Genomic DNA, 72,089 nt, shown 5'->3' with positions numbered 1-72,089 from the left:
AAAATGAAGAAGTTATGGGTAAAACAAAATTGGAAAATTTTACTTGTTGTAGCTACGAAAATTTTATAACAAGTCCATATTAATCGTATCCTAGCTAACTTATATTGTATTATACATGTATTATGTAATCTTGGGATATCATAGACACGTATACAATGTTTTGACATATCATATCGACCCATCTATACATATTTCGGAACAACCATAGACACTCTATATGTAGTAATGTTTGAGTTAGCTATACAGGGTTGAGGTTGATTCCAAAATAATATATATACTTTAAGTTTTGATCTAGCCTGAGACTTGTATACACTGGGTCATGGATTCATTCGAGATAATATATATTGATTTATTTCAGTACATCTAACTGTGGACAACTAGTTGTAGGTTTCTAACAAGGACTGCTAACTTAACAACTTAAATCATAAAAACGTAATAAAAAAATGTTGTGAATATATTTAAATCATACTTTGATATATATGTACATATTTGTTATAGGTTCGTGAATCGACCAGTGGCCAAGTCTTATTTCCAACGAAGGAAAAATATGTGAAAGTGAGTTATAGTCCCACTTTTAAAATCTATTATTTTTGGGATGAGAATACATGCAGTTTCATAAATGTTTTACAAAATAGACACAAGTGATCAAAATTACATTCTATGTTGAATTATCGAACTGAATATGCCCCTTTTTAGCTTGGTAGCCTAAGAATTGGTGTTTATTATAATTGCCACCAATTGACGCGAATCCTAAAGATAGATCTATTTGGCCCAACAAGCCTCATCCGAGTTACGGATGCTTTAGTACTTCGATTTATCGTGTCCGATGAGAGTCCCGGAATGATGGGGATATTCTATATGAATCTTGTTAAGGTCGGTTACCAGGTGTTCATCATATGAATGATTTTTAAGCAGATTGCATGTTGTTTATGAGAAATGGAAATATGAAATCTTGTGGTCTATTATTACGATTTGATAAATATATAGGTTAAACCTATAACTCACCAACCTTTTTGTTGACGTTTAAAGCATGTTTATTCTCAGGTGATTATTAAGAGCTTCCGCTGTTGCATGCTAATTTATGGGCAAGAGTTGGAGTCAGCATGCTTGTATAATATTGTTTAAAAACTGCATTCGAAGACTTAAATTGATGTGTAATATTATTGTAAACCATTATGTAATAATCGTGTGAAAACGCTATATTTTAGATTATCATTATTTGATAATTGTCGTAATATTTTTAAACCTTTATCGATAAAATAAAGGTTATGGTTTGTTTTAAAATCGAATGCAGTCTTTGAAAAATGTCTCATATAGAGGTCAAAACCTCGCAACGAAATCAATTAATATGGAACGTTTATAAATCGATATGAACGGGACACTTCAGTATGAAGAATAGAATTCTGATGGGATACTATCACAAGAGTTTAACTTCCTAGAATAAACACTAAACCTCAATCAATTGGGCTTTAACCCTAATCGATTTGTCACTAAGAGTTTAGGCCTTTAAGATTCTGGCTAAGATGGATATCCCTACTCCCAACGTTAACCTAGAGGGTTTAAACAACCTTATGGATAGAATCCTAGGTACATGAACAAAGTGGTATATCCCTAAAGGAAAGTCTCAGCTTTTCTTAATCCTCGTCGGTCTAACTAAAGTAATATTCCACCACTTAGTATTAAGCTATGCCTTAACATTAACAGATGTGCAATCTTAGATATTCTAAGGTACTGCTAATTGGATTAGAGGTCTCTCCTTTGCGATCACTTATTCAACCCCGGATCATCTTACAACATCTCAAGAACATTGCTTCTAACGCGAATCATGCTTCTAAGCAGACCAGTGTTCACTGAACTCTGTATTGTCTACTCTAATCACAACCTAAATGGGTAGCTCTTCTTTGATAAATAAATGATTATTCATACGTAGGTACTATATTCTTATTGTGATGTTGAGCACACATAACTACTTACCCGTATCCTAGGGTTGGTCAAGTCCTAATACTAGGTTATAGCCACGTGAATAAGCGGAAAGGGTGATTCGTAAATTAAACTTCTAAACCGTCAAGGTTTCAGCATAACAATAGCATAAGTTCAGATAAAGTATTCAACATATAATAAACATTTGCAATGGATAGATAGGCATGCAAGATGAAAGCAACTTAAGATAACAAGATAACTTTATTAAATTAAGTAAACCGTTCACCGTTTACAGACGAGATCCGGACCATTACAAGTGATGACATCCTCTAGACCGCTCCTATTACAATCTTCAGTGTTCGCCTCCGGGAACTTAATTTCTCGCTCGGAGGTGAGAAGGCCTTGAAAGCTCTAGTGAGAGAAAGTGTATTGTAGTGAGAGAGTGAAGAGAGGTGTGTTGAAATTGGATGACAAAAAGTCTTTAAATAGACTTGGATTTTGCCTACAAATGGCTGGCAGGCCGTTTGCAGGGGCCGTTTGCCAAGGCAAGCCATTTTCAGGGGCCGTTTGACTGGGCCATTTGGCAGGCCGTTTGTGAGCCAGGCAGGCCATTTGGCAGTTCGTTTGGCAGGCCGTTTGGCTTGCCTGGTTCCTTGTATCGTAACTTGATTTCTTGCCTTTCACCGTTTTCGATCTAGAATCTTCGTTTTAGTTCCGATTTTCTTGATTCTTCTTGCATCGTCTTCGTAATTACTTTACCTACAATACTAACTGAAAAAGTGATTATTTTTTCGACAAAGTTTTGAACTTTATGCTTTTGGGACTCAATATCGTTGGTAAAAACATGATTTTTTAGCCGATATCACTTACCATCCCCAAAGTAGTGGTCAAGTTGAGAATACAAATCGTGCTTTAAAAAGAATTTTGGAGAAGACGATTAGGAATAACCCTAAGATTTGGTTAACCAAGCTAGATGAAGCATTATGGGCCTTTAGAACCGCTTACAAAACTACAATAGGCACCACACCGTTCCGTCTAGTATATAGGAAAGCATGTCATATCCCGGTTGAGGTTGAACACAAGGCCTTTTGGGCAATTAAGGAGTTAAACCTAGACCTAGAAAGAGCTAAGGAAAACGGGTGACACAATTACACGAATTAGAGGAGCTAAGGTTAGAGGCATATGATAACTCTTTGTTATACAAAAAGAAAACTAAGCGTTGGCATGATGCCCGACTCAAAGGTCCCAAGGAATTCCACCCAAACAATAAGGTCTTAGTTTACAACTCTCGTTTTAAGTTCTCGCCCAGCAAGTTGAAATCTAGATGGACGGGTCCATATATTGTCAAGAAAGCATATCATATGGGATATGTGGAATTATATGGGAATGGGAACACTTTCAATGTTAATGGTCATAGATTAAAGTTTTATAGAGATGACATCAATGCTATTGAGCTTGATGACATCAAGCTTTACCCAAAATGATTCCTTTGCGCTAAAACGGGTTAAGTGATGGACCCGTGATCAAAACAATCACGTTTATGTATATTTGTACATTTAGGATTGCATTGCATATAGACTTGCATGAATTATGTTTTTCATAGGTTGCATTTGCATATAGTTGCATTTCATGCATTTGAGTAAATTGAAAAACTGCAAAAATAGCTTGTGATTGAGTTAAATGGAATTTTGAAAGTGGAAAACTGCCCAGGTACAAAAGCGGCGCTTTTGTACTAGGAGCGGCGCTTTTGGCCCTTCAAGAGCGGCGTTCCTCTAACAAGAGTGACATTTTAGCCTGTGATTTTGGATCAAATTTGGTCAGTAGCCAGGAACGGCGCTTTTCTTTTTCAAAAACGGTGCTTTTGTATGTTCAAGAGCGGCACTCTTATCTGAAAAGCGGTGCTCCTAGACCTGGACTGTCAACTTTTAAATACGACCAAAACACCTTATTTACTCCACCCACTTCATTTATTCTCACACATTGCGACCCAAGCTCACCTACTTTGGCCTCTAACATCAAATTATCATCTCTTATGAAGATTTCTTGCATTCTAATCATCATTCAACATGAGTAAAGTAAGATTCATGCTCCATTTACACTTATCTACAATTAGTTGCATGATTCTTGCTGTGTTCTTATTTCTTCTTATTTCTATATCTAGATGCAATTGATGATGATTATGCTTAATTGGTGTTGAATCCTTGTTAATATCATGATTCTTAACACGTTTAGCATGCTTAATCTTGAAAATATGCACTTTGAATTTCTAGGGTTCTTCCCAATTTGGGGGTTTTCAAAGTTGTTATCTATTTGAGAATGTAATGATACAATTGGTCAATTTATGCTTCCATGCTATGTCTAGATCAAAAAGAAACCAACTTTCATGCTTGTATGCGATTAATTTGAAAATTAGGGTTTTTGATTCTTTGACTTTTGACTAAGTTTGACCAATTGGGGTGTGATTACAATTGAACATTAATTGTTGATGATTATTCTTGTTGATTTGGCTAATTGCTATAACTAAAATACATGCTCCTAGTCTCAAGTTTAGTTTGACCTTTTGACTTTGACTAGACTTGACTTTTTGCAATTAGGCCATATTGTTCATACTTGCATATTGTGAAGCCCTTGTCATGAAACTATATGTAGGGGGTATTTCACCCCACCATTGTGTACACGAGATATTTTTTATTGTTGCTAATGTCATAGACCTGTTTCCGCGTGTATTGTTTGTTGAACCTATTGCAGGAAACTATGTCTAGTGGAGAAGTGAGTTTCACATTCGTCGATGTCCATAAGTGGTTACAAAGGATCTTAAAGAATGAAATAACTCAAAATAAGATGATTCAAAGGATTCACGGGTCCGTGTGTCCGGCTAAGTATTTATATTGGACCGAAATCAAATAGGCGGGGCTAGGTCATCAAATTCGAGAAGCATTCACGGTTGAAGAGGGTAACAAAGTCAAACGTCCATGGGAGATGTTCCTTTACATGAAGGAGAGTGTGTATCCATTGCTAACCCGTGAGTTCTTAGAAACTCTTAGGTTTGATTTCAAAGTCATCTCTCCATGGATCCACAACTACCTAAGGTTCTGGCTAGGGGGTGCGGAGTGGTAAATGAGCATGGCTCAATTTATAGCATGCCTTGGTCTCTAAAAAGATTCCGATCCTGATTCAACCTTTGCTTACTTGACAAAATGTGAAACCTACAATCCTAATGAGTTTGATCCCATGCAAGCATGGAGCGAGATAAGTCATGCCAAATTCACTCCCGCTAATCGAGTCCCAAGTGTACTCAAAAGCCCCATTCTCCGGTGTGTTCAAAGGTTTCTCGCCAAATCGATCTTCCACCGAATGGAAGACGTTGATAAGATTACAATGTTCGACATTTGGTTGGTCATTAACATTCACAAGAAAACACACATTCACGTCCCCAACCTTATTGCTAGTTATCTATTCGGCGCAAGTGGTGAGAAATTGGGATTCCTGAGTGTTGGTGGCCACTATGTAACTTGAATCGCTAAGTTCTTAAAGGTCAATTTCAATGAGTCTGAGGAGGTACCTATGGAGTGTTTGGGTTATCAAGAGAGCATGTGCAGAGGCGGCGAGGTGGCAAACAAACCAATTGTGGAATTTCGGTAATCAATCTTCAACATGGTTTGTGAACAATCTTATTCTATGAGTTGGCATGTAACCTAACTAAATTTGATACTTTTGTGTGTGAAACATGATTTGATCGATTCGGTGTGAGGTAGTAGACACATATTGCTACTTTCACACATGATAAATTCGATGTTTGTAATAATTATGACAATGGGTGTGTGTGGATACTTTTATGGTTGTTTGTATGTTCTTGCTTGTTGTCGTTCTTAGTGGCAGGATACCCTATTGATGATTGATCTAAGCCTGGCATTAAGTTCATGTGTCAAGCTCATCGACTTGCATTCCTTGGTGACTACATATTACTCGAATGGTGACTACAAAGATCGTTTGATCTTGACCGGTTTTTATTTTCACTTACTCTATCGCTTTAATGCAATGAGGACATTGCATGCGCTAAATGTAGGGGGAGAGTTAAAATTTTGGGCCATTTTTAAATTTTTTTCGGGTATATATATCACATATGCTACAAAGTTGAAGCTTGCAATGTCGATCAATTTTTGGAACAAGTTTTTAACCATTACACTAATTCATATCATAAACATCTAAAAATGGTCAAAACTTGTAAAATTTTAAACTTTTTGGGAAAAGTAAAGTCTTTTCCTTCTTTTATGCTTGTATTCCACCAAGTGAAAGCAAATTCTTTCACTTTTTATATGATTTTGAGCGTAAATGATGAAAGTTATGAGAAAAATCAAGTTGTGCTTGAAAGTTAAAGTCTTTCAATGCACGTGCACCAAAACCAAGTGTTTAAAGCACTATGCTTTAACACTACCGGATGAATCGAGTCCATCCATTGAAGGGAGTCACGTCTCTAGAATTTTGTACTACTTGGTGTGGGACACTTCCTAATCCACACCATTTCATATTGACATTAGTTGTCTCATCATTTCACGATGTTTCAACCGATGTATCATACCGAGGGAAGAAGAGCCACCGAGCTTCAATGTGTGCTATCTTCTTGATGAAGAGCAATGGCTTCGTGCTGATGATGCTAGACAACACAACCCATAGCCAAAAGCTATGGCACCCCGTTGATCTTTCAACTAACGGAAAGGTAGTGGCTACTTCCTACCTTTTCTTAAAATAAGCATAAAAGCTTGTTATGTGGGAAGTAGAAGAGTGAATAAAAGCTTCGAGCTTCGACACTTCCGGGAGAGTCAAGTCCTCCCATTTTCTCATTTTGGAAGTCAAGTCTTCCAACTTGGAAGTAAAGTCTTCCAAGTCGCGTGTGTTCCAAGCTTGGGAGTAAAGTCTCCCAAGTCAAGCTCAATCACTTGAAAGGAGGTTAAAGTCCTCCTAATGCTTCAAAAATTTGGAATTAACGGACTCTCTTATTTAGCCATGTGGGGCCCTAATTCCACGAACCTCCGTCAATTCTTTCGCCCTACTATGAGAGAAACAATAGAGTTGTGATCAGAAACTTGATGAGTACCGGTTGGCCCGAGCCCAGGTTGACCAATAAAGGTGGGGTAACCATTCCCTTACCTTTGGTACACCCACCTTAACCCTATACTTGGAATTAATGGTTTATATTTGGAATTGACGATCATACTTGGAATTGGCGAAAAATATTTGTTTTGGGGGCATGGAGGTGAAAGAGGGATAGTCAACGTGGGTTGATGAGGTGAGCATTCTTTTTGGGAGGCATATTCTTTACAAGATGTATTATTTCATGATTAGTGCTGATGTGTACGATCTTCATGGCCCTTGTTCATTTCGGGGTGCATTTTACATATTTTGAGTACACTTTGAGCTTGTTTGAGTAGGTTGATACTAGATTGAGATTGATTTGTTTGATGAGTTTATGGCTATCCCGTGAATCCTACATATTTGGTCAAGGTCAAGGAGGTCAAGTTCGAGTTTATATAGATTTTATGCTTATTGATTGGTGATTGATGACCTTCTCGTAAATGGAGTTGACTTTGACCGGGGGCATGATTGGTTCGGGTAGACTTAGGCTTGAATTATGTTCATGATTTTGTTTGAGGATTGAAGATGTGAAGCTATGATATTGAAGAGATTAATTGGATCTTGAGTTAGTCTTTTGATTAATAGAAAAAGAGGATGATTGTGCTTGGTCCTAGCAAGTGTAAGTTTTGGAGAACACTCTAGCCATCAAGTGCTTATTTATGAAAAGTATCACTTTGAGCCAAAACATTTTGCGCTTTGGCATTGTTCACTTGTTCGTTCTCTATCTCCAAAGCTTGTTTTGTGATTGTTTGCTTGAGGACAAGCAAAGTTTAAATGTAGTGTAACGACCCGACCAAAACCGTTATTGACGGCGCCGTTAACTTAGGTCCCGTTGCGTGGTCGTAGTCCCTATATGAGACTCGTTGTAAAGTATAAATGAAATAACTTGCGACATAATATAAGTTGAAAATCACAGTTGCTATAAATAGCGTAAGTATGTATGCTTTAAAGTTTAATCCAAAAGTGCTATCACTAGCGTATGCATGTATGCTTGACCTCAAGCAAGAAATCAAAGTGTACGGAAGCATGTATCAAGTAGCCGAGTATGAACCTGAGAAACATATAGAAAACTGTCAACGAAAAACGTTGGTGAAATCATAGATGTATTTGTAAACGTTGTTTTTGAACCACAAGATTTAGTATTCCCATAGTTGATTATCAAAATCGTTGCATTCCAAAAGTATTGTTCGCGAGCACCCAATTATCAAGACTTAACGTTTCCTTCCATAGAACCCCATCACAATAGTATTAGAACATACACTGTTTCTCGAAAATATATTTCATCCGTAGACGGTAGCGAACCTTCCGAAATGAGGGTTTGTCAAACCCGTATGGCCACACAATATAAGTTCTCGCTTACACCCTGCAAGTGTAACTAATGATAATCGAATTGAGGATTTTTGTTCTAACTCGCTGTGGAATGTTTGTTTTCCTTGTACTTGTGTTCAAAGTATAAAAGTAAGTAGTACAAAATGTAACAAAGTATATGTTTCTCAGCCCACAATTTAAAAGTATAAAAAGTTGTTGAAAAGGTGGGACTATGATCTCACCTTTGATTGCAAGAGTAAATAAGTACTTCAACAAGTAATGTGCGCAAAGGACAACGCTAGCCTCGACCTAAACAAATAGGTTGTATCAATTAACTAGTTACGACACAAGGTCGGGCGAAATGTGTTCAATTAGTCCTATGGCTCGTTATGACTCGAATAGTATAGCATGTGAATCACGTTGTCAAGTTTCATGCAAGAATCAAGTATAAAAGAAGATTAGAACGATTGCATAAACGTTTGGTTAAGTTTGACTAAAATTCAAACTTGGTCAAAGTCAACGAAAAAGTCAACACGTTCGGGTCGGGTCCCAAACTATTTTTCTAAGCTTAGAAGTCATATATGAGCATGTTGGCCAAGTTACATGTTAATCGAAGGTGCGTAGCATAGTTGGAATTAAACAAAAAAGTGCAAAGTTGGTCAGCCCCTGAACAAGGCAAATGTCGCGCCGCGACATATGGTGGCCGCGCCGCGACAATGGGCGTGGCCTGGTGCCTGGTCAGTTTCAAAAGTTCAAGTCTTGATCCAAAATTCAATTTAGCACAAAATGCAAACCGTAAACACTTAGAATACGCATCTTATATCATTGGAAAGCTCTTTTGACAAGGAATACAATTAACTACCTTTCACAAGCAAAAACATCAATTACAATAACCGAAAACTCGTCAATTGATCAAGAAAGGTTTATTTTCAAAGTTTCAAGTTCGTAAAACGTATTTTATGATTCGGGAATCCAATTTACACATACGATATGCCGTTTCGAAGGTAATTAAGCATACATTGCATCTAAACACTTACTAATAACATTTCATGGAATTCGAAACATCAAAAGCTCGTTTTAAGTCTATCAAACCCTAACCAAAATCCACAAAAATCAATATTCATGTTTTTGAAGTTTTCTTAATCAACCTACGCATCAAAACGAAGCTAGTGATACTAGTAACACAATTAAAACATGAACTTTAACAATCAAACAACATTTAATCTTCCAAAATGCAAGATTAAGCAAACCCATTTCAAATGTTCAAACTAGTGACTCAAAACAACAAATCGAGCAAACAAATCATATTTTCATGTTATACACGAGCCATAGACACTAACTAACACAATTTCAAGTCAAAAACACGAATTTATAGAAATCTAGAGTTTTTAGAAAGTTACCCAAACTTGATGAAATTGGTATCAAAATGTAGAGGATGAAGAGAGGATCACGAAAATGTAATTTGTTTTGAAGTTTGCTTCCAATCCCGAATTTAGATGATGATTTTATGAAGTTGGGGTTTGTGTTCAAAAATGGGAAGTAGAGAGAAAGGGAAGGATGAAGGTGGGTGGTGATAATGAATGGATGAGATGGGGTTTGACTAGTTGACCTAGTCACTAGTTAGGCCCCTTTGCAACTTTGGTCCCTCGAGTTTCAAAGCGGGTGCGGGAATTAACCAAACGAATATTTTTAAAGACGTTCGAGTAAACGGGTGACGTTATAATTAAATAACGAGGATATTATGAACGTTAGTTAACGAAAGATACAAATTTAAATAACGAAGGATATTATTTATAAAAAGACGGTGTTAAAATAAATTAAACGGAAAAACGCGGGATGTTACATTATCCACACCTCAAAAGAAATTTTGTCCCGAAATTTAGTTGGAAGTAGTAGTTGTTGAATCTTCCTCGAGATCTTGCGTTGTCGGTTCTACGAATAAGTGAAGGTACTCCCTCGGGTATTTCAACGAACTTCGACAGTCGCGATTTTACGTTGGTTTAAAGTTTGGTTCCACGATTTATAGTTTCAACCGGTCCTCCTTGGAAGTGAGGATTATCGTTGATAGTAAGTTCATCGAAGAGGATAACAAGTTCTTGTCTCGCAAGACACGCCTTTAAGTTTGATACGTAGAATTTAGGATGAACGGAGACTCGAATGAGTTGAAAAATCTAAACGGCTAGTAACGGGTCCAAACGCCCCAGGATTTTAAAAGGACTAAAAATATCGCGGATTTAGCTATCTACGTTTCCCGAAACGGATTACACCTTTTCAAGGTGCGACTTTAACGTTACGCAGTTACCCACTTGGAATTCGAGAGGTTCACGTCTAACATCGGCATAGTTCTTTTGGCGACTACGATCCGCCTTGAGCCTTTCTTGGAATTGAAAAATTTTCCGGTTGTTTCATGAATGATTTCGGGTCCGGTGGTTCGCTTGTCACCTACTTCGGTTCAACAATTTAAGAAAACGACGATTACGGCTATACGGGTCCTCGAAAGTGTGACGTTAAGACTTGAATGATAACCATCGTTGTAAGAGAATTTGGTTAAAGGCAAAAACTTTTCTCAAGTAAATTTGAAGTTGATAACACAAATTCGTATTACGGTTTCCAAGGTTTGAATCGTATGTTTGCTCGGTCCGTCGGGTTGTGGTTGATGTGCGGTACTCATGTCTAAACGTGGTCCCGAAGCTTTTTGTAAGGCACTCCGAAATCTAGAAGTGAAATGAGAATCTCGATCCGAAACGAGGTACATTTCTTTAAGGTATATTTGAAAAAGTTTGTTAGGACGTGAAAACGTTTGTTGGAACAAGTTTCTGTTTCTCAAGAATTTCGCGCCGCGGAAGATTTATCGGTTTCCGAAAATGTTCGATAGGACTATTCACCCTCGAGGCGAATACTAGTATAGTGTGAAGAGTCTCTCTCTCCATTGAGAATTTAGATAAAATATTTCCTTAAACGGAAGTATGAGTGTAAGGCGAGAGAAGTTTTCGCCTCGATGTGAGCATACCAAGCATTTTGTAGTTCGTCTATAAAAACTATAAGAAAACGAGATAGTACACACGTGTAACATATGTTTGAAGTCAAAAGAATTTGTCATTCATTCGGAAGCATCAATATGGTTCGACAATAATCGAAGATGTGTCCCGGGTATGGTTGTTATCAGTATTCTCGGAGTTTTCGGATGTTCAAACAAGAAAAATAAAGTCATGTACATGGCACATGGTGGTGATTAGGTTGATCGAGTCCAACCACCATCATGTGTCATTAGAACTTTGGTTTGAATTACCGTAATATAACCACGTTGATCGAGTGTCGTTATATTACGCTAACTCATACCTCCATTCCCACATCACTCCATAGATTCGAGTTCGTGTAACCGTGAAGATCTAAAATGAACAAAATGTAACGATGTCTCAAACGTGACTCGTATTAAATCGAAAGAATTTCTGCAACTCTAAGGAAGCGTTCCCCGAGAGAAGTGTATAAATGATTATTCACGTCAATGCGGTTCGAGTCAGACAAAAATGTACTTAGGTATGAAAAGAGTAACGAGTCATGATAACGAGTAGTACGCAACCGTAGTGATAAATAGTGATGACGATACTCATCTAGAGTAGTGGTGGTAACTTTACAACACTTGTGGATAGTAAGCTGAGACGGGGTGGATAACAACCAAGGAGTCAGAATTCCCGAACTAGAGTGACTAACGAAGTCGTGGTCATCCGTACGCGTATAAACCTTGAATTCACGTGTGTTACCAAAAAGTGGCAGAATGCGGATTCGTATGATGAAAACTTGGTACCATTAAGAAGTTTGCCTAAAAACGATTCAAGTATAATGCACAAGTAGTCAAGTAAGCGCTATCTATAGCAAATGTATGTCAGAATGCAATGGCTAACTATCCGGTTGTAGTCTAGATTCACTAATGCGTCCTAACGACTCTGTCAGATACACTAATGCACATCCTAGATCCCTACAACCAACGCTCTGATACCACTTGTAACGACCCGACCAAAACCGTTATTGACGGCGCCGTTAACTTAAGTCCCGTTGCGTGGTCGTAGTCCCTATATGAGACTCGTTTGACCAAAATTATATCGCATTCATTTGAAACGTACAAGACTTACAAAGTTTAGTTTACAAACAATTCGACAACAAGTTAAGATTACAAAAATTGTAAAGTATAAATGAAATAACTTGCGACATAATATAAGTTGAAAATCACAGTTGCTATAAATAGCGTAAGTATGTATGCTTTAAAGTTTAATCCAAAAGTGCTATCACTAGCGTATGCATGTATGCTTGACCTCAAGCAAGAAATCAAAGTGTGCGGAAGCATGTATCAAGTAGCCGAGTATGAACATGAGAAACATATAGAAAATTGTCAACGAAAAACGTTGGTGAAATCATAGATGTATTTGTAAACGTTGTTTTTGAACCACAAGATTTAGTATTCCCATAGTTGATTATCAAAATCGTTGCATTCCAAAAGTATTGTTCGCGAGCACCCAATTATCAAGACTTAACGTTTCCTTCCATAGAACCCCATCACAATAGTGTTAGAACATACGCTGTTTCTCGAAAATATATTTCATCCGTAGACGGTAGCGAACCGTCCGAAATGAGGGTTTGTCAAACCCGTATGGCCTCACAATATAAGTTCTCGCTTACACCCTGCAAGTGTAACTAATGATAATCGAATTGAGGATTTTTGTTCTAACTCGCTGTGGAATGTTTGTTTTCCTTGTACTTGTGTTCAAAGTATAAAAGTAAGTAGTACAAAATGTAACAAAGTATATGTTTCTCAGCCCACAATTTAAAAGTATAAAAAGTTGTTGAAAAGGTGGGACTATGATCTCACCTTTGATTGCAAGAGTAAATAAGTACTTCAACAAGTAATGTGCGCAAAGGACAACGCTAGCCTCGACCTAAACAAATAAGTTGTATCAATTAACTAGTTACGACACAAGGTCGGGCGAAATGTGTTCAATTAGTCCTATGGCTCGTTATGACTCGAATAGTATAGCATGTGAATCACGTTGTCAAGTTTCATGCAAGAATCAAGTATAAAAGAAGATTAGAACGATTGCATAAACGTTTGGTTAAGTTTGACTAAAATTCAAACTTGGTCAAAGTCAACGAAAAAGTCAACACGTTCGGGTCGGGTCCCAAACTATTTTTCTAAGCTTAGAAGTCATATATGAGCATGTTGGCCAAGTTACATGTTAATCGGAGGTGCGTAGCATAGTTGGAATTAAACGAAAAAGTGCAAAGTTGGTCAGCCCCTGAACAAGGCAAATGTCGCGCCGCGACATATGGTGGCCGCGCCGCGACAATGGGCGTGGCCTGGTGCCTGGTCAGTTTCAAAAGTTCAAGTCTTGATCCAAAATTCAATTTAGCACAAAATGCAAACCGTAAACACTTAGAATACGCATCTTATATCATTGGAAAGCTCTTTTGACAAGGAATACAATTAACTACCTTTCACAAGCAAAAACATCAATTACAATAACCGAAAACTCATCAATTGATCAAGAAAGGTTTATTTTCAAAGTTTCAAGTTCGTAAAACGTATTTTATGATTCGGGAATCCAATTTACACATACGATATGCCGTTTCGAAGGTAATTAAGCATACATTGCATCTAAACACTTACTAATAACATTTCATGGCATTCGAAACATCAAAAGCTCGTTTTAAGTCTATCAAACCCTAACCAAAATCCACAAAAATCAATATTCATGTTTTTGAAGTTTTCTTAATCAACCTACGCATCAAAACGAAGCTAGTGATACTAGTAACACAATTAAAACATGAACTTTAACAATCAAACAACATTTAATCTTCCAAAATGCAAGATTAAGCAAACCCATTTCAAATGTTCAAACTAGTGACTCAAAACAACAAATCGAGCAAACAAATCATATTTTCATGTTATACACGAGCCATAGACACTAACTAACACAATTTCAAGTTAAAAACACGAATTTATAGAAATCTAGAGTTTTTAGAAAGTTACCCAAACTTGATGAAATTGGTATCAAAATGTAGAGGATGAAGAGAGGATCACGAAAATGTAATTTGTTTTGAAGTTTGCTTCCAATCCCGAATTTAGATGATGATTTTATGAAGTTGGGGTTTGTGTTCAAAAATGGGAAGTAGAGAGAAAGGGAAGGATGAAGGTGGGTGGTGATAATGAATGGATGAGATGGGGTTTGACTAGTTGACCTAGTCACTAGTTAGGCCCCTTTGCAACTTTGGTCCCTCGAGTTTCAAAGCGGGTGCGGGAATTAACCAAACGAATATTTTTAAAGACGTTCGAGTAAACGGGTGACGTTATAATTAAATAACGAGGATATTATGAACGTTAGTTAATGAAAGATACAAATTTAAATAACGAAGGATATTATTTAAAAAAAAAGACGGTGTTAAAATAAATTAAACGGAAAAACGCGGGATGTTACATGTAGGGGGTTTGATATCGCTCAATTTATATATGTTTATCTCGCGATATTGATGTTATGCGAGGCGTATATGAAATAGTGTATATTTTACTAGGAAAAACTATTAAATACGATACAATTTTACACAAGATATTTATTTATTTATACAGTAGTGTAGTTTTTAGTAAGTCTGGTTCGTTCCACAGGGAAATCTTTAAACAAAGCTTAACGCTATATTAGTTTTAATTTATAAAAATACATATATATATATATATATATATATATATATATATATATATATATTAGCAATATTATTATTATAAAGGGGGGGTTTTTACCGTTTAATGACCGGTTTGTCGATTTTTAAAACTTTAGTCGCAGTTAAAACCTAATGTAAAATATTAAATAAATAAAAGACTTAATTTAAAGCGTAAAGTAAATAACGATAATGAAATTGCGAATAAAAGTGCGATAAAATAAAATTACGATAATTAAAAAGTGCGATAATTAAAAGTACAATTAAATACAATGACAATAAATAAAAATGTGATAATTAGAAGTGCAATTAAATATGAAAATAAAGGAATTATGCTTATTTAAACTTCCGTAATCATGATGTTTGACGCGTTGATTTTAGTTTTATGCCCATGGATTAATTGTTCTTTGTCCTGGATTATTCAATTTGTCCGTCTGGTTTTTGTCCATAACAGTTCATCAGTCATAAATATAAAGTGCGAGTATCCTCGTCAAATTATCCTTATACCCGAAGTCAAATATTCCAACTAATTGGGGACTTAAACTGTAACAAGGTCTTAATACTTTGTTTAATAATTACACCAGGATATCGACTGCGTGTAACCCAAGGTTTTAATACTTTGTTATCAATTATGCCAAGTGTCCTTGAACATAATTTCACCCCTGTTTTAATAATTCTAGTGACTATTAATCCATTCCCGTGTCCAGTTAAATGAACGATTATTCGTACATATAAATATCCCGCCCATCGTGTCCGATCGAGTGTATATGGTTATTTATAGGTACGTCCAATTTTAAATCTTTATATTAAAATTAACAAACTATCATTTAGTTAAACAAATATAAAGCCCATTAATAGCCCATAGTCTAATTTCCACAAGTGTCGTTCTTTTGTCTAAACCCCAATTATGGTACAAAGCCCAATTACCCAATTTTAATATTTTTAGCCCAACATCATGATTACTTCGGCTTAAATAAGCATAATAATAACTTAGTTACGAGACATTAATTTAAAAAGGAGAACATAACTTACATTGATTATTTACCGCGTAGTGTTACACGGACAGAATTTTGACTTCAAAACCCGTAAAATAACCTTTACATTACCCAAACTAATATAAAACTAACCTATACATATATATATATATATATATATATATATATATATATATATATATATATATATATATATATATATATATATATATATATATATATATATTATTACAGAGGGATTATTATTTATTTTTGGTGCGTAGAACTCGGACAGAATTCGTTGCATTTATAGGACATTTCTGAAACAGACTGCTCCGCGAGTGCGGAGGTTTAAGCCTTCACAGCTCCGCGAGTGCGGAGGTCAGGAATCCAGCTCACCAATTTTTGGCCATTTGTTTGTCGACGTTTTATTTAAATATATATATAATATAAATAATTTATATAATTATTTAAATATTATATTATATTCTGGTGCATAGTTGACTTGTAATTTTTAGTCCGTTGCGTCGAGCGTTGAGAGTTGACTTTGGTCCCGGTTTTGGATTTTCGAACGTCCTTTCGTATAATTTAATATCTTGTACTTTGCGTTCCGCAACTCGTACTCTTGTCATTTTTAGACCTTTCTTACCAATAAATTGAACCACTTGGATTGTATCTTGTACATTTGAGCTTTTTGGACGTTTGCGTCTTCAAATCTTCATTTTCGCCTTTTGTCTTCGCACTTATTTATTTAAACAAATATTACTTGAAAATAGAACAATTGCAACTGAAAACTTTACATATTGGAAGGATATTGCTACTAAATATATGTTCATTTTGTAGTGACCCGAACTTTTCCATGTTTATATATATTAATTGAGATTGATATTTACATGATTAAATGTTTCCAACATGTTAAGCAATCAAACTTGTTAAGACTTGATTAATTGAAATATGTTTCATATAGACAATTGACCACCCAAGTTGACTGGTGATTCACGAACGTTAAAACTTGTAAAAACTATATGATGACATATATATGGATATATATATAGTTAACATGATACTATGATAAGTAAACATATCATTAAGTATATTAACAATGAACTACATATGTAAAAACAAGACTACTAACTTAATGATTTTTAAACGAGACATATATGTAACGATTATCGTTGTAAAGACATTTAATGTATATATATCATATTAAGAGATATTCATACATGATAATATCATGATAATATAATAATTTAAAATCTCATTTGATGTTATAAACATTGGGTTAACAACATTTAACAAGATCGTTAACCTAAAGGTTTCAAAACAACACTTACATGTAACGACTAACGATGACTTAACGACTCAGTTAAAATGTATATACATGTAGTGTTTTAATATGTATTTATACACTTTTGAAAGACTTCAATACACTTATCAAAATACTTCAACTTAACAAAAATGCTTACAATTACATCCTCGTTCAGTTTCATCAACAATTCTACTCGTATGCACCCGTATTTGTACTCGTACAATACACAGCTTTTAGATGTATGTACTATTGGTATATACACTCCAATGATCAGCTCTTAGCAGCCCATGTGAGTCACCTAACACATGTGGGAACCATCATTTGGCAACTAGCATGAAATATCTCATAAAATTACAAAAATATGAGTAATCATTCATGACTTATTTACATGAAAACAAAATTACATATCCTTTATATCTAATCCATACACCAACGACCAAAAACACCTACAAACACTTTCATTCTTCAATTTTCTTCATCTAATTGATCTCTCTCAAGTTCTATCTTCAAGTTCTAAGTGTTCTTCATAAATTCTACAAGTTCTAGTTACATAAAATCAAGAATACTTTCAAGTTTGCTAGCTCACTTCCAATCTTGTAAGGTGATCATCCAACCTCAAGAAATCTTTGTTTCTTACAGTAGGTTATCATTCTAATACAAGGTAATAATCATATTCAAACTTTGGTTCAATTTCTATAACTATAACAATCTTATTTCAAGTGATGATCTTACTTGAACTTGTTTTCGTGTCATGATTCTGCTTCAAGAACTTCGAGCCATCCAAGGATCCGTTGAAGCTAGATCCATTTTTCTATTTTCCAGTAGGTTTATCCAAGGAACTTAAGATAGTAATGATGTTCATAACATCATTCAATTCATACATATAAAGCTATCTTATTCGAAGGTTTAAACTTGTAATCACTAGAACATAGTTTAGTTAATTCTAAACTTGTTCGCAAACAAAAGTTAATCCTTCTAACTTGACTTTTAAAATCAACTAAACACATGTTCTATATCTATATGATATGCTAACTTAATGATTTAAAACCTGGAAACACGAAAAACACCGTAAAACCGGATTTACGCCGTCGTAGTAACACCGCGGGCTGTTTTGGGTTAGTTAATTAAAAACTATGATAAACTTTGATTTAAAAGTTGTTATTCTGAGAAAATGATTTTTATTTTGAACATGAAACTATATCCAAAAATTATGGTTAAACTCAAAGTGGAAGTATGTTTTCTAAAATGGTCATCTAGACGTCGTTCTTTCGACTGAAATGACTACCTTTACAAAAACGACTTGTAACTTATTTTTCCGACTATAAACCTATACTTTTTCTGTTTAGATTCATATAATAGAGTTCAATATGAAACCATAGCAATTTGATTCACTCAAAACGGATTTAAAATGAAGAAGTTATGGGTAAAACAAGATTGGATAATTTTTCTCATTTTAGCTACGTGAAAATTGGTAACAAATCTATTCCAACCATAACTTAATCAACTTGTATTGTATATTATGTAATCTTGAGATACCATAGACACGTATACAATGTTTCGACCTATCATGTCGACACATCTATATATATTTCGGAACAACCATAGACACTCTATATGTGAATGTTGGAGTTAGCTATACAGGGTTGAGGTTGATTCCAAAATATATATAGTTTGAGTTGTGATCAATACTGAGATACGTATACACTGGGTCGTGGATTGATTCAAGATAATATTTATCGATTTATTTCTGTACATCTAACTGTGGACAACTAGTTGTAGGTTACTAACGAGGACAGCTGACTTAATAAATTTAAAACATCAAAATATATTAAAAGTGTTGTAAATATATTTTGAACATACTTTGATATATATGTATATATTGTTATAGGTTCGTGAATCAACAGTGGCCAAGTCTTACTTCCCGACGAAGTAAAAATCTGTGAAAGTGAGTTATAGTCCCACTTTTAAAATCTAATATTTTTGGGATGAAAATACATGCAGGTTTTATAAATGATTTACAAAATAGACACAAGTACGTGAAACTACATTCTATGGTTGAATTATCGAAATCGAATATGCCCCTTTTTATTAAGTCTGGTAATCTAAGAATTAGGGAACAGACACCCTAATTGACGCGAATCCTAAAGATAGATCTATTGGGTCTAACAAACCCCATCCAAAGTACCGGATGCTTTAGTACTTCGAAATTTATATCATATCCGAAGGGTGTCCCGGAATGATGGGGATATTCTTATATATGCATCTTGTTAATGTCGGTTACCAGGTGTTCACCATATGAATGACTTTTATCTCTATGTATGGGATGTGTATTGAAATATGAAATCTTGTGGTCTATTATTATGATTTGATATATATATAGGTTAAACCTATAACTCACCAACATTTTTGTTGATGTTTTAAGCATGTTTATTCTCAGGTGATTATTAAGAGCTTCCGCTGTCGCATACTTAAATAAGGACGAGATTTGGAGTCCATGCTTGTATGATATTGTGTAAAAACTGCATTCAAGAAACTTATTTTGTTGTAACATATTTGTATTGTAAACCATTATGTAATGGTCGTGTGTAAACAGGATATTTTAAATTATCATTATTTGATAATCTACGTAAAGCTTTTTAAACCTTTATTGATGAAATAAAGGTTATGGTTTGTTTTAAAATGAATGCAGTCTTTGAAAAACGTCTCATATAGAGGTCAAAACCTCGCAACGAAATCAATTAATATGGAACGTTTTTAATCAATAAGAACGGGAAATTTCAGTTGGTATCCGAGCGTTGGTCTTAGAGAACCAGAATTTTGCATTAGTGTGTCTTATCGAGTTTGTTAGGATGCATTAGTGAGTCTGGACTTCGACCGTGTTTACTTGAAAAATGATTGCTTAACAAATTTTGTTGGAAACTATATATTTTTAACATGTGAATATTATGTGATATATTAATCTCTTAACGCGTTTGATATTATGTGATAGATGTCTACCTCTAGAACAAGTCCCATTGACTCACCTAATAATAATGAAGAGTCAAATGTAAATTGGAATGATTCGTGGACTGATTCACAAGTTCCCGAAGAGGAACCGGAAGAAGAGTCGGAACCGGAAGAAGAATCGGAACCGGAAGAAGAATCGAAACCGGATGAAGAAATAGAACCGGTGGGGGAAATAATAAAACGGTTAAGTAAAAGAAAATCCTCAACCAACCGACCAAGGTTAATTATGGTCAATGGTGTTTCCGCCAAGGAAGCAAAATATTGGGAGGATTACCAATTCTCCGATGAATCGGATTCCGACGAGAATTCCGATGATGTTATAGAAATTACCCCAACTGAATTTAAAAAGGCAAAAGAAAATAATAAGGGAAAGGGCATAAAAATAGAGAAATCTAATTCCAACCCCAATGAACTTTATATGTATCGTCAACCCCCGAAGTCCTTAAGTTGTAACAATGACCCGGGAACCTCTAAACCACCAGGTTTTTCTAAACCAATGTGGAAAATTACGGCTCGTATTAGGGGAACATCATATATCCCTAGAAACTTGGCAAAACGAACCAAAACCGAAGAATAAGAAACAAGCGAGTCGGAATAAGATAGTTGTATTCGTGTGGTGTAATATATGTAATATAGTGTGCTTATGCTTTATGATATATGTAAAAATTGCTTGTATTAATAAGTATTTTTTTTATGAATCTAACTCTTGTCTATTTTACAGTATAAAAACACAAAATGGATAGACAACCCAATATTTTAAGAGACCTACCCGGAGACATGATTGATGAAATCTTGTCTAGAGTCGGTCAGAATTCTTCGACACAACTATTTAAGGCGAGATCAGTTTGTAAGACATTCGAAGAACGTTCCAAGAATGCCTTGGTTTATAAAAGGCTTTCGTTTGAAAGATGGGGGATATCACATTGGGAAATCCATAAGTTACGATGTGTTTACTTTGACGCATATATTGCGGGGAACCCAAATGCTATTTTACGCAATGGGTTAAGAAATTATTTTGACTCAATATATTCGAATATTGGACTTCGTGATTTAGAAAAAGCGGCTAACATGCAACATAAAGAAGCATGTTATGCTTACGGATTAGTAATGTTCGCTTCTCACCAAAGTGAGAACAAGAACATCGGCCTACAACTATTAAACAAAACGTTCCCACAAGTGACGGAGTCGGTAATTGGGGTAAGAAATGAGGTTTTTAGATTGTTACGGGACTGTTGGACATTACGTAACCCTCGTCCCTTTGACGACGTTACAACACGCTGTCTTATCAACAGCCATAACAGTTATGTTCCACAAGACCAAGGATGGGAAGTAGTCCTAGTAAAACCAGAATGCATGACTTGTTTCTGGACGTATGAATTACGTGTCTTTATTGCCTTTGCTGAACGACTTGTGTACTAGCTAGAATTATCTTCACAACTATCTTGTATCAAAGTTATTGTGTGCTATATTTCATGCTTTATGTAAAATAAGCGGTATTGTAAGTTTGTAAAATATTGTATAAAAGTTTGAACGCGAAATATTATTATAATCAGTTTTTCATATAGAATTGTAGTAGTTGAATTGTATATTAGCTACTAATTATGAACTTAACGGGTAGGTACTACCCGAATTTAAACTTATAAAACGCTAATATGAAGAAAAAGCTTTTATAAATGAGTTCATATTATGCTACGAAATACTATTAACTACTCTTAATATTCTGTATGATTAACTTGTTCCATTTGATAATTTTGAAGGAAATGGCACCGACTACTCGACACACCGTGAATATGAATGAAGAGGAATTCCGTACTTTTCTAGCTTCAAACATAGCCGCAGTACAGGCTGCGCTACATACCAACAATAACCTTGGATCTAGCAGTACAGGAAATCGTGTAGGATGCACCTACAAAGAATTCACTGCCTGCAAACCTTTGGAATTTGATGGAACCGAAGGACCGATCGGATTGAAACGGTGGACCGAGAAGGTCGAATCGGTGTTTGCCATAAGTAAGTGTACTGAAGAGGACAAAGTGAAGTACGCTACGCATACCTTCACAGGTTCTGCGTTAACATGGTGGAATACCTATCTAGAGTAAGTGGGACAAGACGATGCGTACGCACTACCGTGGTCAGCATTCAAGCACTTGATGAACGAGAAGTACCGTCCCAGAACTGAGGTCAATAAGCTCAAGACAGAACTTAGAGGGTTACGAACCCAAGGATTTGATATTACCACGTACGAAAGACGATTCACAGAATTGTGCCTATTGTGTCCGGGAGCATTCGAAGATGAGGAGGAGAAGATCGACGCGTTTGTGAAAGGATTACCGGAAAGAATCCAAGAAGATATAAGTTCACACGAGCCCGCCTCCATACAACAGGCATGTAGAATGGCTCACAAACTAGTGAACCAGATTGAAGAAAGAATTAAAGAACAGACTGCTGAAGAGGCCAATGTGAAGCAAGTCAAAAGAAAGTGGGAGGAAAACGGTGATAAGAATCACCAATACAACAACAACAACAGCAATTACAACAATAATCGCAACAATTATCCCAACAATCGCAACATCAATCACAACTACAACAAACGGCCCAACAACAACAATAACAACAACAACAGCAACTACAACAATCATCCCAACAACAATAATAACCGCAACAACAACAACAATCAGAAGCAGCTATGCCAAAGGTGTGAAAAGTATCACTCGGGGTTCTGTACCAAATTTTGCAACAAGTGTAAAAGAAATGGTCATAGCGCGGCGAAGTGTGAGGTCTACGGACCAGGGGTTAATAGAACGAAAGGAACAAATGGTGTCGGAATGAGTAATGGCAGAGCAAGTAGTGTCGGAGCAAGTTATGCCAATGTAGTTTGCTATAAATGTGGAAAACCGGGCCACATTATTAGAAATTGCCCGAACCAGGAGAACACGAATGGACAAGGCCGCGGAAGAGTTTTCAATATTAATGCGGCAGAGGCACAAGAAGACCCGGAGCTTGTTACGGGTACGTTTCTTATTGACAATAAATCTGCTTACGTTTTATTTGATTCGGGTGCGGATAGAAGCTATATGAGTAGAGATTTTTGTGCTAAATTAAGTTGTCCATTGACGCCTTTGGATAGTAAATTTTTACTAGAATTAGCAAATGGTAAATTAATTTCAGCAGATAATATATGTCGGAATCGAGAAATTAAACTGGTTAGCGAAACATTTAAGATTGATTTGATACCAGTAGAGTTAGGGAGTTTTGATGTGATAATCGGTATGGACTGGTTGAAAGAAGTGAAAGCAGAGATCGTTTGTTACAAAAAATGCAATTCGCATTATACGAGAAAAAGGAAAACCCTTAATGGTGTACGGAGAAAAGGGCAACACGAAGCTACATCTTATTAGTAATTTGAAGGCACAAAAACTAATAAGAAAAGGTTGCTATGCTGTTCTAGTACACGTCGAGAAAGTACAAACTAAAGAAAAGAGCATCAATGATGTTTCCGTCGTAAAAGAATTTCCCGATGTATTTCCGAAAGAATTACCGGGATTACCCCCACATCGATCCGTTGAATTTCAAATAGATCTTGTACCAGGAGCTGCACCAATAGCTCGTGCTCCTTACAGACTCGCACCCAGCGAGATGAAAGAACTGCAAAGCCAATTACAAGAAATTTTAGAGCGTGGTTTCATTCGACCAAGCACATCACCGTGGGGAGCTCCTGTTTTGTTTGTCAAGAAGAAAGATGGTACATTCAGGTTGTGTATCGACTACCGAGAGTTGAACAAACTTACCATCAAGAACTGCTACCCACTACCGAGAATCGACGACTTATTTGATCAACTACAAGGCTCGTCTGTTTATTCAAAGATTGACTTACGTTCCGGGTATCATCAAATGCAGGTGAAAGAAGATGATATTCCAAAGACTGCTTTCAGAACACGTTACGGTCATTACGAGTTTATGGTTATGCTGTTTGGTTTAACTAATGCACCAGCTGTGTTCATGGACCTTATGAACCGAGTGTGTGGACCATACCTTGATAAGTTTGTCATTGTTTTCATTGATGACATACTTATTTACTCAAAGAATGACCAAGAACACGGTGAACATTTGAGAAAGGTGTTAGAAGTATTGAGGAAGGAAGAATTGTACGCTAAGTTTTCAAAGTGTGCATTTTGGTTGGAAGAAGTTCAATTCCTCGGTCACATAGTGAACAAAGAAGGTATTAAGGTGGATCCGGCAAAGATAGAAACTGTTGAAAAGTGGGAAACCCCGAAAACTCCGAAACACATACGCCAGTTTTTAGGACTAGCTGGTTACTACAGAAGGTTCATCCAAGACTTTTCCAGAATAGCAAAACCGTTGACTGCATTAACGCATAAAGGGAAGAAATTTGAATGGAAGGATGAACAAGAGAAAGCGTTCCAGTTATTGAAGAAAAAGCTAACTACGGCACCAATATTGTCATTGCCTGAAGGGAATGATGATTTTGTGATTTATTGTGACGCATCAAAGCAAGGTCTCGGTTGTGTATTAATGCAACGAACAAAGGTGATTGCTTATGCGTCTAGACAATTGAAGATTCACGAACAAAATTATACGACGCATGATTTGGAATTAGGCGCGGTTGTTTTTGCATTAAAGACTTGGAGGCACTACTTATATGGGGTCAAAAGTATTATATATACCGACCACAAAAGTCTTCAACACATATTTAATCAGAAACAACTGAATATGAGGCAGCGTAGGTGGATTGAATTGTTGAATGATTACGACTTTGAGATTCGTTACCACCTGGGGAAGGGAAATGTGGTAGCCGATGCCTTGAGCAGGAAGGATAGAGAACCCATTCGAGTAAAATCTATGAATATAATGATTCATAATAACCTTACTACTCAAATAAAGGAGGCGCAACAAGGAGTTTTAAAAGAGGGAAATTTAAAGGATGAAATACCCAAAGGATCGGAGAAGCATCTTAATATTCGGGAAGACGGAACCCGGTATAGGGCTGAAAGGATTTGGGTACCAAAATTTGGAGATATGAGAGAAATGGTACTTAGAGAAGCTCATAAAACCAGATACTCAATACATCCTGGAACGGGGAAGATGTACAAGGATCTCAAGAAACATTTTTGGTGGCCGGGTATGAAAGCCGATGTTGCTAAATACGTAGGAGAATGTTTGACGTGTTCTAAGGTCAAAGCTGAGCATCAGAAACCATCAGGTCTACTTCAACAACCCGAAATCCCGGAATGGAAATGGGAAAACATTACCATGGATTTCATCACTAAATTGCCAAGGACTGCTAGTGGTTTTGATACTATTTGGGTAATAGTTGATCGTCCCACCAAATCAGCACACTTCCTGCCAATAAGAGAAGATGACAAGATGGAGAAGTTAGCACGACTGTATTTGAAGGAAGTCGTCTCCAGACATGGAATACCAATCTCTATTATCTCTGATAGGGATGGCAGATTTATTTCAAGATTCTGGCAGACATTACAGCAAGTATTAGGAACTCGTCTAGACATGAGTACTGCCTATCATCCACAAACTGATGGGCAGAGCGAAAGGACGATACAAACGCTTGAAGACATGCTACGAGCATGTGTTATTGATTTCGGAAACAGTTGGGATCGACATCTACCGTTAGCAGAATTTTCCTACAACAACAGCTACCATTCAAGCATTGAGATGGCGCCGTTTGAAGCACTTTATGGTAGAAAGTGCAGGTCTCCGATTTGTTGGAGTGAAGTGGGGGATAGACAGATTACGGGTCCGGAGATTATACAAGAAACTACCGAGAAGATCATCCAAATTCAACAACGGTTGAAAACCGCCCAAAGTCGACAAAAGAGCTACGCTGACATTAAAAGAAAAGATATAGAATTTGAAATTGGAGAGATGGTCATGCTTAAAGTTGCACCTTGGAAAGGCGTTGTTCGATTTGGTAAACGAGGGAAATTAAATCCAAGGTTTATTGGACCATTCAAGATTATTGATCGTGTCGGACCAGTAGCTTACCGATTTGAGTTACCTCAACAACTCGCGGCTGTACATAACACTTTCCACGTCTCGAATTTGAAGAAATATTTTGCTAAAGAAGATCTCACTATTCCGTTAGATGAAATCCAAATCAACGAAAAACTTCAATTCATCGAAGAACCCGTCGAAATAATGGATCGTGAGGTTAAAAGACTTAAGCAAAACAAGATACCAATTGTTAAGGTTCGATGGAATGCTCGTAGAGGACCCGAGTTCACCTGGGAGTGTGAAGATCAGATGAAGAAGAAATACCCGCATCTATTTCCAGAAGATTCGTCAACACCTTCAACAGCTTAAAATTTCGGGACGAAATTTATTTAACGGGTAGGTACTGTAGTGACCCGAACTTTTCCATGTTTATATATATTAATTGAGATTGATATTTACATGATTAAATGTTTCCAACATGTTAAGCAATCAAACTTGTTAAGACTTGATTAATTGAAATATGTTTCATATAGACAATTGACCACCCAAGTTGACTGGTGATTCACGAACGTTAAAACTTGTAAAAAACTATATGATGACATATATATGGATATATATATATAGTTAACATGATACTATGATAAGTAAACATATCATTAAGTATATTAACAATGAACTACATATGTAAAAACAAGACTACTAACTTAATGATTTTTAAACGAGACATATATGTAACGATTATCGTTGTAAAGACATTTAATGTATATATATCATATTAAGAGATATTCATACATGATAATATAATAATTTAAAATCTCATTTGATGTTATAAACATTGGGTTAACAACATTTAACAAGATCGTTAACCTAAAGGTTTCAAAACAACACTTACATGTAACGACTAACGATGACTTAACGACTCAGTTAAAATGTATATACATGTAGTGTTTTAATATGTATTTATACACTTTTGAAAGACTTCAATACACTTATCAAAATACTTCTACTTAACAAAAATGCTTACAATTACATCCTCGTTCAGTTTCATCAACAATTCTACTCGTATGCACCCGTATTTGTACTCGTACAATACACAGCTTTTAGATGTATGTACTATTGGTATATACACTCCAATTATCAGCTCTTAGCAGCCCATGTGAGTCACCTAACACATGTGGGAACCATCATTTGGCAACTAGCATGAAATATCTCATAAAATTACAAAAATATGAGTAATCATTCATGACTTATTTACATGAAAACAAAATTACATATCCTTTATATCTAATCCATACACCAACGACCAAAAACACCTACAAACACTTTCATTCTTCAATTTTCTTCATCTAATTGATCTCTCTCAAGTTCTATCTTCAAGTTCTAAGTGTTCTTCATAAATTCTACAAGTTCTAGTTACATAAAATCAAGAATACTTTCAAGTTTGCTAGCTCACTTCCAATCTTGTAAGGTGATCATCCAACCTCAAGAAATCTTTGTTTCTTACAGTAGGTTATCATTCTAATACAAGGTAATAATCATATTCAAACTTTGGTTCAATTTCTATAACTATAACAATCTTATTTCAAGTGATGATCTTACTTGAACTTGTTTTCGTGTCATGATTCTGCTTCAAGAACTTCGAGCCATCCAAGGATCCGTTGAAGCTAGATCCATTTTTCTATTTTACAGTAGGTTTATCCAAGGAACTTAAGGTAGTAATGATGTTCATAACATCATTCAATTCATACATATAAAGCTATCTTATTCGAAGGTTTAAACTTGTAATCACTAGAACATAGTTTAGTTAATTCTAAACTTGTTCGCAAACAAAAGTTAATCCTTCTAACTTGACTTTTAAAATCAACTAAACACATGTTCTATATCTATATGATATGCTAACTTAATGATTTAAAACCTGGAAACACGAAAAACACCGTAAAACCGGATTTACGCCGTCGTAGTAACACCGCGGGCTGTTTTGGGTTAGTTAATTAAAAACTATGATAAACTTTGATTTAAAAGTTGTTATTCTGAGAAAATGATTTTTATTATGAACATAAAACTATATCCAAAAATTATGGTTAAACTCAAAGTGGAAGTATGTTTTCTAAAATGGTCATCTAGACGTCGTTCTTTCGACTGAAATGACTACCTTTACAAAAACGACTTGTAACTTATTTTTCCGACTATAAACCTATACTTTTTCTGTTTAGATTCATATAATAGAGTTCAATATGAAACCATAGCAATTTGATTCACTCAAAACGGATTTAAAATGAAGAAGTTATGGGTAAAACAAGATTGGATAATTTTTCTCATTTTAGCTACGTGAAAATTGGTAACAAATCTATTCCAACCATAACTTAATCAACTTGTATTGTATATTATGTAATCTTGAGATACCATAGACACGTATACAATGTTTCGACCTATCATGTCGACACATCTATATATATTTCGGAACAACCATAGACACTCTATATGTGAATGTTGGAGTTAGCTATACAGGGTTGAGGTTGATTTCAAAATATATATAGTTTGAGTTGTGATCAATACTGAGATACGTATACACTGGGTCGTGGATTGATTCAAGATAATATTTATCGATTTATTTCTGTACATCTAACTGTGGACAACTAGTTGTAGGTTACTAACGAGGACAGCTGACTTAATAAATTTAAAACATCAAAATATATTAAAAGTGTTGTAAATATATTTTGAACATACTTTGATATATATGTATATATTGTTATAGGTTCGTGAATCAACAGTGGCCAAGTCTTACTTCCCGACGAAGTAAAAATCTGTGAAAGTGAGTTATAGTCCCACTTTTAAAATCTAATATTTTTGGGATGAGAATACATGCAGGTTTTATAAATGATTTACAAAATAGACACAAGTACGTGAAACTACATTCTATGGTTGAATTATCGAAATCGAATATGCCCCTTTTTATTAAGTCTGGTAATCTAAGAATTAGGGAACAGACACCCTAATTGACGCGAATCCTAAAGATAGATCTATTGGGTCTAACAAACCCCATCCAAAGTACCGGATGCTTTAGTACTTCGAAATTTATATCATATCCGAAGGGTGTCCCGGAATGATGGGGATATTCTTATATATGCATCTTGTTAATGTCGGTTACCAGGTGTTCACCATATGAATGACTTTTATCTCTATGTATGGGATGTGTATTGAAATATGAAATCTTGTGGTCTATTATTATGATTTGATATATATAGGTTAAACCTATAACTCACCAACATTTTTGTTGACGTTTTAAGCATGTTTATTCTCAGGTGATTATTAAGAGCTTCCGCTGTCGCATACTTAAATAAGGACGAGATTTGGAGTCCATGCTTGTATGATATTGTGTAAAAACTGCATTCAAGAAACTTATTTTGTTGTAACATATTTGTATTGTAAACCATTATGTAATGGTCGTGTGTAAACAGGATATTTTAAATTATCATTATTTGATAATCTACGTAAAGCTTTTTAAACCTTTATTGATGAAATAAAGGTTATGGTTTGTTTTAAAATGAATGCAGTCTTTGAAAAACGTCTCATATAGAGGTCAAAACCTCGCAACGAAATCAATTAATATGGAACGTTTTTAATCAATAAGAACGGGACATTTCACATTTGGAGCACTATCAAATATCCCCACACTTGAACGTTGCTTGTCCTCAAGCAATACAGAACTTGAAATTAAATCACACGAATCACTTTTTTATTCTTCACACTTTATACATCAGTGATTTTGATACGGCGGTATAAACAATGATAGTAACATTGTGGTTTACAGTCCCATATAACTATAAAAATTTAGATCCTTTAAGGAAATTGGATCTTTATGAAAACATTTGATCTTTTGAAAATTCAATCTAGCTTTTACCCTAGATATGTTTTTCGGAATAACCCTTCACCAGTGTTTGTAAAATATATTTGTGGATCAATATTTTGGCTAAAAACATTTAGGTTCATGTAATCCACTGCTATCCCTGTATCGGAAAGCACACATCCAGTTTACTTGTTCCGTATATTACCTTTCGGCAAACTACCGTCCGGTTGTAAAGGAAAGCGATGAACAAGAAACTGTTAAAGCAATATCTAATGACATGCAGATGTTCATGGTCTAAAACATGTTAGATGCTAGTACTATCCTTTGTAGGAGCAATAGTAAAGATCATCCTATAATTTTTTGGTCTGGCACAAGGTCTTGTCTCCGACCATGCTATGCAACCACCGTTCTTACGGTTGACACCCGATTTGCTTCAGGTGACCTAATGAATTCCAGGTGAATTCCTAGGATTTTACGTTCAATGGTAATGAACGCATTGAAAATTGGTTTTCAGAAAACAAATCGGTTTGTAATTTTGATCAAAATATTTTCTCGTTCAAGCTCGAGTTTAGATATCATCGAATTCCATGAGTTTGTAATTCTCAATCTTTAAGGTCAATCTCAAGGATTGAGTAATATCAGGCTTAAAAGCTGATTTTTAATCTTTAAGGAGATTATCCTTTCTGGGGGTCTGATTCATTAGTCTTATCAAGCTAATTTGCATGGTACCCTCCCCATTTTACGAGACAGATCCTCTCATGATTAGGATAAGTCTGACCACGAGCGACCCTGTTTGATGCTGAGGTCCGTGGATTTCCTGCTGATTTTAGTGATAACTTTTCTAGATTTTTCGTCAACCTACAGTTGGTCTGGACGATAACTTCTTGACCTAAATCAAGAAGCGCGTGTCTTTTTAGGAAGACTTTACTTCCTTTTAATGATGGAATTGATTCATCGTGTAGATCCATCTCTCTTTCAAATATATTACAGTAAACCGGGTAAAACAGTTAATTTAATCCAAAAAAAAGCACCTGCAATAAACTTTACAGAAACATGTGATAGATAGTTTTTAATTGAATAACTTGGTACATTCTCCCCACACTTGGCTTTTTTCATGCGTATTTTTATATCTTAATAAATAAATTCAAGCGTTTTAGTTGTTTCTCAATTTATGTCCTTTTCGAGGTAACAATAATTTCGGCATTAACACCTAGTTTTATCATTCATAAATATATATAAACATGATTTTGAATTCATTTAGTTGAAAAATTTTAAAATTTTCACAATATTTAGAAAATAAGCCAAGTATAAACCCGAGAGAATTTATAACCCTTCCCCACACTTGAGATCATGCAATGCCCTCATTTTCATGAAATCAGACTCTAATTATAAATTCATGAGGGTGATTAATGTAGAAAAGTAATTAAAAATACCCAGTTTGTAATTACAAAGCTTGTCGAATGATATATGCCGCGCCTCACCGTTCATTCCTTCTTGTTTTATCACACATGTTTTTCTTCAAAAACGGTTGCTTTTCTGAACTGTTTGCTAATTTTTGAAAACGCGTCTTTTACCCTAATCGTGCATTTTTATTAATGAGTTATGCACTAACCCGAACCCCTAATTTAACGTTAAGTGGGGTTAGACTCCCCACACTTAGCTGACGACATGTGAAGTCGGTAGAATAAGTTCCACGAATTAAAATAGTGAGCCAGTTATTTACATCTCGGGTGGTGTATAATATATCAATGGGTTTAAAGTTTAGACTCACCCGATCGTTACTACTTAATTCTTTTTTAAGTGTAGCTTTTAGTAAATGGATATGTCTCTTTTCTGGTTCTTGGTCAAATGGATCGATATACACCGACATACATACTATAGGGTGGACAATTCCTAACATTTCCTCCCGTTCATTCTCGGGATCAAAGGTTTCACCTCTATTACCCAATTGGGTGAAATCCGAGGTGTCATTATCTATTATAGCTTGTAGTTCATCTTCGGTAGATGACTCGTCTATTGAGAATATTGGGTTGGAAGGTTGTGGAATTTTGAATTTCAGGATCGAAGTAGATTCTTCTTCATTAACGGTCCTTATCGGTCCCACCACTTTAGTCTCGAGGGTAAAATTTTCAACGTTATCATTTTCCCAAGAGTACCAATTTGTCACCCTTACTTCTTCTTCATCCATTGATGGATCGATGATATTATCGGTAGAGGCTAATGTGTCGATATGTTGTGAAATTGGTAAAGCTGAATAAAAAGTATCATCGGTATAATTGGTGATTTCGGAGCTCTCGAATTCAACAAAATTCGATGATATGAGATTTTCTTGCACAATACTCCTCAGATCAACAGGTGTGTAATCTGATAGAGTTTCAGCTTGCCTATTTACAAACTCTCTCATTTGTTCATTTTGAGCATCAAGTTCTTCGAGTTTGATTTTCATATAATCTAAAGAATTTTCAGACACGTAATTTTCCTCGTCCTCTGGTTGTTGAGTTTGGATATATTCTTGGAAATAATCCCAATTTGAATTGTATTCTTCATAATCATTCCATTCAGGTTCCATGGGTGCGTAATTTTCCATAGGAACATAATAATAACATTCCCATGTTGAATGATAATCTCCATAGATTTCACAACCAGTTATTGTTTCGTCATTCGTGAGCCAAGATTGACCGAACGAATTTTCATCAACACCCGTTTGAGAGTATTGATTTCGTATGTCATAAAGAGTTTCCAAAATATTTTCGAGATTTTTCATACTACACTTATTACCAAATTTTAGCTACAATGTGGTGCATTTACTAATTATCCTATTAGTTATAAACTAAAAATTATATAAGTTATCAAATTAATAGACTTTTCTTCTTTTGCCCACGTTTCGAATAGCCAATAGATGTAGCAGGGAGCCAGAACCCTTTAAATCGGAAGCTCACAACTCAGCCACTAACAAATCCAACTATCACTACGAAGCAGAAAATTTGGATGTCTATCAATTTAACCGCTTAAAATAATTTTTCGTTTTGAATTATTAGAGAAGAAATAGAGAAAATTCTAAGTCCTAAAAACTAGAGCGGCGAGAAATAAGAAAGAAAAAGAGTAGCGTCGAAAAACGTCGAAAAATAAAAAATTGAAAAATAAAATAAGAAAGTAGCGCGTCGAAACTTAAAATTCTAAAAAAATTAAATATTAAAATTTGAGTCTAAAGGTATTAAAACTTAGAAGGAATTCTAAATCCAAAACGGCAATAACTTAAAAAGGTACTAAAATTTATTAAATACTAAAGCGATAAGTGACGTCGTAAAATTTTAAAGCGCCTAAATCTTAATCTAAAGAAAAAGCACTTAAGGGATTTTACGGCAAAGCCTAAAAATCTAGAAATAAAATAACTACGGCAAAAAACTATGTCTTAAATTAAATACGAGCGAAAAAAATTTAAAAATATTAGAAGAAACGATTAAAAAGGTACGAAATATAAAAAAATAAAACTAAAGTTTATGAAAATATAATTTTTATAAAAATGTAATTTTTATATTATTTATTTTATAAAACTATAAATTTTATAATTTATTAAAACTTAATATAACTTAAAATTACAAATTAAAATAAAACTAAAACTAATTTTATTTAATTAAAACCCTAATTATTAATAAAAATAAAATTTTAAACCCTAATTTCGTATTAATTGCAGTCCTAGGTTTGACCTGTCAGAAGACCTCCGCGAGTGCGGTATGGTCCAGTTCAAATGCTCCGCGAGTCGCGGAGGGTTCAATTTCAGCTCAAAAGGGGTCGATTTTTACAGTTTCAGTATTTTTTTTATATTTTAATTTTTTTACTTTTTATATTATACATAAAATATAAATATAACTTAAATAAAAATTTAATTTTAAAACTAAAATAAAAATACTTATAAATATTATAAACACTTAAAAATATAAATGTGTTTTTCTTTCTTTTTGAATTTTTATATTTTTATTATTTTTAAAACTTATATTTATAAAAAGAACTTAACAAAAACTTTTATAAAAACTTTTTTTTTTATTTTTAGCGTTGCGCTTTCGGCGTTTATATTCCCCGGCAGCGGCGCTAAAAATACTTGATGTTATGCGAGGCGTATATGAAATAGTGTATATTTTATTAGGAAAAACTATTAAATACGATACAATTTTATACAAGATATTTATTTATTTATAGAATGGATATATCTAAACCTTACTACAACACTTATAGGCAGTGTACCTAATCGTACAGTAGTGTAGTTTTTAGTAAGTCCGGTTCGTTCCACAGGGAAATCTTTAAACAAAACTTAACGCTATATTCGTTTTAATTTATAAAAATACAAATATATATATATAAGTAATATTATTATTATAAAGGGGGGTTTTTACCGTTTAATGACCAATTTGTCAATTTTTAAAACTTTAGTCGCAGTTAAAACCTAATGTAAAATATTAAATAAATAAAAGACTTAATTTAAAGCGTAAAGTAAATAACGATAATGAAATTGCGAATAAAAGTGCGATAAAATAAAATTACGATAATTAAAAACTGCGATAATTAAAAGTGCAATTAAATACAATGACAATAAATAAAAATGTGATAATTAGAAGTGCAATTAAATATGAAAATAAAGAAATTATGCTTTTTTAAACTTCCGTAATCATGATGTTTGACGCGTTGATTTTAGTTTTATGCCCATGGGTTAATTGTTCTTTGTCCTGGATTATTCAATTTGTCCGTCTGGTTTTTGTCCATAACAGTTCATCAGTCATAAATATAAAGTGCGAGTATCCTCGTCAAATTATCCTTATACCCGAAGTCAAATATTCCAACTAATTGGGGACTTAAACTGTAACAAGGTCTTAATACTTTGTTTAATAATTACACCAGGATATCGATTGCGTGTAACCCAAGGTTTTAATACTTTGTTATCAATTATGCCAAGTGTCCTTGAACATAATTTCACCCCAGTTTTAATAATTCTAGTGACTATTAATCCATTCCCGTGTCCGGTTAAATGAACGATTATTCGTACATATAAATATCCCGCCCATCGTGTCCGATCGAGTGTATATGGTTATTTATAGGTACGTCCAATTTTAAATCTTTATATTAAAATTAACAAACTATCATTTAGTTAAACAAATATAAAGCCCATTAATAGCCCATAGTCTAATTTCCACAAGTGTCGTTCTTTTGTCTAAACCCCAATTATGGTACAAAGCTCAATTACCCAATTTTAATATTTTTAGCCCAACATCATGATTACTTCGGCTTAAATAAGTATAATAATAACTTAGTTACGAGACATTAATTTAAAAAGGAGAACATAACTTACATTGATTATTTATCCCGTAGTGTTACACGGACAGAATTTCGACTTCAAAACCCGTAAAATAACCTTTACATTACCCAAACTAATATAAAACTAACCTATACTATATATATATATATATATATATATATATATATATATATATATATATATATATATATATATATATATATATATATATATATATATATATATATATATATTATTACAGAGGGATTATTATTTATTTTTTGTGTGTAGAACTCGTCCAGAATTCGTTGAATTTATAGGACATTTCTGAAACAGACTGCTCCGCGAGTGCGGAGGTTTAAGCCTTCACAGCTCCGCGAGTGCGGAGGTCAGGAATCCAGCTCACCAATTTTTGGCCATTTGCTTGTCGACGTTTTATTTAAATATATATAATATATAAATAATTTATATAATTATTTAAATATTATATTATATTCTTGTGCATAGTTGACTTGTAATTTTTAGTCCGTTGCGTTGAGCGTTGAGAGTTGACTTTGGTCCCAGTTCCGGATTTTCGAACGTCCTTTCGTATAATTTAATATCTTGTACTTTGCGTTCCACAACTTGTACCATTGTCATTTTTAGACGTTTCTTACTAATAAATTGAACCACTTGGATTGTATCTTGTACATTTGAGCTTTTTGGACGTTTGCGTCTTCAAATCTTCATTTTCGCCTTTTGTCTTCGCACTTATTTATTTAAACGAATATTACTTGAAAATAGAACAATTGCAACTGAAAACTTTACATATTGGAAGGATATTGCTACTAAATATATGTTCATTTGGAGCACTATCAGATATCTACCTTGCTTTGCTCGGTTTTTGACTATCTCGGGGCCTATTTAGTGTGTTATTGAGATAATTGGTAAACATTGGGCTAAGGAGTTGATTTGGTGTAAAATTGACCAAATCTTGGGCAAAATTGGCTAAGGAAATGACAAGTGCAGGAAACAGCTCCAAAAGCGCCGCTTCTGTATAGGAGCGCCGCTCCTGAAGGACCAAAAGCGCCGCTCCAGGTCTAAAAGCACCGCTATTATGCACGATTTATCTCCATTTCTCATCAGTGAGCAGAAGCACCGTTCTTCAAGCTAAAAGCGTCGTTCCTGATCAGCCAAAAAGCGTTTCTCCTCACCGAAAGCGTCGCCCTTATTCATGGTCAAAATCGGCGTTCTAGATGCAAAAGCGCCGCTCCTGACTAGCCAAAAGCGCCGCTCCTGTAGTAAAAGTGGCACTCCTGACGCTGTTTCAGCCCAAATTTTTAGCACTATAAAAGGAACGAGATTAGGTCATTTTTCATATGCATCTTTGAGAGCAGCTGCCTAGGTTCCAAATTTCACACACAAAACCCTAATTTCATCATCCATTGGAGATTAAGGGAGGATTCAAGGAATATTTCTCAAGATTCATCATCACTTAACTTAGATCTTCATCTTCTTTACATTTTGGGTTGTAATCTTTACTTTGCTTTAATTACTTTCACTATTTAGTTGTAATCTTTACTTTACTCTTCATATTTGCTTTGATTACTTGTAATAGCTTGAATATGATGATGATTTACATTTCTATTGCTTATTATTAGTTTGGTTTTGGCCATGATTGGCTAAATCTCTTATGTTTGCTTATCTATGAATCTCTAATGCTAGTGTTTGCCCCAAATCAATTGAATATTGTTGTTTGAATGAGTTACATGATCATGTGTTGTTGAGTTGGCTAAAGAACCATTGCTATGAGTTTGTTTTAGGCTTGACTTTGATTACATATGTTGAGTAGCTCTCTTAGTGATTTGAGAAGTGAATCAATGTGTGCTTCAACACCTTAGGTGATCTAGATAACTAGCTAGGGAATTACAAGTGATTGTGTTCTTGATCTAAGTTGGTTTTCAATTGGCCTTTAGTCAACATAGTAGTGCCGATTATCTTAAGTGATTTCGATAGTTAAGAGTTTTAAGTGATTTTAACTCAAGCTCAATCTTAATAACCAAATCATGCTTAACTCGATCTTGGGATACAAAGCTTATGTGAATACGTGGAGTATCATTTGATTTGAGGTTTAGAAGTGATTCTAATATTTAATAGTTCAACAACTTATGAGATAACAAAATAGGTAAAACGGGGCAAGCCAAGCATAGAGAGGATTGGATAAGTGAACACGTCTTAGTTAATTGATTTAAGTCTTTAATACTTTACTACTTGTTTCTCGCTTCTTGTTTAATTTCTAATTTAGGTTTGTATAATTGCACAAGTTTTAGTTGTTAGTTAATATCAATCAAAACCCCCTAATCAAACAAACCCTAGGACAATTATTAGTTTCAAATAACCAACTTACACCACTTCCCTTGGGACGAACTTGATAAGAATACTAACATTAAAGTGCTATAATAACCGGGTTTTAAGTGCTCGTTAGTTTCGTGTGCTTGATTGTAGTGTTTAAGTCAAATATAAATTTAGAGCGTAAAAAGATGTATTATAACGCATGCATCAATCATAAAATGAATACGAACCAAACTCGATATCGCAATATAAAATATGTATAATTGGAGCGATATCAAATCCGCTACACTTGAACCTTGCTTATCCTCAAGCAAATCTATCTTCAAATAATATCAACTTATGTAGAAGCAAACACACTCGGACAAGCCTTCAAAAAGTATAGAATCAAGACATACCAATATCATCTTCAAGAGCAATAAATCCATATCATGTAGTCTTTAACACAACAAGCATAAGGTTCAAGCATTCATTCAACACAATCTTCCAAAATCGAACTCGTAACTACCCAAAAGCTTCAATACCCCGAATTAAGAACACCACGTGCGGAACCAAGAAAAATTTGGCCTTATGGAAAACAAGACCTTTATAAAACCATTTTTGCATTTTAAGAACGGGAAAACTAGCTAAGTTTTTACACGAAACCAGTTTTTCTGAAATTTTAGGTTTTATTGTTATGTGCTTTCAAAGCCATTTGTGTATTGAGACAGCTGCATGGACAATTGTTATCCTGGTATATTATCTAGGATAAACTACTTCCCGGTTCAAAAACGATGAGATAACAATTGTCTAGGGCTCAAAAGTCGGTGTGCATACAAGCCTTCCCAGTTGTGGGATAGCCGCATGGGTAGTTGCCAACTCAATATATCACCGAAGTAAACTACCTTCCAGTTCGAAGGCGATGAGAAAGCAACTACCTTGGATGTAAATTTTTCGGGGGGTCTAGCGCACGAAACCTGAAAGACATTACTTTCAAACAATGGTCTTTTGAAACTCAACTTAACTTATAAGACTTTACTTACAAGTTTCGGAAGACTTTACTTCCTAGGAACAACATGGGAGGACTCGATTCTCCCGGAAGTGTTTAAACACTTGGTTAATTTTATTTAAGGTCCTTGGACCCCACTTCCCACGCATCTAGCTTTTATGCTAGTTTTAAGAAAATGTAGGAAGCGGATACTACATTCCCGTATTTAAAAGGGTACCATAGCTTTTGACTATGACGTGTGTTGTCTAGCAACACTAGCACGAAGCCATTGCTCTTCATCAAGAAGATAGAACATGTTGAAGCTCAAGGCTCCTCTTCCCACAGTATGATACATCAATGTAATACATCATGAAATCATGCATTAACCAATGTCAGTATGAAATGATGTGGATTAGGAAGTCTCCCACACCAAGTAAGATGAACATTCGGAAGACATGATTTCCTTTATGGATGTACTTGAATCATCCTACAATTTGGATTTTTTAAAATCATGGAAGACTTTGCTCCCTTATTTTTAACAAAAACCATTCAAAAAGTACAAAAAAATTTTCAAATTGGTAACAAATGTTCGCGAGGATTTATCCCCCCCCCACACTTAAGATCATGTAATGCCCTCATTTACATGAAATCTGATAATTAAAGATAAATTCGAGAGGACAATAGAGAAAAGGGAAAAATAAATAGAAACCCGGATTTTTAGATCCGGAGATCATGAAGAGACGGTGCACGATGGCGCTGAACTTACTGCCAGCATAAGAACATCGGTATCCACTCGAACATCAATCACACAACTATCATCAAATGCAATATAAGTCGCTGAACATAATGCCAGTCTTTGAAAATTAACAGCATGTGAATCATCATAACTTGCAAATAACATAAAAACCACGCATGCAAACGATGGGGTGGTACCACCGCGGTACCGAAACGCCCCATCAAAATATCCAAGTACATATTTTTACGAATATCAAATACAGTTATCCGAATTACAAACCAAAGAAATAAAAAAAATAGTCTCAAACAAACAACAAATAAAAGGAAAACACATTTTGGTCTGGAGCTGAATCGCGGTCGCGATTTGGGGTAATCCTGGTCGCGATCAACCTTGTATCTGGCAACCTTATATCTGGCACCCAATGTTCTGTCAATGAATCGCGGTTGCGACACCCTGTGTTGCGGCCGTGAGTCATTCCCTAGTTTGTTTTTTTTAAATGGGTTTTATGTTTTTAAAATGAATGCAACATAAATGAAAAGAATTGCTTACAAATTTTACAAGGTTGTGCAATGTTTATTCCGGAGTCGCGCACTCGACTCCTCTTCCTTCTCAACTAATACCTGGATGGTATGCGGTTCCATCCTTCAACCCACCGGAACCTTTAATCGAATCTATATACCCACTTGCATTTAATAACCAAACATCCGCCATCTTTGACTCCTTGGTCAACTTCCTAAGTTTTTCCTTTTCCTTCCTAGAAAGATTTGACGCCAATCTATTCCTAACATGCTCATCTTTCTCAAACATTAAATTCCTAACCCGATTATACAACTTCCTCTTGGATTTATCAATAACACTATCCTTGGGCGTATCAACAACAAGCTTTTCCTCTACAATTCCCCCACACTTATTCGGTTTGCTAGCTTCAGTTTCAACACTAGTAATTACATTCACAGAATCTACAGATGTGGGTGGTAGTTTAACACTAAACTTAGTCTGAACGCTTAAGATTTTACCCCTTTCCCTCAAAATCAATTAACAAGTTCTCCAGTTAGTAAATGCACCTGCAGTTGCTAAAAATGATCTACCTAAAACAATGGGTACAACCTTATCTTCTGGCATATCAACAACCACAAAGTTCGCTGGAAACTCTAATTCACCTATCTTAACCACCAAATTTTCAGCAATCCCTATAGGTTTACTACATGACTGGTTAACCAACCTAAATCCAGTATTAGTACACTTAAGTTCATTTAAACCCAAACGTGAATAAACAGACAACGGCATAAGATTGATACTCGCACCTGAATCAGTTAAACACCTAAAAATTTCAGAGTCATCAATCCTACAGGGCACTATGAATGACCCGGGATCACCTAACTTTGGTGGCATATCACTCTTTTCCAAAATAGCAGCACATTCCACTTCAAGAAACATGGAGGATGCCTGCTCATGCTCACCCTTCTTTGCCATTAAATCTTTTAAAAATTTTCCATAATTGGGCATACCTGCAAGAACATCAACCAAAGGTACATGCACACAAATATTATCATTATTATTAACTGACTTACAAACAGTGTCCTTTGGTTGCTGGGATGGAATAGCTCTTGGATATGGAATGGGCGTCTTGTAAACTTCCAATTTAGGTGAAGGTTTCACCTCCTCTTCCACTTCAATCTCATCAACACTAAACTCAGGAAACTCGGTAGTCTCCACACTCTTTACTTCAAAATCTTGATTATCCGAACTAGAAGAACTCCACGTCATCAAACTCATCAAGTAATTACCATACACGGGAGTTATATCACTGACTCGAATCCAACCATCTTCACCATTATGTGTATAAGTCGGTATTACCTTATCGGAACCATAGTCCTCAACACCAGAAATAGCATTAACTTACTAATAAGTAGAAACCTGAGGATCTTTATTCTTCACATCATTTCGGTTGTTATTAATCAAAATTGTTCAAGGCGTCCCATTGACATTCAAATTAGCTTGCGTATTCGAAGGGAGAGCACCCGGTTGTCTCTCCATTCGTGATTGAGCTATACGCCCTACATCCTGTTCCAAATTCTGTATCGAGGCCTGCTGACTTCTCACTTGTTGTTTTGTCTAATCACTATCTAGCCTCAAAGTCGTGATGCTTTCATCTGTATTTATAATAAAACTCCGCAATAACTCCTCAAGTGAAGGACCTTTATCCACATACGACTGATTTTGATTTTGATTAACGAACCCCGGTGGTTCATTCCTTTGATAACCCGAACTACCTCCTTGGAACTGATTATTATATTGATTACCCAAGTAGTTCACCTACTCTTCCATAGTTGCCTGATTACAATCCTTTGTAAGATGTGGCCCCTGACATAATTCACAACCAACTTTCATAGCATGCATCTCTTTAGTCATTAATTCCATCTGTCTTTTAACAGTTGCAAGTTGTGCTCTAACCGATGCAAGTTCATCACTAGTTTCGGTACTAGCGACATGAGAAGACCGAGAAAAATCCATCTCTTGATGCCAATCATATGAGTGTGTAGCGGTTTCTGAGATAAAGTTATTAGCTTCATCTGGTGTCTTTTTCATCAAAGAACCACCTGCAACAATATCGATTTCTTTCCTAGTCGGCACATTAACACCCTTAAAATGATTTGGACCTTATTAAAATTGTCCAACCCGTGTTGAGGTCAATTTCGAAGCATTTTACCAAACTGGGTCCAAGCATCATAGAGTGTTTCAATGGATTTCTGAACGAAGTGATTAATGTCACTCTGTAATTTCGCAGCCTTCGAAGCTAGAAAGAAATGCTGCAAAAACTTATCTTCCATTGTAGGCCAACTATCAATTTCATCCTCGGGCAATGATTTTAACCAGTCCTTGGCATCGTCGTTCAAAGACCATGGGAAAACCCTCAAATAAATAAATGTATCCGTAACTTGAGCAATTTTGAACAAATTATAGATGCTTTTGAAGTTTCTAAGATGCTCGAATGCATCCTCCTTCGGTGTACCCCTGAACTGGAATTGATGAGTCATCATATTTAAAATCTACCCCTTAACTTCAAAATCTTTATCAACTACCGATTGGGTAATGGAATGTCCATTACCAGCCCTCGTGGCTTTCATCATCGCTTCCATGGATTGACCTCTCGCTGGTTCACCCATTTTAACCTCTTCCTTAATATACTCAAAATCTGAAATAACCTTCGGCGATTTCTTGCTCAACTTTAGCTTTGCTGCATGTATGATAAACTCTAGACGGTTCTAGAGTTATTAGTACCTAACCTGCAATCACACCACAACAAAACCAAAGCGTAAAATTAAAAATAAAATAACAGAAAAGTAACTTTCGTGAAAACAAGTTCCCACGAAAGGATCGAATAACTAAAAGCTTTTAAAATCCTAAGACACACCGCTCCCCGGCAGCGGCGCCAAAAATTTGATATGCGTAAAACACACCTAATCTTATTGTAATATGATTACGAATTCGTTCACATGGAGCAGCGTTTAAGATTTTAAGACTGATAATTATTCTGAAGATTTATGTTGTAAAATGAGAGTTTCAATAAACTAATAACGCGAATATAAATAAAACGAATAACCAAATGGACGAAGCAGTGTTCACTCAGATGATTCACTAGTGACGTGGATTGTTTTTTCAATTAAAACCGATTAAATGTACGATAAGTTATAATTCAATTATTCAAACTTGACTAACTCACATTAATCTCATTCGAAACTTGACTAACTACATGACTGTGCTATCAAATTACCAATTAGTTACCATTCACACTCACATGTAAATGTCTAAATCTCCTAAGAGTTGAAGCATAATCCGTTTATCACTAATAAACTCACATAAACTAGGTAACAACTTATGTAATTAAAGTAAAGTAACCAATTTGCACAATAATGGATCTTTTGGTTGAACACAATAACCATTAATCAATTAGATTCAGCTATTAAGATTTGATTCGAATTAAAATCACTTAAAATCCTAACTACAAAGATCACTCAATGTAATTATCACGATTATGATGCAAACCTACCATTCAATTACCGATTAGTTCCTTAATACAATCACTTGAAATCAAAGCCCTAATCGTCTAGATCACTAAAAGTGTTGAAGTACATGTTATCTACCATCAATTATATCACAATAACTAATTGATAACATATATAATTGAATTAAAGTAGAAAGCATGCAAAATAGTGGGTCTTTGATCAAACTTAAATAAACTAATCAGTCAAACATTAACTCCATGAAATAAAGAACAATCCAACAATCAAAAGCTATTACATCTGAGCAAACACTAAGGGTTTTAGCCAAACATGATCATAAAATCAAACAAACAATGGAAACAATATGAATTCATAGTTTTATCACTAAAAGAGATGAAATCTAGAGTACCAACGATGTTGTAATGATCCAATCTTCAATCCTTGATGAACGCCCTTTAGATTTGGTGAAGAATGGCTTTAAAACTTCTAAAAATGACTCTTCTAGCCTCTGGATTTGTCCCCAATCGATACCCTAAAGTTGGGGTTAAATAGGGGTATTTAAAGATGGAAATTCGAGAGTCTGACAGCCCTGAATCGCGACCTGAATAGCAGAATTGTGACCGGGATACATTGATGTTCGAAAACTACAATTTTCTGTCTCCGGATCGCGGCCGCGATGTGCCATTCACGACCGCGATGTGTACATCATCTGAATAGTAGTTTTAGTTCTTGATTATCGTAGAGCTCTGAGTTACAGATGTCTGTGCTTTAGATTATCCTTTTTTGAGTCCGTATGCTCAAGTTATGGCAAAAACGGTGGAGGCGCGCAAACCAGAATTTAAACCTTCTTCAACATCCATATTTTTAGCTCCAAAACTCTTGTAAATACCAAGAATACTTCCAAAATATTACTTGAACCAAAAGGAAATAAACTTTATAAAAACCTCATTATATCTTCAAATTTCACAAAATGAATACGAACCGAACTCGATATCACAATATAAAATATATATAATTGGAGTGATATCAGGAAGTCATGTCTCCCGAATGTCGCATTACTTGGTGTGGGATGCTTCCTAATCCACACCATTTTATATTGACATTGGTTGTCTCATCATTTCACGATGTTTCAACCGATGTATCATACCGTGGGAAGAGGAGTCCCGAGCTTCACAATGTGCTTTCATTTTTAGGAGCAATGGCTTCGTGCTAGTGTTGCTAGACAATACACGCCATAGCCAAAAGCTATGGCACCTTTTTTTGATCAATTATGGAGGGTTAGTTTCTACTTCTTACCCTTTCTCAATATAAGTATAAAGCTTGTTATGTGGGAAGTAGCTGAGTGAATAAAAGCTATAAGCTTTGACACTCTCTGGAGATTCGAGTCCTTCCATGTCTCGTTTTGGATATCAAGTCTTCCAAACTTGGAAGTAAAGTCTTCCAAGTATCGCAAAATAGACCCACCGTTAATCTCACACCCAAAGTAGTTACTTCTCCATCGCTATTAACACCAAGTAGTATGTTTACCAGAGAAATAGCTACCCGAGCGGCCATCCCACCACCGGGGTGGCTTGTATGCACACAACCTTATGAGCCCATGATATCTTTATCTCATATCCTTCAATACAAGAAGGTAGTTCACTTTTGTGATATACCGGGGCATTAGCTATCTGTGTTGTTGTCCCAAAAGTGGGATGGCTTTGGAATGCACAAAGCCTGAAAGCAAAATTTTCAAAAAACTTGTCTTGTTTCACAACTTGACTCGTTTTCCCTTTCTCAAGATGAAAAATGGTTTTTTTAAAAAAGCCTTATCTTCCTTAAGGCTTAAACATTTTCTTGGGTAACTCATGTAATTTGGCGCTCCATTACATCGAGGTAAAGATTTTGGGAAATTCTTGATCGCTAGTGGTGATGAAAGTGGGGTATGAAGTTGAAGTTTATGCTTGTGATGGTTTGAAGAATGCTCCTAGAAAGATTTATACTAAAAAGCTTGAATCTTGATATGATTACTCTTAAATTGCAAAATCTTGTGGATATTTGAGCCTTTCTAGAGAGATTGTTGTTTTATCATTTGTTTTGAAGATGTATGAAGACGTGTAGATTTTTAGCCTAGGCTTGAATTTGTTTGAATTAAGGATGCTTGAAGATTTGGTGCTTGATTTGGAGAAGTGGTGTATCTTTTGAGGTTCAATTGAAGATATGGTCAAGGATTGCCACCCCCACCATTGCCCCGTTTGATGAATCGATGAAGTGAAGTTGTTTGAAGCATTGAGTTAAGTCTTTGCTAGTTTGTTGAAGAAGAAGAGATTATGCTTGGTCCTTAGCAAATGCAAGCATTTGGAGATCATTCTAGCCATCAAAGTGCACATTCATGAAGGTATCAATTGTTGCCCAACTATTGCACTTTGGATTTGATCATTTATTTCTCTTTATCTCCAAGACTTGTTTATTGTTATGCTTGCTTGAGGACAAGTAAGGTTCAAATGTAGGGGGTTTGATATTGCTCATCCACACTATGTTTCTCACGCAATATCTACCTCATTTTACTCGGTTTTCGTTTCCAAAGTGCTCAAAAAGTTATGACCTTGGGTTTAATCGCGTTCTGAGTACTATGGCAGTTCTAAGTGTAAATTTAGTGTAAAATTGACCAAAGTGTGCAAATGTATCAAGAAAACTTCAAAGTGCTGGAATTGGCAACAAGAACGACGTTCATGTATCTCCGAACGTCATTCCAGCATTAAGAACGGTGTTCCAAAGCCAAGAACAACGTTCTACCTGGGAATATATAAAGGAAATGGAAACAGAAAAAGTGGGCATTTAGAGCATGATTCAGGAACGACGTTTGTAGCATTCAAGAATGGCATTCCCCATTATGACCCCAGGAATGACGTACCTAAAAAAGGAACGATGTTCCTCTGTTGGGCAGTTTTTGTGAAGTATAAATAGAATGAGATGAGAGTTTTCTCATAACTTGGGAGAGAATAGAATAGTAAATTCGTGGTGGCTTAGGAGATTAGGGTTTGATAGTTAGATTATTGAGTTTCTCATCAAGTTTTCATCATTTCTTTCATTCTACATCAAGGACTTGGAGATTGAATCAATATCTAGGGCATGTTCTTCATCATCTTCATCTAGCTTTATTGTAATTTTCATAAATTTGGTACAATCTACTCTTGTTTATTGATTAATGATGTTTAAATTTACTCTTATTACTTGTATTGATCTTGTTCTAGCCATGATTGGCTAGATTTTATTATGTACACTTGTTTATGAAGCTTGATAGCTAAGGATTGCTCATATTTATGTTATTGATTGTGTTTGGATGAATCTATGAGTTGATGATTGTGAATTATTGTTAGAATTAGCCAACACTTAGGTGATCTAAACAATCAAATTGGGGCTTTCAAGGGATTGAGGTCTTGGTTTGGATTGATTTTCAATTGGTCCTTAGTCAAAATAGTGAAGTTTAATTTTCTTAAGGGATTTCGATTATTGAAAGGGTTTTAGGGGACTTCAACCTAGGCTAAGTACTAATGATAATTGCATGATTCAACTAGATCTATTGATATAAGCTTGTGGGAATTTGCAAGTATTGATTGGATCATAAGAACATCTAGTAGGGATACTAGCATAAGTTTGAATACAATTATATCTTAAGTGAACAATAGAACAATCTGAATACTTCAAGTAGATTAAGAAAGTGTGCATGCTTTTAATATTGATATTTACTTAATCATTTCTAGTTCTTAGTTAAATTTGCAATTGTTTTCTTTAATATCTCAAATATATGATAACAGTACAAAATTATAAGTAAAATAATTAATAATGTAATTAACGATAATACACATGTTAACACGTATACAGTTATATTGTTCATACACTATCATGTATAGAATTCTTTTATCACAGATCTTAATTATTTTTATTATTTAGTTAAAATAAATAACAATAATTATAATAAAAATATAATTATTATTTTTAATGTTTATTAAGCAAAATTTGATTCTTATAACTATATAATTATTATTATGTTAATTTTTTATTTATTAGATATAGTGATTATCTTATCTTTTAAATATTTGTCATGAGCGGTGATTATTTCATTGCATGATTCTTATTTGTTTAAATAATTAATTAAGTAAATAAAATTAGTAATAATTTAATATTAAAGAGAAAATAATCACATATATGATAAGGGATCAAATTAGATAATTAAATTAGTACGCAAGTTTTTAATTTTTCAAATTAGATAATTGTTTTTTAACTAATTTATTGATATATATATATATATATATATATATATATATATATATATATATATATATATATATATATATATATATATATATATATAATTGGTATTTATGTGATAAGGGTATACTGGTATAATTAATAAAAGTTGACTTTGTTGGTTGAATGTTGGTTAATGGACTAACTGACAAAGTTAAGTATGATGCTTAACCAAAGAATATGTTTTGATGATGACACATACATATGCGTAGGTGATGATCGACGTCTTAACATAAAACACGTAAGTTCACTAATCCATACTTGATCTTGCAAATGAGCAAGTCAAACAAAATTTATAGAATGAAAATAAAGATCATTGAAGTACACGGTCAAAGTACGGTCGACCGTATACTTAGCCGTAGAAGACAGACTGAATCTGCAACGCAGTTTTGCAAAAACAAGTTGCACGGTCGCCACCACGGTCAACAATAGTGCGACCGCAGAATTCTCTGTCACCATTTTTGATCAAATTTAGTTTGACTACTTCCCGACATCTATAATTCATGAAACCTTTCTCAACACGCTTAGAATAGATGCCCCCTCCATACTCAATTGAGTTTTGGTCATAAAAACACTAATCTTGGTTAATTACGCTTAATTACATATTAATGACAATTAACCATAATTAGGCATAACACATAAGTGTTAATCAATAACTTGTGATCTTAAAACTTGTCTAGACATTCTTAGGATGATCACCAAGTACCAACACACATATGCTAATGTCACAAGAACACTAATTACAATTAAATATTACTTAGTGACAAATTAAGGCTAAATGAAGAACAATATTTTTAAGTATAACTAGTAAAGACTTGTAATCCTAAAATACACTTAGATACATTTAGGATGGTCACCAAGTCCCAACTAGAGATTGCTCTTCCCTTGTGCATGTGTTGGACATTAATGTGTGCTTACACAATAATCATGCAATATGTTATATTGCAAGTAAGCTTGCAAAAGCTTAAACCATAGTGTTGTGCAAATATCCATATGATTAATTTTAGAATAACTATCTCTTGTTATGTGTGAGTATTACTTGCTACTTGCTAATATGTTTAATACTCATCAATTTGTCAACTTGATTAACATGCTTGCTATGTGTTATTAGCTAGAATACTAGGATTCAAATAACTAGTTTACTTCAATGAATTAAGTGTAAAATGGTTTACAAAAGAATAATGGTCAATAATTTATTTGGTCTTGTCTAAGTAACACATTGTGTAACATGTCCAAGTATGACTTAACATTGATGTCTTTACACACTTAATGTATGATTTAGAAAGACATCATCCAATAAAACTCTACTTAGTCTTAAAATGAATATGACTTGTGATTAATTGAAACTAGGAAGTTAATGACATGTTGACTAGTCTTTAGGATTGAACCAAATGCATTAATGAACCTAACTAAGTCTTGACCAAACTGAGATTACCCAAAATGTCAATCAAGACACTTCTCCAAGAATGTTGGATTTACCACATTTGGAGTGTTATGTCATTTTTCACTCAATAAGACCAAATCTCACACACTTAATGCATAAAGTACTTGTATAGGATATTGGGTTACTTTTGCAGGTGCAAGATGGAGTAAAGATTCTAAAATGTGATGTTCAAATCTGAGTCAAACGGCTATACAACGGATACATATTTTGGACTGGGGTAAGCACGGTCGAACCACGGTCGACCGTGCCTGTGACCGTGTGACATCGGCTAGTTTTTGAATCTCACTATAAATAGCAACCATTGAAGTGCATTTGAAGCTGACCCTCTTGCATATTTCAAAGGCTTATTTCCAGAGATCACAAGGTCTTTAATTACTACTCAAATCTTGTGTCTTCATGCAAAATTGTTTTTTACATCCACCCGAACCACTATAAATCCTTGTGTCTATGTTTTTTACATTACTTTGCTTATCATTTTGAACATATAACCACACACATCAACTTTGAGTTGAATTGATTGATCATAGTTAATCAAATTTGGTAATCAATTGAAAAGGTGTTAAAAACATATTAAGTAACTATTCACCCCCCTCTAGTTACTTACAGACTTCATGTGTCATATATTTGTAAATATATCTTTTAAGTTTGATCTTATGATTCTCATTCAAAATTGTTTTTTTAATCTAAGGGTTATTCTTTTTTCATGTGATTTTTCGATCAATATGATTTGGTAATATTGACTTTGTTATAATATATAAGAATATATAAAAATAATAAAATAATAAAAGAAAATATACTCTTAAATAAAATTTGAGTATAATTCTAAAGAAAGTAGTACAAAATTTATTGAATTTTATTATTTTATTACTTAGATTATATATATATATATATATATATATATATATATATATATATATATATATATATATATATATATATTGGGTGAGGAACCATGGAGAACTAGAGGGTATAGAGAACCGAGAGAACCAGACAGCCTAACCTTCATCTGCGTGTAGATTGATTCAATCTGCGTGCAGACTGACCTTCATCTGCATGCAGATTGACTCAATCTGCGTGCAGATTCAACTTATTTTTGTGTGCATATTGATCGAAAAGATAGAATCACACATATGACCTTCAATCTATGTACAGATTGAACTCAATCTATGTGCAGATTGAACTCAATCTGTACACAGATTGAGTTCATCTACAAAATTCACCTACTCAACTCGAATGTGCAGATTCTTAAATCAATCGAATTAATGTTTGAAACTGATGTTACCTTGTTCTAATACCAGCGACTAGAAGAGTTTATGAAGGAATCAAGGTCTGAAAACAACTAAATCGTAAAAATCAAAGTTGCAGTTCATCTTCATCATTCGTTCACTGTTCATCAAGAATTGAAGAATTCGCTGATGATTTGGAGTATAATCCTTCAAGGAAGTTGATAATCGTTGCCTTAGGATCTTGTTTCAATCGATTTTAACTTTCAATTTAATTTTTTTTTTTTATGTCTGGTAGAATCGTGTACAGGTTCGCTGGGTTCTCTCCTATGGAGAGTTCTCTCAGGATCCCTTCACTATATATATATATATATATATATATATATATATATATATATATATATATATATATATATATATATATATATATATATATATTATATATATTACATTTGTATACTTGCTCTAACATAAAATAAAACTAAACTAAACTACTCCGTAAATAAGTTTTGATAAGCCTATAAAAAAATTGCACGAAATCGCAGCGAAGAAAGTGCTGCAATGAAACCACGTGAATCTCGAAATTGTTTATCACTAAAAGACAGTGTTCACACTTATACACACGCTGCATGTGATTGTACCTGAATGTTGTAAACTAAATTAAAGTTGTGCCCTTTGTATGTCCGTACGCTTTGTTAATCTATAATAACTTTATATTCTTTCTGAAAGGTAGGTATTTGTATTAATAAAAAATTATTGTAAGAAGCTAGCATATACAACACCAAATGATCAGGAACACTAACATAAACATCCAACAAAACTAAAAACTCACAACACGAACACACTTACCCCGCAAAACTACGAACCCGAGCAAATAACTTTAAAACGATACTATTATACCAAGAAAATGTAATGCGAAACACGAATGAGTATAAGGCATGAACCAATAAACGAATCAATCATATTAGGATTCTGAATCCGACATGAAAAATCTTCATCATCCTCCTCCTTTTCTTCCTCCATATTCATCATCACATTGAACGATCAAAGACCTAATTTAAATATCTTGGAGATTTAATAGATTTTAAAATTGTGAAGTAGAAATAAGATTTTGATGTTTGGTGATTAGATTTGTTCCTCTGGTAAGATTTGGAATTTGGGACCTGGGGTGACGAATTTTAATAAAATCCGTTAATGATTTGGACTCCCCATGATAATTTGGCATACTACGCGGATCCCTCACTTAGCACGGTGACGAAATTAGGACTGAAAAATGTCATTAGGGATTAAATTGGGACACATTTACGCTATTAAGAATGAAAAATGCAGTTTTTAAAATACATGGATGAAAAGGGCAAAAATGAAAAAATATAGGGACGATTTTGGTAATTTTGTCATATATAGTGGCTAAGTGGGGATAAGCAAAATCAAAGATTTTTTTTAATTTTTTGAGATTCATAAATCTGCATCAAAATGCTCTCATAATTTATATATTTATAAGTAAAAAACATTCGAAATCGTTAAAAAATCAATGATGAATGATAATAATCGTGAACCGGTGTCCCACGAGAGATAGCACAACACCGACTAAATGTGAACCCAAACGTTACACCCGTCGTCCAGAAGAAACGAGCAATGGCTTTCGAACGAAGCAAATTTCTGGACGATGAAGTATAGAGGTTAGTCGATGCAGGGATAATGAAGTAGGTGAAATATCAAACATGGGTAGCCAACCTAGTAATGGTAAAAAAAGGCAGACGGCACATGGCCATGTGCATCGACTACACAAATATCAATAAAGCTTGTCCAAAATACAACTACCCCATGCCGGAGATCGAGTGGAAAGTTGAATCCTTCGCGGGTTTCAGGTTCAAAAGCTTCCTGGACGCGTACAGAGGTTACCAACAAATACCAATGGAAGAAATTGATGATGATCAAGCATAGAATAATCGGGTCGGGTTCCATCCATGCTTGACATCAATAGAGGGGGATTTAAGGGTCAATTGGGTTTAACTCTCCGGTCCGGAGTACCGTGAATAACCCCTTACGAGATGCGGATCTCAACAGGGGTGGTTAAACATATACCCACCATCGGCGGGTATACCGGTCAGCGATGGCTCGCGCTAAGTTGTAGGTTTTATGTTCATGGAACGTTACCTGTATATCGAGGATATCTAGTGAAAGGCTATAAGTCCGGTAGCGCGGGTATAGTTTCACTATGCGCTGCTGCACTTTAGGGTATATGTGTAAAAGTGAATTCTGGAGATGCCCTATGTTGTGGATGAAGTCCTGTATTTATAGGGTAATCTTTCTTGTCTTCTATTGCCACGTAATAAGGTTAAAAGGATCGTGGCCTGCCAATAGTACATCTTCGAGCAAGCTGGTCTGACAAAAGCAAAAAGTTTTCTTGTCGGACCTGACCTTTTGTATGCCAGGTGTCCTCTGCCAGCTACAGCATCGCCTGACATGTGGATGCTGCCAATTCGCGCGGGTGGGATTTACGCCATGGTTGTGAATATAGCGCTATATGCCTTAGCGCGCACCTTTGTAAATCCTTATGGCGATGCTGTTTGATGCGCTACACGAGCTAATCGGGTAGCGTATCATTAAGTCCCAACAGTTCAACTTGTAACCATTGTTCATCTATTCTTTTCCACGCGCCTCCGCTTTCTTCTAATATTTCAACAAAATATTTTTTGTCCTGCTGCATTAAATGCAAAGAAATCGATGCAACGTTTGTCAGTTGCTACAGTTGTCATTCCGCCGTTTTCGCCGCCCTCGGTTACCTCGTACTCTTTCATTTCCATATTGCGACACGTGGCTCCATCTCTGCCTTCCATTTTTTAACCGCCCTTTTTCAACTTTTCTTGAGGCCTCTTCCGTGTTTTTACTCCCCTATAAATACCTCATAATCATCTATTTCAGTTTTTACTTCAGCTGTGCTTTCTTATCCTGCGTAAATCTTATCGGCTTATTACTTCGACTTTGCTTCTTTAGCTTTTTCAGGTTAGCACGCGCTTAGTTTCTTTTCTTACGATCTATTGAATTACTTGTTAACAGATGGCGTCTTCTTCGTCTACTTCTGAGCATCCAAACAGCGAGGTTATTAGGTCTATTATGACAAAGCGCAAAATCGCGCTGTTGGTGGATTGGTAGCCACCTTTGTCCGATTTGAATCCTATAGTGCCCTTGCCTGACCAGCGCGCGAATGACGTTATTGACAGTAAGGTTACCGTTTGTCACGACCCGGAAAATTTCGACTAATTTTAAACCAAACTCTCGATACGATAGTGTAATTTCAACACGATAAGCAAAGTCTGTTAGGTTGAGTCTCAAAATTTTTGAACTGTTTCATGTATTCAATCGACCTTCGACTGTTCTCGACAATTCACGAACAATTGATTGTAAATAAATATGTGTGTGTATATATATATGTGATTTCGAATTTATTTAGTAAACGACGGTGACACTCATCTATCATTCGTTCGATATTAAACGAGTTAAAAACATACTTATGAGAATTTAAAAATAAACGTTGGTCTATGATTAGGTGATATAAATTTTAGGCTTGTTAAAAATATATTAAGTTAAGTTTTAATACTCCGTACATTTTAATTGGGATTGAGCGCCGTTAATCAATCAACTTTTTATGATTGATTTTACACCCTAAAAGACCGAAATAAATAATTATACTTAATATAAAATTTTGGGATTTTTCTGAGAATTTTTATCCGGCACTCATTAACAACGGAGTACGATACACTCTTCAAGGGAAAACCGTCGGTAGAAAATGCCAACTAAGTGGCTGCCTTACTGTTTTAGATTGAAATCTTTTTCTATGCACGATCTAATCATATGATAATTACATTACTATTAATTATTCTATTATATAGTGCATTTACACGTGTTATATATATATATATATATATATATATATATATATATATATATATATATATATATATATATATATATATATATATATGCATACAATTCATGAACTTAATCACCACTCAAGTCACCAATTACACACAACATTATTACTGCAAATTCTATTTATGATTTCTGGTTCAGTACAATCTCAAACCCATTATCTTTTAGCCATCGAACACTCGCGTTTTCCTTTGCTTCTTTTTCTTGTTGAACTCAAGCACCCCAACACCACTCTCTTTGTGTTCTTCTCCTTCTTTTCCTTAGATAATCGACCAACATATTGATCACCCAATATTGTCACCCCTCACCTTGCACTACTACCTACAACATCGACCCTAATCATCATCATCGTCACAAACAATACACAGCCTTTACGACCCCCATCTCAACTTCAAACCATCACCAAACACCTATCTATCTCTCTCACTATTTTTCTGTTTCAAATGACAAACGACTATTAAATCCATCATCAAGTAAGTCTTGGTTGCAGCTCCTGTTCTACTACGTTGAAGTTATACAACCATCTTAAATCACCATTAACGCCACCAATATACTTACTGTCATCCGTTTTATTTTTTTTTAGTTTGTCCGGAAACCAACCAAACAAACCGCCATCACCTCTGTTTTTCTTTATCTTCTTTTGTTTATGTATCATTCGATCACCACACAAACCATCAATAAACCACCCTACACCGCCACCTTCCTTCTTGCTTTACTATATCGTGAAACCCACTTCCAGCATTTCGATTAACCAACAATTACCATAAAAGTTACATATTCTGCAATTTTTTTCTGTTTACACCGAGCCTCAATAATCACCATGGAAACTCATCACCGCCATCAAAAGTTGCTGCTGTAGCAGCTGTACAACACACTTATATAACCACCACAAGATACCAAAAACTTATATATATTTTTTCTCCTCTGATTCCTGCTGCCGTTCTCTAAACTTCCTCTTCTTCTGTCTTGATTCCTTCGTGCACCTCACAAATCCACCACCAAATTTCCTTTTGTTTAGTGCTATGGCTGTCGGGTTTTATAACAAAAGAAAATGAGTAGAACATGTGCACTCCCTAAAAAGTTGTCAACTTGAATACCCTTAATATTATTATACAGCATTTATAAATTGCAAAAGGTACTAGTGGTCGACCAAAACAAATGCAAACAAACCCCACATTTTTTTTACAAATATATGGGTATTCCCATGTGCCACATACCACTACCAAAAAGTTAAAAGAATAAAGATGCAGTTGGAATTACCATAACTACTACGTTTTTTATTTATTTATGTTTTAACTTTGATAACACACAAGTGGGTAATGAAGACCCCACTCAAAAACCTAATATGATACGGGGTATCTGTTTGTTTTTTTTAAAGCCATCGAATGATTAATTTAAAGAGAGCCATGAATTGCTCTAGAAATTGGGTCCCTAATTGCTAATTGGATTGGTGTATAACGGGTTTATTAAATTATTGAGTGGCTACGCAAGAAAGGAGAAGCTTTTTAATATTTTAAATTTTTTTTTTTTTTACCTAAACAATAACGTGGATTTTCACTGAAGTATATTACATCGGAAGTTTTAAACGAACTGGACTGGTTTACTTAATTTGGCCGATTATGATATGAGCTTGATAATTGGGCCGAGAGCTCTTATATTGATAATTGGGCCGAGATATAATTGTACTTTGGGGCCGAATTAATAGAGTTGGGTCGGATCTTATGAGGAAGAAAATGAAACAAAAGGAAACGAATACTGGTTATATATTTTTAAGCGTCGATTTAAAACAGAAAAGCTACAACAGTGTAATGGTTAAGGGGTTGTTCGGGTTAGCGTAAGGTCACGGGTTCGAGCCCAGGCGGTGACAATTTGTTTTTAAATACGGTTCTTTCAAAGGTTCGTGAATCTGAGGCCAACCCTACAATTGTTCAATGTCGTAATATGTATTTTTACTACAAAATACAGTATGGTGAGTTTCATTACTCCCTTTTTATATATATTTTTGGGCTGAGAATACATGCGCTGTTTTTTTAAATGTTTTACGAAATAGGCACAAGTACTAAAAATAATTCTATGTGGGTTTAAACCAGAAATATACACTTAGCTTGGTAACATTAAACTACTTGTCTATGTACGGTAGGCGCGAATCCTAAAGAATAGATCTATTGGGTCTGACAAACCTCATCCTGACTATGGGATGCTTTAGTACTTCGAGGTTATTTTAAACACACCTGATCTGGTGTACTTCAGAGGGTAAAACATGAACGTTAAGGCTTGTTACCGGGTGCCTACAACTTATAGAATACTTTTATACACTTGCGAGTGTACATATATTTATAAACGGAAATCTTGTGGTCTATTAATATATTGAAATGATTGTTATGATAAACCTATGAACTCACCAACCTTTTGGTTGACACTTTTAAGCATGTTTATTCTCAGGTATGAAAGAAATCTTCCACTGTGCATTTGCTCATTTTAAAGATGTTACTTGGATTCATTCATGGCATATTTAGGTCAGTGCCTCGCAATGGGACCAGATGTTGATGACTTCGTCCAGATGGATTAGGACGGGTCGCTACAGTTGGTATCAGAGCGGTGGTCTTAGCGAACCAGGTCTTGCATTAGTGTGTCTAACTGATAGTTATTTAGATGCATTAGTGGGTCTGGACTTCGACCGTGTCTGCATGTCAAAAGTTTTGCTTATCATTTTTGTCGGAAATCATCTGCTTATCATCTATAGGAAATTACCTGCTCATTTTTTTTAGTCTAGACACATCTTACTGAATTGGCTGCATGATTAGTGTATAGACAAAACTCATATCTTATCATATCTGCTAAATCATATCTTAGCGTATCTATTACGATAGACTTTGCCTGATACCTTCCGTAAATTTCTCCGTAACTTAGGGGAATCTGGTACTATATATATCTATGCATATGATGCATTGAGAATACCATCCAACTACCAATTGCTGTCACTAAACTCTTAATACCAAAAATCTTTTTTGAGATCGCGTAAGATGGCCTCTACGAATCGACCAAGTTCCTCTGACTCCGAAGACAGCGTGACAGGAGCACACCAACCAATCAACTACCGTGATTACTGGAGAAAATGGGGGTGGGTTCGTGACATACTCACCCTATGGAGAAGGGAAGAAGGTACTCCATATCATGAACCGAATTTACCACCTAACCTTGGAGTACTTGACCCGCTAACCGGCGAACCCGTTCGCAACACCGTTTATACACTTTTTGCAAGAATTTTTCGTCTTGAGACTACCATTAACGGAACTAGAGAAGATGTCCGACCTTTACCTCACACTGATAACCAACCAGGGTTAGTAGAAGAAGTTAGAGAACTCCGAGCTCGAGTATTAATTTTAGAGAGCACGGTACACAATTTGCAAGCACCAGGAGTACCACCAACACCAGTAATATCACCAACTTCAGCACCAACGGTACCAGTACCACCAATAACCCAAGTTTCAACAATCCATGCCTCACCATCTCATTCTGTACCTCGAGCATAATCATCGTTCTACGTATCGTTCTATCTACTTTATCTTCATTCTACATATCGTTCTACATCTATTATCTTCGCTCGACATGGCGATTATGTAATTTCGAAAGTTTTAGAGATTATGTAATCTAGTATTAACGATAAATCAAATGAGTTTAATATCTTATTGACTCATTAAATTCATAATTACATCTGAAGAAAATATATATGCAAGTATATTTTCATAAAGATTGTAATTAAAATTCTTTTGTACAAACTGTTAATGGTGAAAATATTTTAACGGGTAGGTAATACCCGAGGAATATTTAGATTTCACATTAATCAGTTACACGGTACATTCTTCGACTCTGATTCAACAGTCAGTCACTATCCTACTTGTATCCATAGATATACGTATCCGTTCACCACAGAATCCATTTTCGTTCAATTTCATATTTGGATTTTGACCTAACAGAATCCAACAAGTGGCATAGTGAAGAAAACATCGGACAAAGTAAAATTTGTTAGAAACAAACGAACTAATTAATTGAAATATTGTTAAGAATCCTAGCGAACTGTTCCTAGCTAACTATTCCTAGCTAACTGGTTACATTTTATTTATCGCAATTTAATTCTCGCAATTTACATTCTCGCAATTTTATTTATCGTCATTTAATTTCTGTATTTATTTTACGCACTTTAAATAACGGGACACATATACAAGGTTTCGACATATCATATTGACCCATCTATATATTTATTTTGGAACAACCATAGACACTCTATATGCAAATGATGGAGTTAGCTATACAGGGTTGAGGTTGATTCCAAAATATATATATAGTTTGAGTTGTGATCAATACTGAGACCGGTACACGGGTCACGATACGTATTAATTAATTCGAATATTATATATTAAATTATATATGAATATATTGGACTATTCGACAATTGGACTATTGAACTGCTAACTTTGGACAATTAAAAATGAATTAAAATATTGATTAAAACATATGAAACAAACAATTCTTCAAGTTTGCCACTTGATTTCATCTTAAACCTCATTTGAATCTTGACGATTCCAATCCATGTTCAAATCTTTCATGATTCTTGAAAACAACTCGATCGAGAGGATGAACCAGCCGCACTTCATCTACGGAAGGAAAGATTTATGCATATAGTTATACACCTGAAAAACTCTCGGAAACTAAGTAAACGTTTAACACATAGCTGTGCTAATTCCTTCAGTGTTATTATTACCCAAAATAACTTTGCAGTTCTTCTTCAAAGTAGCAAATTTTGTCACAGCTCCAGCAAGTCAACTTCGACTTTTCAGTCGGACTAACCTTATTATAACCTTGATATATACGTTGTCTTTTCGCCTTCATTACCGGAAAATCTTTTATATCCCACCATATTACCATCAGCGTTTAATCATCTAAAAACACAATTCTCCTGAAACCACCTCGGTTTGATAACCGATGACCCAGATCCGTTAACTTTGAAAATGCCGACGAAGCGGCATGTTGTAGATGGTCTTAATGGCCAAAAGTTTGATGATACAGAAAGGAGTGTTAGGAACGCTCGATAGAAAATTTGGTACTGAAAAACAGATTGAACGAACTATGAAGGAAACCAAGGACAAATACAAGGACCAAACCCTACATTCAAAGAATTCGGGTAATCCTAGATCCGATGAATGCTTTAGATAATATCCTGCTCCGAAGCCATGTTAAAATCTTGCGGAAAATTTTTCCTTATCAATTTTCGAACTTAGAAATTCCAAAATATCATCATAAATATCTTCGATATTTCTGAGGATATTTTCAAAAATATTCTTGTCCGAAATTATCTACCTCTTCGTGCTTTCTGTATTCCATTATATTGGAGACTTCTGTAAAATCTAAGTATAAATAATGAATGAATTCTGGAGAAGTGTAGGGAATTGAAGCATGAGTTAGTATAATATAATGGCGTTTGGCCAACGTGATTATATTACAGTAAGTCATGCTGAGTTTCTAATGGAACGTGATGATTCACAGATCATAACGTCATCATGTGCCATGTTACACGACTCTTTCATTCTACTTAATCTCTAAGCATATCACGAAAATATTTCCTTGATATTTCTGTTCTTCCGTAATTCCGACAGTTTGCTAATAAATCGTGCGATTTCATTCTCTTTCTGATTAGAAGATTTCTTTAAATTCCATGAATTCCGAAAATCAACCGTGACTACGTCAAAAGTTAAGACAAACCTTAATTTTATCATTTCGCTCTTTTGTGATAGCTTCACTCGTACGCTTCACATGATTGAATCGTTTTATCTATATTAATCAATAATGATAAAACTCTAATTATCAACTCATATTCGTCATGAAAACATTTTTATTGTTAGCTATGACAACCTCACTCAAATTTCGGGACGAAATTTCTTTAACGGTTAGGTACTGTCACGACCCGGAAAATTTCGACTAATTTTAAACCAAACTCTCGATACGATAGTGTAATTTCAACACGATAAGCAAAGTCTGTTAGGTTGAGTCTCAAAATTTTTGAACTGTTTCATGTATTCAATCGACCTTCGACTGTTCTCGACAATTCACGAACAATTGATTGTAAATAAATATGTGTGTGTATATATATATATGTGATTTCGAATTTATTTAGTAAACGACGGTGACACTCATCTATCATTCGTTCGATATTAAACGAGTTAAAAACATACTTATGAGAATTTAAAAATAAACGTTGGTCTATGATTAGGTGATATAAATTTTAGGCTTGTTAAAAATATATTAAGTTAAGTTTTAATACTCCGTACATTTTAATTGGGATTGAGCGCCGTTAATCAATCAACTTTTTATGATTGATTTTACACCCTAAACGACCGAAATAAATAATTATACTTAATATAAAATTTTGGGATTTTTCTGAGAATTTTTATCCGGCACTCATTAACAACGGAGTACGATACACTCTTCAAGGGAAAACCGTCGGTAGAAAATGCCAACTAAGTGGCTGCCTTACTGTTTTAGATTGAAATCTTTTTCTATGCACGATCTAATCATATGATAATTACATTACTATTAATTATTCTATTATATAGTGCATTTACACGTGTTATATATATATATATATATATATATATATATATATATATATATATATATATATATATATATATATATATATATATGCATACAATTCATGAACTTAATCACCACTCAAGTCACCAATTACACACAACATTATTACTGCAAATTCTATTTATGATTTCTGGTTCAGTACAATCTCAAACCCATTATCTTTTAGCCATCGAACACTCGCGTTTTCCTTTGCTTCTTTTTCTTGTTGAACTCAAGCACCCCAACACCACTCTCTTTGTGTTCTTCTCCTTCTTTTCCTTAGATAATCGACCAACATATTGATCACCCAATATTGTCACCCCTCACCTTGCACTACTACCTACAACATCGACCCTAATCATCATCATCGTCACAAACAATACACAGCCTTTACGACCCCCATCTCAACTTCAAACCATCACCAAACACCTATCTATCTCTCTCACTATTTTTCTGTTTCAAATGACAAACGACTATTAAATCCATCATCAAGTAAGTCTTGGTTGCAGCTCCTGTTCTACTACGTTGAAGTTATACAACCATCTTAAATCACCATTAACGCCACCAATATACTTACTGTCATCCGTTTTATTTTTTTTTAGTTTGTCCGGAAACCAACCAAACAAACCGCCATCACCTCTGTTTTTCTTTATCTTCTTTTGTTTATGTATCATTCGATCACCACACAAACCATCAATAAACCACCCTACACTGCCACCTTCCTTCTTGCTTTACTATATCATGAAACCCACTTCCAGCTTTTCGATTAACCAACAATTACCATAAAAGTTACATATTCTGCAATTTTTTTTCTGTTTACACCGAGCCTCAATAATCACCATGGAAACTCATCACCGCCATCAAAAGTTGCTGCTGTAGCAGCTGTACAACACACTTATATAACCACCACAAGATACCAAAAACTTATATATTTTTTTTCTCCTCTGATTCCTGCTGCCGTTCGCTAAACTTCCTCTTCTTCTGTCTTGATTCCTTCGTGCACCTCACAAATCCACCACCAAATTTCCTTTTGTTTAGTGCTATGGCTGTCGGGTTTTATAACAAAAGAAAATGAGTAGAACATGTGCACTCCCTAAAAAGTTGTCAACTTGAATACCCTTAATATTATTATACAGCATTTATAAATTGCAAAAGGTACTAGTGGTCGACCAAAACAAATGCAAACAAACCCCACATTTTTTTTACGAATATATGGGTATTCCCATGTGCCACATACCACTACCAAAAAGTTAAAAGAATAAAGATGCAGTTGGAATTACCATAACTACTATGTTTTTTATTTATTTATGTTTTAACTTTGATAACACACAAGTGGGTAATGAAGACCCCACTCAAAAACCTAATATGATACGGGGTATCTGTTTGTTTTTTTTAAAGCCATCGAATGATTAATTTAAAGAGAGCCATGAATTGCTCTAGAAATTGGGTCCCTAATTGCTAATTGGATTGGTGTATAACGGGTTTATAAATTATTGAGTGGCTACGCAAGAAAGGAGAAGCTTTTTAGTATTTAAATTTTTTTTTTTTTTACCTAATCAATAACGTGGATTTTCACTGAAGTATATTACATCGGAAGTTTTAAACGAACTGGACTGGTTTACTTAATTTGGCCGATTATGATATGAGCTTGATAATTGGGCCGAGAGCTCTTATATTGATAATTGGGCCGAGATATAATTGTACTTTGGGGCCGAATTAATAGAGTTGGGCCGGATCTTATGAGGAAGAAAATGAAACAAAAGGAAACGAATACTGGTTATATATTTTTAAGCGTCGATTTAAAACAGAAAAGCTACAACAGTGTAATGGTTAAGGGGTTGTTCGGGTTAGCGTAAGGTCACGGGTTCGAGCCCAGGCGGTGAAAATTTGTTTTTAAATACGGTTCTTTCAAAGGTTCGTGAATCTGAGGCCAACCCTACAATTGTTCAATGTCGTAATATGTATTTTTACTACAAAATACAGTATGGTGAGTTTCATTACTCCCTTTTTATATATATTTTTGGGCTGAGAATACATGCGCTGTTTTTTTAAATGTTTTACGAAATAGGCACAAGTACTAAAACTAATTCTATGTGGGTTTAAACCAGAAATATACCCTTAGCTTGGTAACATTAAACTACTTGTCTATGTACGGTAGGCGCGAATCCTAAAGAATAGATCTATTGGGTCTGACAAACCTCATCCTGACTATGGGATGCTTTAGTACTTCGAGGTTATTTTAAACACACCTGATCTGGTGTACTTCAGAGGGTAAAACATGAACGTTAAGGCTTGTTACCGGGTGCCTACAACTTATAGAATACTTTTATACACTTGCAAGTGTACATATATTTATAAACGGAAATCTTGTGGTCTATTAATATATTGAAATGATTGTTATGATAAACCTATGAACTCGCCAACCTTTTGGTTGACACTTTTAAGCATGTTTATTCTCAGGTATGAAAGAAATCTTCCGCTGTGCATTTGCTCATTTTAAAGATGTTACTTGGATTCATTCATGGCATATTTAGGTCAGTGCCTCGCAATGGGACCAGATGTTGATGACTTCGTCCAGATGGATTAGGACGGGTCGCTACACCGTTTATCGACAAGTAATGGTAGAAGGGAATGTGCGCTATCCTCCCACTACATTTTTCATGGAGGTTGATAGTGCTGCAAATGAATATATATTTAGGCACAATAGCCTTCCAATATGTAAAGCTTTTAGTTGTGATTGTTCTATTTTTATGTAATATTCGTTTAAATAAATAAGTGCGAAGATAAAAGAAGAAAACGACGATTTGAAGACGCAAATGACCAAAAAGCTCAAATGTACAAGATATAATTCAAGTGGTTCAATTTATTGATGAGAAACGTCTAAAAATTACGAGATTACAAGCCGCGGAACGCAAAGTACAAGATATCTACGCGTACGAAAGGACGTTCGAAAATCCAGAACCGAGACATAAACCGAGCATCAACGCACGAGGCAACGGACCCAAAATTACGAGTCTACTATGCACAAGAATATAATATAATATATATATAATTATATAAAATTATATTATATATATTAAATAATCGAGTCGCCCACGTTTTGGAATCATTCTGAGCTGTCACAGCTGGCCATGCGATCGCATGGCCAGGAAGGGTTAAATTCATGCGATCGCATGAGAGCAAAAGTCTGGCCAACTCTATAAATTGCAACGAATTCTGGCCAGTTTACACACACCTCAATTTTATTTATTCCTCTGTAAAGAATTATATATATTTATATTTATAATTTAAAGTTTAAATTAAGTTTAATAATAATTGGGTTAATGTAAGAAATGTTTTAAGGTTTTGTAAGACGGAACTCTGTCCGTGTAACGCTACGCGATAAATAATCACTGTAAGCTATGCTCTTCCTTTTTCAATTAATGTATCGTAACTAAGTTATTATTATGCTTATTTAAATCGAAGTAATCGTGATGTTGGGCTAAATATTAATACGGGGTTATTGGATTTTGTATTATAATTAGGGTTTGGACAAAAGACCGACACTTGTGAACATTGGACTATTGACTATTAATAGATGGGGGGTATTGTCTAATCGAATGACAACTCGTTGGAACCGGTCGAACCTATCTTCAAATTAGTTAATTTAATAATTATTAAATTGATTACTGTAACGACCCAACCCGTATTAAAACCGGCCCATAAAAATTTTTCCTTTTAATACGCTTTAAATAACACTTTAGGTCCCAATTGTGTTTCCATAAACATCTTTAATACAATAGAAGGTTTAATAAACCTTAAAACATTTAATACATTGATTAATTGTCCAAACGGACATACACGACCCGACTAGTTTAGTTTCCATCCAAAACCGAGCATGGTGATTTGGGACTACGCTACCCAAATCCTAATCGAATACAAAAGCAAGATCTTCTAAAGCAACTAGCCAAGATCTCTAATCCCCATGCTTACCCGAGCCACCATCATGCGAACCTATAAAAATATCAACAACGAGAGGGTAAGCTAACGCTTAGTGAATGATAATATACTACATACATATATATGTATAAAATGGACACGCCACACAATTATCAAATACCGCATACCGAATCATCCAAGTGTAAAGGCAAGCTAAGCTAGGCATACCATACGATCACTAAGCAATAAGCTAACAACATCAACAATGAGTAAGTTCACCAATGACAATGTGAACAAATGCCAATATGCTACACCCGGAGGGTTAGCTACATCACGACAATACAACATTATACGTATACAATATTTAACATGCTAAACAATCACAAACAAAATATGGTTAACCATAACGCTATGGTGCTACCGGCTCGTGGTTCACACCATACGTATTTGAGTCATACTCTTTTATAGTGCTACCGGCTCGTGGTTCACACTTCAACGCTACCGGCTCGTTGTTCACGCCTCGTTTATACTGCTACCGGCTCGTGGTTCACACTCAATGCTACCGGCTCGTGGTTCACATCTATTTTTATAGTGCTACCGGCTCGTGGTTCACACTCGATGCTACCATAACATCCACAAACAAATACTCCATAAACATGAACGCATAATTATTCCACTCACAATATTAACCCTTCGCCATTGGGGTTATATAATCCACATCACCCGCCCATGTGATAACGTACACACAAAGTGTGCACCTCGTCAAAGGTTGTCAATCAAAACGCATAACCGTGCCAATTGGACCTATACACAAGTCCATCAATCCACTTATATGTGAAGTGAGCTCTATGACCGAGAACCACTTCACCCGACCCGCACCCATCCTACACATACATATGCACATAGGATATTAACACTCAGCTTGTCGCCTTGAAGAATGCTTCCAAGTAATCCGTAACTCGTCAATGGAAAGTACCTATTCCATTATCACAAATTCAACAACACACTTAGATTGGATTTACAAACCAACCCAATTTGACACTTAGTGCAAATTCGACCCAAATGCACCTCCAAGTACAAACCGCGCCCAAACTAACCAATAATCACTAACACAAGTGATAATGGTCCTAATATGCCAATTAAACCCGAACACAAGTGTTAAACACTTATCGTTCTCAAAATCGCCCATAAACCCTAATTTTGACCCATAAGGTCAAAATCTCACCATTTACAAGTTTTGACACCAAAACATGTTTAACTCGGTTTTATACTTCAAATTAATCCATTTTAAGTTTATAAACCTCATCGAATCGACATTCGGGTTATAATCATCAACAAACCCTAATTTTGACTCTAGTCAAAATTAGTCAACCACAAGAACCCTAGAAGTCTCCAAAACATCAATAATCATTAATACTAGTGATTATACACCATTCTCAAGTCTTAAACATGGTTAAATCATTAACCAACCCAAAACCCGCCTTTAACACTTATAAACCCGAATCTTGGTGTTAATCTTCAATTAACAACTAAATGGGTTCCATCTATGAACATACAAGCCAAAAGCCTCAAATTTGAATGATGAACACAAAATTGAAATTCGGAGTTAGAGCTTACCACTAGTATCACCGTGTAGCTAAGAACGAGGAGAACAACCTAGTCAACTACGCCAAAGATCAAATCCCGCTTCTTCCTTTCCAAAAATCCCTTTGAAATCAAATGGGTGTTTGAGTTTTTGAGAGGAAAATGAAATGAAAAGGAAAATGAAATTAGGAAATGAAATGAATGGATGAGGATAAAGCCTCAAATCGGGCTCAAATGTGAAATGACCAAATTTCCCTTGAACCTTATTTAAAATTACAAGAATCTGGTATCGGTTTGCCCGTATCGCCGCGCCGCGGCCTTAAATGTCGCGCCGCGACATTTGCCTAGTTCTGGGATCATTTTTAATCAAGCTTCTGATCTGGATTTCAGTTAAATGCCGCGCCGCGACCTCCTTTGTCGCGCCGCGACCCAAAACTAGACCTGATCCCTTCTCCCGCGTACAAGACTTTAACTCCCGAACACGTCTCAAATCCTTCAAACTCTAGTCGTACCTACACAATACACCTATATATCATGTACGAAGAAAAACGGGGTGTTACAACTCTCCCCCACTTAGACTCGATCACGTCCTCGTGATCCTCGTCACTTAACCAAACGGACCACACTTCACGGACCTCAAACATTAGTCCCAACCGACTTTCCTAAGCAATTCTTCCCACTAAATTGCCTTTTAACAACTAAATCATCACCCGCGATTTATTAAATCCACAATCCGAGCACTAAAACCATGCTCATTCCCTAACATCGGGAAAACTAAACCAATCTCGTACCGAGATATCAACCCCTTAGCGTACCCTTACCGAGTACAACGCTAAAAGCAACCAAGTCTCAACCTAAGGTCAACAATCCGAAACGATGAAGACCGAACCAAACGAATCCTGACGGATAACACCAATCACTAAACATCCCTTGTAGTGCGCAATACGAACAATACGCAACTACCGTAACATCATAATCCAACGGCTAAAACCTATAGCGCCCCAAACGACTATGGAAACGCAAATCCCATGGTGTACCAAATCGACTATTGTCACAACCGTAACAACATGTGAGTGAAACACGGCTATCGCATCACTAATCGGACAACACGGTCCTCACGACCCCACCATCGGCGTATAAAACAACCGATAGTTCACACAACACGAAGGCTGGCCGAAAACACACGCGCCTTAGTGAATCCGAACTACACACGACTCACTACCTTCACCACATCAACAATCGGGATTGGCCGAACTACACGCGCCTTAGTGAATCCGAACTACACGAGAGTCACTATCCCGGAGGAATGACCGAACTACACGAGTCATTTGTGAATCCGAACTACACGAGACTCACTCCTCAATACAATGACCGAATCCACAAGAGTCATTGGTGAATCCGAACTACACGAGATTCACTTCCGCAATAAGATGACCGAAACCACACGCGTCATCGTGAATCTGAAACCACACGCGATCCACTATCATGATGAAGTCAGCGGACTGGAAGATCATGTTTCACCAATCTCAATACCGGATGAAGTCAGCGGACCCCATCAACGATCATGCTTCACCGATATAACACCTCGCTCATGATGAAGTCAACGGACCCCGAAGGTCATGCTCCACCAATCGCATACCCCCATGATGAAGTCAGCAGACCCTAAAGGTCATGCTTCATCAATCACCAATACCATGATGAAGTCAGCGAACTCCGAAAGTCATGCTTCATCAATCAACGCCCTTTTGGCCTCGAACGATGAGTAGCGTAACATCGCGCTCTGCTACGCCATAGTGAATCCTAACGGATACCACTAACCATTCACACACTCGAGCAAGAACCACCTATATCAAACATAGGCACAAAACAATAATTTTCTAGAAGAGAATCTGACACACACCTCCCTTAACCGAAGGATTTCACCTTGCTCACCAAACACATCCATTATCTCTCAACGAGATTTACCACATTACCACCTCGGTGATAATTCAAATTCAAACCATAAGTACAATTTATCCGAAATTGTAATCCACCACAAATCGACCAAAACCAGGTCTCGACAATATTTTCCGGATCTACCAAAAGCATCATCAGAAATCTCACACTAAAACTTCCTCGTGCGGGAGTGTAACTCCCCCACTTGGAACTACGTCCCATATCCACAACTCGTACAACCGTACAATGCTACCAAAGGTAGACTTTACAAACGATTGGGCTCACACGACCCAGCACCATATCTTGCTCCAGCCTTGAGCACACGAAGGATTTCAATCAATCCTTAAACACTTCAAACAAAAAGTGTACCACGATTACACAAACCACACCCTCGCAATCATCCAATTGCTTTAGTTTGTCAAATTCCACCTAGTCACTCATGTTCTTAAGGGTTTCACTTCAGTACCCTGAGTACAATGTAACCACAACATAATTGGAGTCGAACACCACGCTAGTAGGCATAAAAGAGGCACCTAATGTCGCGTCCCGTAGACTCCTTTACCAACATACATCAAGATCCAAAACACTTGATTTTAAGGGTTTCATCCCACCCGCCGAACCTCATGGTTCATCAACTTCAACACACAAGCGAACACGCGCTTAACAACCGAACACCAAAACCCATTTCCGTGGCTTTATAGAAACATCTCCCAAATACTAAGGAATTCTTGGTTGCACCAAGTCTTACGCCCTTCGCCCGTTAATCAAACGTCACCATAAGGTACTTCCATTAGGAACGTCACCCATAACAACAATCTGCACAACACAAGGCATTTTACAAACTCAAATTCAACGGCACTTAATAAATAATCAAAGGACATATTTATTAAAATGAAACGTACCTTAACGTCTCTTTGCTGCCCCAGTCCCCGCTAACTTGGGACATTCTGACTTACGGTGTCCTTCTTCTTGGCAATTGAAGCACACCATGCCATCACCCTTTGGTACCGAACATTCCCAAGACTTGTGACCCCTCATGCCAAAATTGTAACATCTAGATGCACTAGAATCCGGTATACCCGTCCGCGTACCACCCGTGCTCACACTCGGACCCTTAGTCCTCTTACTCGGAGCACCATACGAAACAACCCTTCTCTCACTTGAAGGTTCACCAAACTTTGATCGCGTATGTGACTCGAAACCTCTAGCCACGGCGAATAATTCCGCAAACGATTTCGCGTGACCCCGGCTAATCTTATTCTTCAAGTCATCATTCAAGGTTCGATAGAAATCTTGCATCAACAAATTATAATTCCCCAAATACTCCGGGCAAAAACGAGCCTTCGCCATAAAGGTCGTCTTGAGAGTATTCAAATCCATAGAACCCTGTTGCAAATTTCGCAACTCATTACGCATTTTCGGCAAATCGGCTGAAGTCCGGAACTCCTTGAAGAATTCCTTCTTAAACCCGTCCCACGATAACGCCATAAACGGTTCACCACCGACAAGATCAATCTTACCATCCAACCAATCCTTTGCCCTACCCCGCAACAAACTAGTAGCGAGTCTCGTCTTCTTCTCAGGAGGGCATTCAATAGTACGAAAACACCCTTCGACATCCGAGATCTAAGTTGTGCTTACCAAAGGATCTGGTTTCCCGTCATACATCGGGGGTTTAATCCTCATGAAGCTCTTAAGACAACGCTCCATTTCACTACTACCCCGAAATTCAGAATACTTCCTATCCATTTCTTCTCGAAACGCACTCATTTGCTCCGCAACGGCGGCCGCAACTCTAGAGTTAAATTCCTCGTCATTCGTCTCGATCTCGTTTCGCGTCGTCATTATAAAGAATGCAAAACGATTAGTCCACGAACGTATAAAACAACACGCTCCACACCGGTCCATCTTGCTAAACACTCGTCGTACATCACTTGTTTGACACGATTTGCACCCGTAATAAGGTTTGCAAGTCCTTATTACGCACACACGCAGTATCAACTCGTTAGTCCAACGACCGCCTCGCTTGATGATATATGCAAACACAAACAAAATTCTATGCAACAATTAAGCACACACAAAAGTCTAAGTCTAGGCACCTATCTCAAGTCACCTAAATCCCTTAGACCATGCTCTGATACCACTTGTAACGACCCAACCCTTATTAAAATCGGCCCATAAAATTTTTTCCTTTTAATACGCTTTAAATAACACTTTAGGTCCCAATTGTGTTTCCATAAACATCTTTAATACAATAGAAGGTTTAATAAACCTTAAAACATTTAATACATTGATTAATTGTACAAACAGACATACACGACCCGACTAGTTTAGTTTCCAACCAAAACCGAGCATGGTGATTTGGGACTAGGCTACCCAAATCCTAATCGAATACAAAAGCAAGATCTTCTAAAGCAACTAGCCAAGATCTCTAATCCCCATGCTTACCCGAGCCACCATCATGCGAACCTATAAAAATATCAACAACGAGAGGGTAAGCTAACGCTTAGTGAATGATAATATACTACATACATATATATGTATAAAATGGACACGCCACACAATTATCAAATACCGCATACCGAAGCATCCAAGTGTAAAGGCAAGCTAAGCTAGGCATACCATACGATCACTAAGCAATAAGCTAACAACATCAACAATGAGTAAGTTCACCAACGACAATGTGAACAAATGCCAATAAGCTACACCCGGAGGGTTAGCTACATCACGACAATACAACATTATACGTATACAATATTTAACATGCTAAACAATCACAAACAAAATATGGTTAACCATAATGCTATGGTGCTACCGGCTCGTGGTTCACACCATACGTATTTGAGTCATACTCTTTTATAGTGCTACCGGCTCGTGGTTCACACTTCGACGCTACCGGCTCGTGGTTCACGCCTCGTTTATAGTGCTACCGGCTCGTGGTTCACACTCAATTCTACCGGCTCGTGGTTCACATCTATTTTTATAGTGCTACCGGCTCGTGGTTCACACTCGATGTTACCATAACATCCACAAACAAATACTCCATAAACATGAACGCATAATTCTTCCACTCACAATATTAACCCTTCGCCATTGGGGTTATATAATCCACATCACCCGCCCATGTGATAACGTACACACAAAGTGTGCACCTCGTCAAACGTTGTCAACCAAAACGCACAACCGTGCCAATTGGACCTATACACAAGTCCATCAATCCACCTATATGTGAAGTGAGCTCTATGACCGAGAACCACTTCACCCGACCCGCACCCGTCCTACACATACATATGCACATAGGATATTAACACTCACCTTGTCGCCTTGAAGAATGCTTCCAAGTAATCCTAAACTCGTCAATGGAAAGTACCTATTCCATTATCACAAATTCAACAACACACTTAGATTGGATTTACAAACCAACCCAATTTGACACTTAGTGCAAATTCGACCCAAATGCACCTCCAAGTACAAACCGCGCCCAAACTAACCAATAATCACTAACACAAGTGATAATGGTCCTAATATGCCAATTAAACCCGAACACAAGTGTTAAACACTTATCGTTCTCAAAATCGCCCATAAACCCTAATTTTGACCCATAAGGTCAAAATCTCACCATTTACAAGTTTTGACACCAA

At 35.6% G+C, this 72,089-nt stretch overlaps 1 protein-coding gene across 1 annotated transcript; it reads right to left on the bottom strand.

Annotated features, from left to right (window-relative positions):
- Positions 1-39,386: 39,386 nt before the first annotated feature.
- On the bottom strand, positions 39,387-42,525 carry LOC139897146 (uncharacterized). Its single transcript, XM_071879805.1, has 7 exons — positions 42,198-42,525; positions 41,822-42,087; positions 41,059-41,362; positions 40,552-40,965; positions 40,108-40,446; positions 39,518-39,588; positions 39,387-39,401 (listed from the first exon to the last, which is right to left on the bottom strand). The coding sequence occupies exons 1-7, from the start codon at positions 42,523-42,525 to the stop codon at positions 39,387-39,389; spliced, it is 1,737 nt and encodes a 578-aa protein (XP_071735906.1).
- Positions 42,526-72,089: the final 29,564 nt, after the last annotated feature.

Source organism: Rutidosis leptorrhynchoides, chromosome 1 (genome assembly GCF_046630445.1).
Source record: "Rutidosis leptorrhynchoides isolate AG116_Rl617_1_P2 chromosome 1, CSIRO_AGI_Rlap_v1, whole genome shotgun sequence".
NCBI classification, from domain to species: Eukaryota; Viridiplantae; Streptophyta; class Magnoliopsida; order Asterales; family Asteraceae; genus Rutidosis; species Rutidosis leptorrhynchoides.
The sequence above is the reverse complement of the archived record's forward strand: the minus strand, read 5'-3'. Positions and strand labels throughout refer to the sequence as shown.

What these genes read in the sequence shown, in the direction of transcription:
- LOC139897146 (XM_071879805.1), bottom strand. Translation starts at nt 42,525, where the DNA reads ATGACTCATCAATTCCAGTTCAGGGGTACACCGAAGGAGGATGCATTC. An exon ending in GCAACCAAAGGACACTGTTT is followed by an intron (nt 40,966 to 41,058) that starts GTAAGTCAGTTA and finishes AATTTTTAAAAG; the next exon opens with ATTTAATGGCAAAGAAGGGT. An exon ending in ATCATTTTTAGCAACTGCAG is followed by an intron (nt 40,447 to 40,551) that starts GTGCATTTACTA and finishes CCACATCTGTAG; the next exon opens with ATTCTGTGAATGTAATTACT.